This window comes from Daphnia pulex, chromosome 3 (genome assembly GCF_021134715.1).
Source record: "Daphnia pulex isolate KAP4 chromosome 3, ASM2113471v1".
Classification (NCBI taxonomy): Eukaryota; Metazoa; Arthropoda; class Branchiopoda; order Diplostraca; family Daphniidae; genus Daphnia; species Daphnia pulex.
The window spans coordinates 6,600,200-6,670,367 of NC_060019.1; the positions used below are offsets into that span (position 1 = coordinate 6,600,200).

Sequence of the window (70,168 nt, forward strand, 5' to 3'; positions counted from 1 at the left end):
AGAAAAAAAGAAATGGAATCGAACTTTGATTGGATCCACGCTGTGAGCTGTTCGACAATCGGTTGTAACACAAGCGAAATCGGGACCAGATATCTTTTAACCCAATAACCGACCTGCATCTCATGCAGTTCCAATTTTTTCAATGACGAATGATTCGTGGAAATTCGTCCCCCCCTCCAAAGATAAAAAAAAAAGAGTCTAACAAGATCACAGTCGGTCTTATACAGCAACAACAGCAACAACAAAAAAAAATCCCAAAATCAAATCGATTTCGATAAATCCAAAAAGAGTCAGAGAAATCGGTGCTGACCTCTCCGCTGGAAGGATATCTCGCAGCGGGGGCTTTACATCATATCATACCTACCGTCTATAGCGCATATCTATACGTACTGCATATACAAGCAATTTACGATCTATTCATACCTTCCATTTTTATTTTTTTTTATTTTGTAAAAAAAAAATTCAACATCAAATAAAATGATATATCTCATCATTTTCTTTTTTCTTTTTTTTTGCTGGTTGAAGCTATCGTCTATCCCTTTTGGGTGTGTTTTGTCGATGTGTGATTGGCTTTTTTTCGCCCCGTCGTATATAAATAAATATCCAGTGGAATGCGCTCCGCTTCCAGTAATTGAATTCCTTTCGGAAGTTGGATATCTGGCAAGTCTGACTGGCGCTTATTCCGTATGCAAAGTGGGCACGAGAAAAACAATACGGCGTGTGTGCAGTGTGTGTGTGCATACGCTGCCCACGCGGGACCGCATCTCTTGAGGGATAGGGGAGGGAGGCAGTTCGAACCAGTCAACAGGTGTGAAAAGATTTACTATAAGAGCCGTTTTCTCGGTCATTTCTTTTCCGATGGAAAGAAAACAAAAAAGAAATGTAGAAGAAGAAGAAAAGAAAAGGCAAACGCTATATCGACTCTGACTGGTATACTCCTACTGAAGCAGCCCATCGATTATCATTCCAACTCGGTCCGTATATATTCTATCCGACGGGAATATATGAAATACGATCCGTACAGATGGCCCCGGACTCTGGACAGAATTTATTCTTCATTCGATATCATTTTCCAATGGAAAATATACGAAAACAAAAATAATATTAAAGGAATGTCTTCAATTGTTTGACCGAAAGAGAGAAAAGCAAAAATTCGGATTAAAGAAAATCCGAAAGATTAACTAAACAAGTATGCGCAATCTAGTTAGCGTTATTGGTCCTGCTAATTAAAGACGGACTCTTGTTGTTGGCTCAGAGAAAATGTAAGCTAATGGCCAGCACGGCTGTGGAATTAAGAAGAAGAAGAGAGACTTGGCATGTAGCAATTTGAATATAAGACGACATCCAACGAATAAATAACCCCGACGACAAGTGGCCATCAGACACAGGTGCAAAAAGAAAAAAAAAAAGAAAAAATTCCACATCATATAATATTCGGCCGGGCCGAGGTTGAATCAACATATGTATAAGTGCTGGTGCATGTCTGGCCGTCATCCACAAGAAACTGCCGGACTCGAAACTTGATGCCATAATGTCGTTCAGATCTAGAACAGGCCTGATGAATTTTTTTTTTCTTTTTTTTTTCTCTAAAAGAATTTTCATTTTAAAAAACAAAACAAAAAAGATAAATGCCGGTCTATAAGAGAATGAAGGGATGTAGCCTTGCAGCGGTTAATATTTAGTTCGAGAAGAAAAAGAAAAAAAAAAGCAATTCCATCCGCGCGCTCGCGCCACGGCGAGGATCGTTAAGTCAGAATCGGGCCGGGAAACATTTAAACACTTTTTGTTTTTTCTTTCTCCTTTTGGTTTGTGGGGCTGCTGTGCTGTGTGTCTCTCTCTCTCTCTCTGGGCTGTTTTTATATAAATCCGACAGCTCCACATAAGAAAAAAATGAAAAGGGGCCTTTCAGATGCGAGAAGGGGTCGTTTTCTAATCAAATTAGAACCACGTGATTTGTTAAGATTGGCCCGTTTGCTCGTAAAAAAATATTTATAGAAAAAGAAAGAAAAAAGGAGCAGGAGGGAATTGGAACGACTAACCCTTTTTTCTTCTTCTTCTTCTTCTTCTTCTTCGTCTTCTTCTTTATTTTTATGATATCCACAGAGAGAAACTCCATTTCGATTTCTCGATCGAGAAAATTGCCAAAGCGATTCTTTAAAAAAACAAAAACAAAATACAAAAGAAAAGATCGGCTGCATTGGAATTCTACTAGACACAAAGTCGCTGATGGGCCCAATCAAGAATTTCTACACGTCCTCTGACCTCCAAGTGACCGACTTCAACACGGCCGGAAATTTACTAACCTAACGTGTGATGTCTGCGTTAGGAGAGTCCAGACTTAATTGACGCCACAAGACCGCGGACCGGATAAAAACCAAAAAATCCAATGGATGTTGTATGGGGGCCTATCTACACATATTCAATTACGTCGAATATTTTTTTTTTTTTCTTTTTCGGAGGTTATCCTTCATCTCTTTTGATGAGCTCGTTCATTATCCTCAGCCAAGAAAGAAAAAAGAAAAGGCAAACGTCTCTATATCTAGGCTCTGCCATATAAAGATCTATCCGTTTTTTGATCGTATGGTCATTAGTTTGAATTCGTTAGCCTGGGTGCTCTATGAATAAAAGCCTCGTATCATTGATCAAGCGATCCCGGCAGCTCTCGCAGCTTTCGCAGCAGCTGCAACAACGACCAGCAAAGAGAAAGAGAGAGAAAAAAAGGAGAAAACATTTGTAGACTCTGCAGCAGCAGCCAGCAGCAGTCTAATCCTTTCCGCGCGCTCATTCCAATTTAAAGCGTTCTTTATGAGCTTGTTCGGTCGTTTGAATTGACCGAGCTCGACATGGTAGTTTTTCTTCGGTTGTTGTTGCTTCTTCTTCTTCTTCTGGTATAAATACACCGTTGGGGGGCACACACGCGCGACATGTTATTACGTTTAAAAGGGAAAACTTTCTTCTGCTGGCGTCACTTTGAAGAAGAAAGAAAAAAGAAGGGAGAAACAAAATTCAAGAAGCCAACACAAGTGGAAAAGAATTTTTCTTCTGGGTTCCAGCCGGGATAGAAGAAGAAGACGAAGAAGAAGAAATTCAACGGCGTCGTATAGATTTCAACAAGCTTATCTCCATCGTGACATCTGGATAAGAGGAAAACTCTTAGACCTGTGGTATAAACTAGATGGAATCCCAAAGGCACACACACACACACTAGCTGCAGCATCTAGCTATAGCTCTATACGTGCACGCAGCGCCATTTATACGCAGACGCAAGCAAAAGAACAACAACAACAACAACAACATCACTTAACTCCCCTCAATTCACATTTATGGATGTCGACTATCTCAAATGTCTATTTTGAAGGGGGGAAAAAAGAAAGAAAGAACGAAAAAGAAAACGGGAAATTTTTCTTTCGTTTTTCCAGCGCGCGTGAGTCGCGAGGTATGAATATAAATATAAACGCACGAGAGAGAGAAGAACCTTGATAGTATTGTAGTAGTAGTAATGTAATAGTATTTTCTGGCTCTATCAAAGCGAGATTATCGCCAAACCGGAGAGAAGAATCCCTCACCACCAAAAATAGGAGAAATCGATTTTCTCACATGAGAGGAACAGCCAGTAATCACGGCAGTTAGCAGCCAGTCGATCTGGACGAGACCAACCGAACAAAAAATCGTCTGTCGCCTTTTGTAATCCAATCATCGGACATTCATCGTAGAAGAGATATAGGTTGACGTCATTTTTTGTCTCTTTCAAACCCCAAAACAGTTTGCTTGGCTGTGCAAACTATACTGAAAAAACAAAAAAGATTGAAAGAAGTTTGGCCAGCCAGTAAAAAAATTTAATAATATATTTCTAAATCGCTTTTTTTTTTCTTCTTCTTCTTCGACAACATTCGCCATCTAATCAGATCGTCTTTCTCCTTATTTTCACACAGAGCAGACAGAGAGACAGACACAAGTTCCCGCGAGAGCCGTAAAGATATGCGGCCATGGGAGAAAGTGACGTCACCTTCGCTCCTATAGCTTGCACCAGCTATTATAGCAATAATAATACAAGGCGGGGTTACTCGGCTGCTCGCCTCGGTCCCTCCGCCATGCAAATATCACTTCATCAGTGCACCAGAACATGCACACACGGCAGAGAAAAATATAGGAGGGAAAACTTTGAAAGCCATCAAACGTCGTCAATTTTTATAGTCAAACTGTTCCAAGGTCGTCGGTTGATCGATTATTATGATTTTGCGTTATTTCTTTCCTCCGAATTGCCAGGCTCCGCTATTTTTTTGTTTTTTCTTTCAAATTCAAAAAGAGAGTCGGTGAAAAATGGCGCAAACGTCCGAACGAGATCGCCCCTGCAATCGACCAAACGAGTTGAATCTTTTTCTTATTTTTTTTTTGGTATAAAAGAAAAAATTGTTCCAACAACATCGAAAAAGTCGAATCCAAGTTCGTCGATGAACTCATAGTCAAACTTGACGAAAGCGGATGAAGAAGCCGGTAGCTCCATTAATATTCAAATGTGGAGAAAGATAAGCAAGTTTTTTGGGTTGAACTGGTCTGAGGAGAGACAATGAGACATGGCTGGACAAAAATCTATATGGAGAAAATTTTTAGAAATAAAATTTGGTTTTGGGTATGAAAAAAGAATTAGGGATAACCCGAATGAATTGAGCGTCTTCCACAGTTCCACTTAGTCGCAGTCAATTTTCATTTCGTGCTGCTGGTTCATCCAGTCCGGGGCACCATCTCGCAAGTGCACTTTGTTAGCGGGAAAATATAATACTCTAGGCCACTCTCTCACACTGGGACTATATACAGACAGGAAACTAAATAACATCCTTTGAATATTCAAACAAAGAAATTTTTCTGGGTTTTTCGTTTTTAATCTTTCCGAGTCTGGATGGTACGAAAAAATAAGAAAAAGTTTTTTTCATTTTGGGGGTACACCAATCGGAGTCGGCAGCCCCTGGGTGAAATCCAATTCGGTTCGACGCTGTTTGGCAAGTTGGGTTTAATTCAGGCATTCAGGAAAATTACGAAACTAAATGAGCTCGCGCACCGCTTCTTTTTTAAAAACCTACAGTCCGCGTTATATTCAAATTGGACGAACACATTTGGTTGGTCAAATCGTTCCTCGTTTTAAGAGTTATTGTGTTCCAAACGAAAATTTGGGATCACCAAAAAAAGTAGAACAAAAAGTTCCGTTATTGCTTGGAACTAAATCGATTTTTCTTTCATTACGAACCATCGAAATTCGTGCCATCTTTGAGATTCTCGATAATAAAAAAGCAAATAAAAAGATTTGATTTTTTTTCTTTCGATTTTGACGCCAGTCGCACACCTGGCGTCACCTGTTGAAAAAATTCTGAAGCTAATTGACAAACTCGCGCCAACTTTTCAAAAAATAAATCATAAAAACACGACAGAAAAGGCAGAAAAACAATAACTGAACCTACTTGGAACTGAATTGGTGAGTAGGAACTAGGAAGCAATGCCTGGACGATTGACGAATCTAAATGATGAAATGCTGGGTTGATTGTAAACCGTTGGTTACCACTTTTGCTGTTCCAGGTGAAGCAAAAGCGCAATGACGAAGTGAATGAATCAAGAGCTATAATACGAGAAAACAACAAATAAAGCTGCATCAGTGATCGCTGCAACTAAATGAATGTCTCGTATGGGTATATGTCCAAACCAGCAAAAAGCTCCTCGCTAATAGCTGAAGTTGAAAGACTTTAGACATTTAGTTACCTTACTTTCGTCCAATATACTGGCGAAATAAAAAATAATTCCTGTTTCAAGCTGTGGCTATCAGATGAAACGCAACCCCACTTTAACTAACTGAATGTCGCGATGTCCTCAGAAACCAGGGAAATGAGGTCAGCAATTATAGTCTTAATCGAGCTGCATACCAAGGGCACTGATGATGCAATCTGCTTTCATTCAGTTCCAAAATAGTGCATGGAAAGAATGTTTCGCAACCACTAAGGGAATTCAAAGTTGCACAGAACTCATTATATGAGTAGAGTATACAGTTTATCACTGTGGAGTCCATTCTGAAACACTCTGAAACACTTCTGAACTGTGAACGAAATCCGCAAAACATTCGAGGAAAAACTAAGACGAAATATTTTTGGGAATAGTCTTCAATAAATCAACATTCATAAGGTGTCTCGTGGGCGAGGTTTTTTAAAAGTGAAATCATCCTCAAAGTCAAAACAGTTGTTGAAAAAACCACAAATGTTCTTGGTATTTTGGGCTAAATAAACTTAATTATAAAAATGCCAGGCTGTTTTGATGAAATCGATAAACTGTTTCCTGCTCCCTGCTCAGTTCACGTATACTTGTCCTTTGGAAATTCTAAATTTCTAAATTATTTTTTTATTACCCAAAGAGACTGGCTGATGGACTGATTCTGTTCTGAATTTTTAGTTGTTGCTTGATTTCGCACTAGATGGCTTAGAGTAGCAGACGAAGTATTATTTAGTTGCCTTAAGCCTTAAACCACTTTTCTAGATGTGATAAAAAAAATTGTTCATAGTGGACTTGTTTTTTAACAAGCGATCCACGAATCAAGTAGACCAAAATCCCGGAGCGGCTTTCCTGATCTAAATCCGGAAAAGGCATTAAAAATCTAAAAAAAATATAGCCATGTTCGTCTTCGCACGCCGGATTTACCTGCGTTTGCAGAATGACGATTTTCCCCCCCGTTTAGGAGTTATTTAGCTCTAAAGTTTGGTTTTTTTGAATTTTGTCAGAAAGTGGGGGGGCTTTGACATCCATTTTCGAAAAAGTGGGGGAGCTAGGGAAAAAACTAATTTTTTGAAAAGGTTTATTGCAATCTCAACCACCAAAATCCAAAAGGAATTTCCTTTCCGGATTTTATTGGTTGAGATATTACCAATTTAGTGAAAGGATTATTTAGCTAGTTTCCCTCCCTGGCTTGCAGCCATTTTTTCGTACGGTCCGCTGCGCTCTTGGCGGAAGCCAGCAGAAGGTCTTATACATCGGCCAATAAGAAATCTGGGTTCACTATATATGAAGGCCTGTATAAATGCAATGGGTCTAATGTGAAGGCCGATATATAAGACCTTCTGCTGGCTTCCGCCAGGAGCGCAGCGGACCGTACGAAAAAATGGCTGCAAGCCAGGGAGGGAAACTAGCTAAATAATCCTTTCACTAAATTGGTAATATCTCAACCAATAAAATCCGGAAAGGAAATTCCTTTTGGATTTTGGTGGTTGAGATTGCAATAAACCTTTTCAAAAAATTAGTTTTTTCCCTAGCTCCCCCACTTTTTCGAAAATGGATGTCAAAGCCCCCCCACTTTCTGACAAAATTCAAAAAAACCAAACTTTAGAGCTAAATAACTCCTAAACGGGGGGGGGGGAAAATCGTCATTCTGCAAACGCAGGTAAATCCGGCGTGCGAAGACGAACATGGCTATATTTTTTTTAGATTTTTAATGCCTTTTCCGGATTTAGATCAGGAAAGCCGCTCCGGGATTTTGGTCTACTTGATTCGTGGATCTGTTTTCAAAAAAACAAAAAAAATCGAAATTTGAATAGAAATCTTCATCAAGTAAGTGGTATTCTCGTTTATCACATTTTTAAAACTGATGTATGGCGTTGTTTAAACTTAACAGTAGCCTGTTGATTTTATTGTCTCTATTTAGCTAGCTACATTTTTTGCCATTGAAATTTTGTTGATTTTTTAATTTGACAGCAGTTTGCGCGCGCCCAATCCGCTGTTGCCTTTGAGAGCGGCCCATAACTATTGTAATTCACTAATTCCAGCTTGACTACATTTTTCTTTTGGGGTTGGCAAGGAAAATTTATTGTACAGTCAGATATCTCATGCGATAAATTAAACTTGTTTCTAGAAATTTGTAATTCCCGATTCGATTTTTGATTAATTTAGTATTACCGTATTTACAACTAAATCATTAACAGTGTAGCCTGTGTCTCATAGAGACCTACTATTTTAAATTTTTAAGTCCGTACAAGACATGGAAAAGCCATTTTTGCACCCAAAAATTGTGTTTGAACTAGGTTCCTTCAAAAGGTTTGATATATTGTAACAACGATATTTTTATACATGAAAATCGTTTCATAAAAATTTGAGTGGTGTAATTGAATGCCTTGTCGGCCCAGTTAACCGCAACAGGTGACTCTTCTTGTTAGTGGCAGTTGTATACAAGAAAGTAGCCAATATGATTGCAAAAGTGCCGACAATGCATGCTGGCGTTAAATTAGTGTCTTCCAGTACAAAATAGGAAAAAACACACGACAGTACAATCGAGTTAGATGTTGCAAATGTTTTCAGGATGTTGTCGACAAATTTCATAGTTCCCGCGATTATTCCTCCGAGGGCCTTTTGAAATTCAGAATTTAAAAAATTATAATCGAGTTCAGTTATTAGGTTTCTGAAGAAGTGAATGTAATTTAGAAATTTTAAATTTTAATGCAATTGATTACCTGCATCGTTGCTAATCATCACACATATGGACTGTGTCCATAAAAATATCTTTGTGTGCAGACGGGATCACCGTCTTTTAACAGGACGCCCCAAAAAGCGAAGAAAACAGAAACAAACCTAGAAAATAATAATAATAAAAATAATGCCAAACTGCGTTTTAGTAAACGGGAAAACGTAATACGAAAAAACGTATTACTTACTAAGTTGAATACTTCTTATTAAAAGGGAAGATTGCTTTCCATTTTTAATTAATTTCTCATTGTAGACTCCGGCGAAACCACTGGTTATAGTGTGGCACAGCAAATCGCCAAGAGGTCCAAAAAATAAACGGAACCTTCCTTTTCAGAACGGAAACTGATTTCGCCGCTCTCTTCATTGAAATTAAGCTGTTCGGATAATTATTTTCCACAAAAGTAAAATTAAGTTCACGTTTGACTCTTATGTTACTTAACCTTTTGTACTTGCCTGAGTTAAAATGATCCCAAGCATCAACAGTATGAGTGAAAGCCATTTCTTAATCGGCAGTACTTGATTAAGTAGCATCCTTGCAAATAATTCGGTCGTCAAAATTCTCGTCTGATAAGTTACCTTAAAGGAAAAAAAATTAATTTGATAAGGAATCGTATTTTATCCCCAAAAGAAATGAATTTTATTGTTTAAACTTGGTGTAAGACAGTATTTAATCACTAATGACTTCTACTTGCATGTAGGTGGCTGCCACGATAGCGCATAAATGATCAAATTATCCTGTAGCACGTAAAGAAAACTTGCCACTGCCAAAAGAAACGTGTCAATTGGTACTTATACGTTAGTTTTTTAAAATGGACAGTTACACAGTTTCACGTATTAATTTTTTTTTTAACTTTCGCGTTAAATTTACCTGCCCTGTAATTACCATAGTAGGAGAATGCGGTAATTGATCTCATTCAGATACCCCTCTTTCATTAATCGTCACACATTGTTGAATAAGAGACTAAGGAGACCCACACCAAATCGGATAGGAAGTCATTTTGCCAATTAATAATGTTTTAATTGTATACTAGGAAGGGTTGATTAAGAAATCCTAGTTGGCCTGCATTCTTTTACCGTATCTATAGTTGCACTGCTCGTTGGCAATCATCAGTCCGTGGTTTGCGATAACGTCCGCCACCGATAAGAGATTTATGTTGACACAGATGGCAGATGTGACTGTCTTGTTACATTCTTGGCGAGTTCATTGGTAAGTTGAGAAATATAACGATTTGAAGGGATATTATTAAATGTTAAATGTACGTTTGATCTTGCTGCTGTTGGGATCAGGTGACTTTTAGTGATTATTTGCCAGTTTAATTGCATATGGTTAGGTTAACCATAACTTTTTTCTAGTGTGGGTCTCAACAGAAAGATTTGAATCCCGAATAATTGGTGGTTCTAATGCAAAACCTGGGGATTATCCATTTGTGGCACAAATACAAATCAATGGCCAACATTGGTGTGGTGGATTCATATACAACAGTGAATGGATCGTAACGACAGCCGCCTGTGTCATTGGGTAAGTATAAATCATACTTTTTCACCAAACAAATTCAGATTTTGTTTTCTCAATTTTGTGGGCAATCATAGATACCGCCACCAACCGGCCGCCCTACTTGTTGTTGTTGGACAAATTGATCCCGATGCTACAGATCCGTTGGAACAAAGCATTTCGGTTTCTGCCGTACATATTCACAATGATTATGACCAATATACTCGTTATAATGACATTGCCATGTTACAGGTATGTACCCAGACGTCGGCTAAATTTTAAAGCAATTAAAAATAATAGTGTTTATCAATGTAAATGTTCAAAATTTTTCAAGCTGTCAAAAGACGCAATATTAGGTAATTATGTGAATGCTGTTACCTATGGAAATCTTGACTCAAGTATAAATGAGGCGATTGGCATTGGCTGGGTTGATGGATCGGTAAGTACTGAATCACACAATCTTGTGCAACACGAAATTCCATTTAATTAGACGTAATCGCGTAATCGTAATTTTCAAATGTAACACTTGACATCAGACAGGCGAACTAGGAAATCTTAAACAGACAACTATTCCAATTCGATCAAACGATTCATGCTCCGTGGTTTACGATCTGCAGTGGGATCCCGACCGTATGATCTGTGCAGGGAATGGTGTGAATTTAACTTAACTCTTTTTCTGTTGAAGACGAAACAAATTATTTTTGAACGTTTTTGAATGATATTTACAGTGACCAACGATGCTTGCAATCAAGGGGACGCTGGGACACCGTTGGTACAAGGGACGAGTTTAGAAGGCTATCGTGTCGTTGGACTAGTGTCACATACTATTCGGTGTGGTGACCCACTTTATCCAACTGCTTACACTCGACTGTCGACATATTCCCCATGGATGGAAGACAAAGGAGGATCTCAACTCATCACAACATCAGATCCGATACCAGAGGGTACTACAACCGAATATGTTCCTATTACTACATCCCAATCTGTTCCACCGGATGTCCACCAGTGTACTCCAGCCAGCAATGTCGCCCAATTTCCATTCATCGTTTCTATTTTGAGCAGCACCACGTTAGATCACCTTTGCGCTGGTTTCATCTACAATGACAAATTTGTCGTCACAACAGCTTCGTGTGTCATTCGGTAGGATTTAATTGTCACGTGATTTTATAATAATTTTTTTGGCAGCAGTGACCAAGCGTAAACTTATTTTTGAATGGGATTTCTTACAGGAAAACTGGAGCGATGCTTAACATCACTGTCGGACAATTCCGATTCGATAGACCAGAAACAGCCGAAAAAACTTATCCTGTCACTGCTGTCACCCTTCACCCGCAATACCGAGAATCAAATCAAACTAATAACATAGCCATTGTCGAGGTTCTAATTTACTTCCTATCACTTATCAGTTATTAGGTGGTAGATTTGAATAACTACACGGGCTGTTTTTTTTTGGTAATTTAGATATCAGGAAGTTTGACATTCGGAGAAGCTGTTCAGCACATTTACTATGATTCAGTTAGTTATGGTAATCCGTGCTCCGTGACTGGATGGGCTTCAAATGTGGTAAATCAATAGTGCTTCATATTCAAATTAAATGCGAGTTATTCGTGAGTGATTTCAAACAGAAATATGTCTAGGAAAATTGTGTACGATCCTTAAGTCTTTTATGGGATGATAGCGAAATCATCCAGGCCAACGCGGACTGTTCTCAATCGCAGATATCAACCTTCGATGCACCCACCATGCTTTGCACCGCAAGTAAGAAAATTATTTAAATTCTAATTAATAATATTCATTGGGACTTCAGAAATGCTCGTTAATAATATTTATTATATTTTATAATTTTATTCAGAGGTTAGTGGTGGTTGTGAATTCGAGAGTGGAGCTCCGTTAATTCAGGGAAATCCTCCTGTTGTCGTGGGAATCAAATCTATTTTTCAGGGATGTTCCGCATCGTCGCACGTTGTCTACACTCGCATTTCCTATTATTTCAACTGGATTTTCAGTGTAGCAGGATATCAGCCCTACTAGTCTCTTGCGTAATAGCGGAATTTCTGAGATTTAAATCCGCGGTTCATTTTTGCACGCGTATATTTTAGTGTGTTTGCACCACGAATTTATATGTATCGTGCGATGCCGAAATTTTTATGTAACTGCATTACACCATTTTATATTCACTGTATTATAGTTAGTATTGTATTTTGATTTTAATAAACACTAAATTTATTTGGGAACGTCAAGCTGTTTCTATAAATGACGTCGCAGTCTTGTGCGTCTAAGTGCGTGTCGCAAGAAGAATTGACATATGGGAAAACCTCGCTACAAAATAATACGTTTACGTAAAGCGTGATATGTTGCAAACACAAAATAACAAAGATAATTTGAAAAATCTTTGGCCAACATTTTTTTATTTATTGACTTAGTTCAAAAGGAGATACATGAAAAAGCTTTCAGTCTTCACGATTGATAATGATGTTTATTGTTTAGCCACCTTATCTATAAAACCAATATGTAACTTATGCAAGAGTGAAATATCTATTGCTTGATTCAAAGGACCGGATCTGCTGTCCTAAATTGTTTCTAAGTCCAAGAGAATACATTTAAAACTATTGCCATTATTATTGACGGTATTAGCCAATAAGACCGAATCATGTCAAAGATAGCGGACGTATGATAAGTAGACGCATATTTAATTATGCGGAGAGTTATAACAGCAAAGTGTGTCTCATTTGCTAGATATAGAGATAACAACCTGATTCTTTCGTACTGGGTTTCTTGGTGTTAGTATTTAAACTGCATGCCGGCATACTTTAGACATACAAGAAAGTTGGCTTAATAATTCCGGAAATGTTGCTTGCCTTACTCCTCACTTTTTCTTCTGTAATTATTGCGATTGCTGGTAAGTCTGATATATAAATATATATAGTAGCTACCTGTAATTAAATTTTCATTTCTGACGAAGCTGCATTTATAATTCAAGCGAACGCTGGGAAAACTAAAAAACTGATTTTATTTTCTTAAGGAAATTATGATATGGCGTTGAACTCTCGTATCGTAGGCGGGACAAACGCGGCTTCCAAACAATTTCCTTTCGTGGTACAAATTCAAGCCAACGGCGCTCATCGATGCGCGGGCTACATTTACAATGCCAAATGGATTGTAACCACGGCTGCTTGTGTCTACGGGTAACTTACGTAACCGTTTTCTATTCGAGTTTAGATTTATGCACCGAGTGATGAGTGTACTGATTATTTTTTTTATTTTACAAAATCCACAAAATCTTCTCAGCTATACAACATCACAACTAAAGGTAGTTGTGGGACAGGTTTCTTTAACTGCTGTCGACCCTGGAGAGGAAACTATTGGTGTAATAACCAATCATTATCACGAATTATATGATGCGATTGGGATGAGAAATAATATCGCTATGCTTCAAGTATTGTGCTCGAAAATTGTTTCGTTGTAACTAACAGCACGTTTCTTACATGTTTAAATAACAATTTCAAAGGTCTCCAAGGCAATTAATTTAGGAGTGTATTCAGATGCGGTGATCCATGGAGACCTCCCAACGACAGAGAATAGTGGTCTTTTATTAGGCTGGGGAAACTCAGGTGTAAGTACAATACTTCAATTGCTGCATCTACTAAATTTGTAATAACTAGACAAATTATTTTATGCTGTAACTTATCCCAATATGACACCTCAGTCGGGAGGTATTTCTTCTAATCTTCAGTTCACTTCTGTGCCAATTATAAATGATGGAACCTGCCCTTCGATTGACCCTAATTTGTGGGATCCAACTTTCATGATTTGTGCGGGAGATGGTAAAAAGCTTTTTCATTCCGTAGAAATTTTTTCAGGGAATACGACTGGGCTATTATTGAATTAAGGACGTTTATTTTGGTTATTCAGCTACACATAACGCGTGCTACGGTGATGCAAGTAGTCCATTGGTATTGGGGACATCTGTCGCCAACTACATGGTAGTAGGGCTAGTGTCGCACAGTACCTCTTGTTATAGTCCAACCGCATTTATCCGTTTGTCGGCCTATTCAAACTGGATGCAAGGAATCGGCGGCCAACCTACAGAAACTACTACTCCGACAGCTCCGGAAACTTCGACAACTTCGACAACTTCGATAACTTCGATAACTTCGGCAACTCCGACAGCGTCTTTTCAGACTTGCAATCAAGCCAGTGCTGGGCAGTTTCCATTTGTTGTGGCCGTTGGAGATGCTATATCCGGGATACATTCATGTGCCGGATTCATCTATAATGCTGATTATGTTGTCACTACAGCGTCTTGTGCTGATAAGTGAGTTATCAACTAGTAACTTCACTATTTAATAATATTTGGCCTTTATCGATCTTCTATTCGTTGAATGAATTTAATGACTTAATTTGATTCAAGGCTTGAACTCGGTTCCACTGTTATAATCGCTGGATCCTTGCGACTAAATAACCTTGGAACAGACTATCTATACCACGCTAAACGCATCGTAGTCAACAACGTAGGGGACATCGCCCTAATTCAAGTACTATATGCACACTATGAATAATTATTATAGTTTGCCCTTCACGTTAAAAGTCTTGATATCTGTGCTTATTCTGCTATAGATGCAAGAAAGATTTTTATTCACCGAAGATGTCAAATTCATTCGTTTTGATCAAGCCAACTATGCTGAACCATCAAGCACGGCTGTCGGATGGGCATCCGGTGAAGTAGGCTATACAACACGAGTGTATTTCGTAACATTGTATATAAATAATAAAAAAAACAAACTGTTAAATGTTTTCCAGGTTGGTGGATGCACAACGTCTCTTGATCTCTTGTGGGGTTTAACTTATCTGTCAGCGAGAACTAGTGATTGTGCTGGCTCAGTTCCAAATTTCGACGCTTCAACGATGATTTGCGTTGGCCCAGCTAACAACTACGCTTCCGCTTCGATAGTAGGATCGTGTCGCTTTGAAAATGGAGCTCCGTTAGTTCAAGGAACGCCTCCTGTGGTGATTGGAATCAAATCTACCGTTGAGCCATCATGTGCAGGCAATGTATTCACCGCTTACACTCGAATTTCTACTTTCTTTCAATGGCTTCAGTTAAACGCCGGCCCTCAACCTTGATATGGTAGCAACTTAAAAACAAAATTTTTTATTAATAATACAGTTCCAGTTTTAAATTTCACGGTTTAATTATGTCTACGTGTATGTAAACCGCATCCAAATCACACGAAAGGATATATAAGCAACAACGGGAAAAATAGAAAAATCGTGTGTCAAAAATAAAAAAATCATAGAATAGAGTAGTAATTTTTTGTAAACATTTCGGAACGCAGTTTTGTTTAGACACGATACAATAAAATATCATGTGAAATGTGATTTTGCGTTCGCAATATTAGCTTCATTCAATAGATTCGCAGACAAATCTTGTAGAGTAAATGCAAACGTTGTCAGCCCAGTATCCACTGTAATCAAGAAAATAAAGTAAAGCGCAACTCCCTGGCTCGTTGTCGTCAGGTTGATTGTATATCGGATGCCAATTAGTATAATTAAATGGCTGGAAAGGTTGGGTCGAAGCCCACTCCCATCTGTTGTTCCCTTCTTGAGAGTATCTGCCTGAAGTCCAATACTCGGAAAAATTCAATTCTACAGATTAAAATGTCAAAGTTACACTTTGATTGATAGATTGCTTTGCAATTTAGAATAGAATGTAATTTAGAATGTTATTACACATACCTGGGTTCGCTTGAACGTGACTGTTGATCAACATGTCTTCCGCTTCCGTTTCAAGACTGAGAAGAGTCATGTTTCCTCCTTTACAATATTCGTCACAACGCATCCAAGTAGGCAGCTGTGTAATTCAAAATTTCAAATTGATATATGACGGAGAAGAACCGTTTCTTTTTAATCGGATAGCTATTATACAACCTACCCTAAAACTTGAAAAACAATAACATTTGTTTCCCAGATACCAACAAGGTACGCTAGTGTTGCCCTGGAAGTATGGTGGACAATCTGCCAACAAAAAATTTGTGAAGTATATTAGTTTTCAATTACAGAATCACACTAATAATCATACGTAAGGAAAAAGAGAAAAAATCGGCTTTTGGTGTAGGACTGTGTACACAATAATTTAAATTTTCGCTTAAGTAGAGCCTACATAGAAAAATTATTAAATAAATAATGCACTATACTCTACCACTTTCTAACTGAGTCAGAGAAGCGCCGTGTGCTGAATTCCCAGAAGCTGATGATATCAGCAACAAACTTATGCCTATGAAGGTAGCCGTAGCAACATCTTTGTAAGTCAACATTTTCTTAACAAGTGAAATAAGAAAAAATGGTTACCTAAATAGGTTTAGTTACACAGGTTATGTAATTTCGCTCTATCTTGGCCTATCTTACAGTATTTGTCTCGCTGATATTCAAGATAAAATTATCTTTAATAAACATCATACTATCACAATGAGTGATGGAACGGCTCATGGCCTCATGCGTCGTTTCGTCACACCCAATTTAGCTCACCTCCGCTTGCGTAACGTTTTTCAGCCCTTTTATCCCCGAAAAGGTAAATATATAAACGTACAGAATTTTTTTTTACGTGCACTTATCTAGGCTATGTTGAATTTTTTTTTAGGTTTAAATTGGATTTTCTCTCTATGTTTCACTAGTCCCCCTCCCCCAGTCGATATATTAAATACTCATCAGATTAACCTTGATCCTAGTTAATGTCGCAAGCACCCTAGTCCCGTAATTTTTATACGATTGCTCTTTAGCATAGTTGGTTCTCATAGTCGTACACACTCCTTAAAAAAACACGTCTGACAAAATGAACGACTGCGAATTGTAAATAATTATGATTATTGAAAGAACATGCAATCCTGATATTCGTTTCTTGTACCACAGGAAATGTTTATAGAATAACACTCTTTTGAGAAAATTGTTACGTAAAAAAATTATTTTAGCTTTTAATTTTGTTATTGGTGTTGGGTTAAAATTTAAACGCTTTGAGCACTTACATTAAGGCCAGCATTATGTTTTTGCTTTTATGATACCCTCAGGATCCGTCCTGAAGGATTATAATCCTAGTTTTTGTTTACTCATCAGATTTCTTAAATGAGCTTAACTAAATTGATCAAGCCGGTTATGGAAGAAGTGTAAAACCGAGGTCAGATCGGCTAGGCTCTCTTGGCAAATTCTCAAAGCTAAATAAGAGAGGCCCTTTTACTTGTTTCTGCACCTGTACACACTTGTAGGCCTACTAAGTTGGTTTACTCGGCCATTGAGCTATGGCTAATACATCCCATTTTGCTTAGTATCGACCCGAATAACAATAATCCTCGCAAATTGTATTCTATACTACTTCTACCTATACTACTTCCTAACTGTCTCTCATTCGAATTTATTCCTTATTCTTCTTTTAGGAAGAGGGAGAGAGACGCATATGCTTCGTACATAGATCTCTTTGAGTATCGGGCCTTCCTTCCATGAAGGAAAAGAACAGTCAACACGCTCCACCAGGTGGCGTCCGCGTGGTCCATTCCAGTTTGTTCTATTTCGTTTTCCTTCAACTTCGCTTCTTGAAGAGAATCACAGTAAGAAGGCCCCGCTTTTCATTTGACTTTTAACTTAATCTTATCAGATCTTATCTTTCTAATCCCCCTTTTTATAATTGGTTCCTAAAAGTGGTTCCTAAATAAAAATTCCCAAACATCTCATCGGCGCACAAGTGGCAATCATGCGCAATCATGCGCTTTTATCATCGATTGAACCTGCAAACGCATGTGAATCATATGTTGGCGTGTGCATACTAATATCACGATTTTATCAATTATAATAATGTATTTGTATTCACAATAGTAGGAGAAACATTATGATGCGTCATAACGGCAGCATTACCGGAGAGGCGGAGACCCGGAGAGATGTCTTCTTATATCCTTGCGTCAATTTGTAAAACCCTTTTTATTATTATTATTTATCTATCTATCTATCTACTTTTTGCCAGCTTTTTGCTGTGTGTATTTTTCTTGTGGCAGTAGTGTCTACTGCTCTACTCTTACAAAGATGTTTAGGTGATGAATAGGGTCGACGGTCGAGGCATGTTGAAGTGTTGAAGTTGAAGGGTTGAATATATCGTAAATTATTAATTTTCGTCACCAGGTGGCGGTGACTTCTGGGGAATCAGAATTCAGAAAGATGCAGACGACGCTGACGTTAATTGAAAATTGAAATTAGAATTCACAGATCACAATATCAATATCAATGTTTCTGATCCACGTGTTTACCTTACAGTTGAAGCAAGTTAATGCAAGAAATCATAACGAAAAGAAGTAAAAATATTCTTCTCAAATAATATTTAAAATTCAAATAAGTTATTAGGTGATGAAGAAGACGCCACAAATTTCGGTGCTTTATTGAGTTTGTTGGTCGATTCATTTATGTACACTTTTTTTAGGATTCTGGCACTAGATCACACATTATTATGGGAAAAGAAGTAAAAGATTTCGAAGAGTCACATACAGCTGTTCAAGTGATCTGTGAAGATCTACCTATATCTAATTTTGAATTACATTGGGAATCTCAGTTTCTCGGTAAGCAAAAATTTTTACCTTACATCAAACAATCTTTAACTTTAATCATGTTAGTTAAATGTTCTCAAATATTTGTTAGATATTTCATTGAAGGATTGGTTAAAATATTTATGTTATCAGAATGACAAGGCAATTTCATGGCATGACACCCTGACGATTGATCTGAGGACCTCCCATCCTATGGGAGAAAGTAACCTCTCCCCACCATCTGTCTTTGGTATTGTTTACAAGTGGTGCCAAAAACTGAAGCAACCTGTCGGCGTTTCTTATCGCACCGTTGAACTCTATGAAAGGTTTTCCCGATCCTATTGCTCTCAAACATTTTATCCGAAAACTGCAGTCAACAAATCAGAATTCGTAACGGCAAAGAAAATTTCCTTTCAAGAAATTCATACAACATTTAGGCATCAGTCGTTACTGCACCTCGTTTCTTGCCTTCAAATCGCCTCTAAACTGGAAAACGGTTACAAGGTTTAATCGCCTAATAATACTTAAAACTACTATATCTAATCAAAGATTTACCTTCCGCAGGTAGTAACAGTGAAGGATGCGGTTGACCTTCTCCAGCAGTCCAAAAGACCCAGCGATCGTTCCACCATTGTGAATTCAGAGGTCCTAGTTCTCGTCACACTTAATCACGAAGTATTGATATTTTAAGGATTATTGTACTGTTATTCAACGCTAGTTATCTACTAGGTTGACCTTCCACCAATCAACGACTTCCTCGACACCTTTATCTGTCAGTTGATAAGGGTTTTAAAAAAGAAACCAGCACTGGCAAAGATCAAGCAGTTACTTTTGAAGGTTGACGAGATTCATCAAGTATCTATGGATTTCATCCGCGCCATATACTTTGATCAGCAGGTGATTATTGGGCGAATAGTTGCTGGTCTTCGTCTTGATGAATCCGCCAAAGGATTAATTAGGTAGCAGTCTGAATTGAAACTGAATTTGTTGTTTCTTCATTAGCCTGTTACTTTACTTTATAGTGAGAAAGGAATTTATGATTTCCACCGAGTTCAGTCTGACAAAGTTTTGCTGGCTGCTGGAGCGATCACTGCCGCTGTATTTATTATTCAACCAAACGCTGTTTCTGATGTTCTGCGAGAACTTCACATACGGACAGCTGCGTTAAAGGATTCCCAGAATTGGGTCCATTCCAGTACGTCTCCTTTGAAGTGCTTAATTTGTCGCTGCGGCAATCGTATCGACTGTACGGCTGAAGCTGGGGCTGGTGCTGCCGTCACGTTGATTACTGGCGCGGGAGGTGCCGGAATGGCCGCCATGATTTGGGCAATAATTTGCGCCATCTGTGCTTGACTTGTTGCTGGATTTGCTGCTTGATTTGCTGCTTGATTTGCCGCTTGATTTGCTGCTTGGCTTGTTGCCTGTTGTTGGAAGAGCGCTAACAATCGTTTGTCTCTGTCCTCTTCTTTCTTTGCCTCTTGCTTTTCTTTCACGTCGTCCAACCATTCTTGCTTCTTCTGCTTGATGATTGATCTTGCTCCAGACACTTCATCTTGAACTTGGAGAAAGGTGTCCAGATCCCCATCAATCTCCTCCTGCGCGGCCTTGGTCGCTATTAATTTCTCCTTGATTTCTTTTGTTGCGCTTTGGTAGCTTTCGAAGAGACTTTTCAATCTTGTTTCTAAGGTTTCTAGTTCTTTAACATCTTCTTGGGCCATTACTTGATTTGCAAATCCGTTGATCCGGGTTATTGCTCTTGTTATGTGGCCTTTGGTGGCTGACCTTGTGTTTTTCATTGACTGAACCATTCTTCCTGGTTGTGTAGCTCTTCAAGAGCTGTTGACTGGGGAAAAGGAGATGAAATAGAGAATTAATTTAATTTTTTTTTTTTTTTTCGATCACTTATCGACTGATTTGCCCGTTTCCTTTTCCTGTTTTCCTTGGGGTTTCGTGGAACGGATGAGTTTCCGTTTTTTGTTTCCACTTTGTTTGAAATCCCTTGGATGTATCTGAAAAAGAATCGATTTAAATTTGGAGCTAGGGTAATACCCAGGCTCCTGCAAAAATCCGGGCTGGATGACTCAATTAAGTGAATCTGGTTTTTTTCTGTTGTTGGTGGCGCCACTTGCGGCGTGCCACTACACTTTGCGAGAGAGGAAATAAAGTTTTTTTTTTTTTGGTGGCGCCCCTTGCGGCGTGCCACTACACTGAGCGTGAGCGAGAAATAATTTTTTTTTTTTTTTTTGTTGGTGGCGCCCCTTGCGGCGTGCCACTACAGTGAGCGTGAGAGAGAAATAGTTTTTTTTTTTTTCGTTTGGATGCACCGATGTTTCGGGATCCTATGTAAGAGGGTTTTTTTTCTTTTTTTTTTTAAGGAAGGACAGATGGACAGAGAATATTCATTCAATAATTGTATTTAGCGGTTGTTTTGGAGACCTTTCGGCTCCTCTGTGAATGTTGAGAGAAAGAGAAAGATTATTTCTGACTCGATACCATCAGCAAGCGAAGAATGGATACGGGAGGACACACGTGCAATGAAAAGAGGAGACGAAATCCCAGTAGTTTAGCCCAGGCCGATCTATGGGCCAGAGGTTGGGACGGCGTGTTCAATGGCCGCCCCCTCAGGCTAGCCCGACAACGAAAGGCACAAAAAAGTCGAAAGAAAAAAAATGGAATTTTTGGGCATAGGTTCCCCCCTTTTCTACGTCTTTTTTGTTTTTACAATTTAGTAGTTTTAGTTTGGGCAGATTTTAACCACCCAACAACAAAAGAAAGAAACAAAGATAAACGTTTGGGGGGTCTAGAATTGTGTAGCCCCAACCGGCTTCACAATTTTGAGTTTTGAGTGAGTTGATTTGAGTGATTTGAGAGGGAGGACACGGTTATGCACTGGGTTAAAAACCGTTCGAAGGACCATGTAGAAAATGTAATAGGGATGTTCGGCGTGTCGGGCCGTTTACTTACAGTTTCCAAGTTGAATAAATTAGACACGAACAAAACCGTGTCTTTTACCTCTCGTCTATTTTAACACACTGAATATTGTACAGTAAATTGGGGGGGAATAAACAATAGGGGGGTAGGGAAACAACGACTGAATTTGGGGACCAACGACTGAATTTGGGGCCACCTATCGGGGGCCCCCAAGGCAATAGTCGCGTAGGTGCGCCGGTGTTGTTGTGCGGCGCCCTGATCTCGTCGTCGTCTGTTGGAATGGAATATTCCTAACACACTCCCCACCAGAGCCCGTAGCATCCGGCTCGACATCTTCGACGACGTCTTCCGGTTCTTCGGGAGCTGGCATAGCGTCTCCGATAGCGAGATCGATTTCTGGTTCTGGCAGAGTTGGATTTGGATCCTCTTCCGGCTCCTGGATCGGTTCCGGATTTCCAATTTCGACGTCTTCGGCGAGATCTTCTCGCAGCTCTATAGGGTGAAGACATTGAATGGCTCTATTAATTAAATTACCATTTGGAATCTTGAGCATGACAGAACGGATGAGTCCGTCGCGGCTTGGAATCAGTTCCTTCACTACTCCGGTAGACCACATGAGTCGTTTGGAGTGTTCGTCGTGGATAACAACGACTTCTCCTAGGCGGATCTTCCTTCCGGATTTTCCTTTGGAGTGGAAGTTGTCTAGTTGGAGTAGATAATCGTCGACGAATCTAGCACAGATGTCAGCGACATATTCCCTCCTGTTCTTGTCCATCTCTTGTAGTACGATGCTGGTCGATGTAGGATCCAGCAAGTTAACGGCTGGCTCCGGATCGGCACGAGTAGAACGTCTGTTGTTTAGAAATTGGTTAGGAGTTATCGGAAGTGGATCGTCAGCTCCTTCCCCAATATAGCTGAGTGGGCGGGCGTTGATTACGCTCTCGATTTCTGCTAAACTCGCTTCCAGTTCCATGTAGTCAAGGCAGGCTCGACCGTTGGAGCGTCGCAGCAGATCCTTGACGCTCCTCACCATCCGTTCCCAGAATCCTCCCCACCATGGCGCTAGGCTGGCGGAAAATATCCAAAGGGTTTTTCTGGACGCGAGAAAGTCTTGAATGATGGGATCGGCGTGAATAGTTCTCAGGAATCGGTCGACACATCGGAACGTTTGCGCGTTGTCCGAATACATCACTGAGACGGGTCCTCGTCTAGCTGCGAATTTTCGAAAGGCTAGTAAGAAGGAACGCGCCGTCATATCGGGTAGTAGTTCCAAGTGAACCGCTCGAGTGACTGCACACGTAAAAAGACAAACATAACTTTTAAGATGGTTCGTTTTCTTAGCTTTAGTTGTTGTTATTAAGATGTCTTGGATTTCGACATCTTCTTCGACTGAATCCTCTTCGCCTACGATTAGAGCTTCGATTGGAGCGTCTCCTTCAGCGGGTGGCTCCTCGATTCGCTCTTCAGTTGGATCGTCTGCTGGCGTCGGATCCTGGACGCTTGGTGGAGCTTTCCTTTTCTTCCTTCGCTGTGCTGGTTTGTACAGCAGTGGTCCAGCGAAATCGACTCCTGTAACGTGAAAAGATTGCGCATGTTTGAGTCGGTTTAAAGGAAGAGGGGCTGCTAGTTCTTGCTGTCGTCCTTTAACTATCCAGAATTTTTCTTTTAACTCGGATAGTGTTACTTTTGCTCCTGCATGTAGTAGTGACTCGTGTTTGTCTGTAATTAAGAAAGTGATTACTATATGTGATGCAGGAAGCAAAATTGGGGGATCGATGTTTCTATCTCTTAGGGCAAGTGATACTCTCCCATGGATTCGAACGAGACGGTCTCTGGCGTCCCAGATTGGAAAAAGTGCAGCGATTTTCTCCTTGGGCTGGATTGTGTTGTCTAACTGTAGCGATTCAAACGCCTTAGGATACCGCTCTCGTTGGAGCTGTCTGTAGATCGTTAGTTCCGCTTCATCCAGCTCCTCTCTGGATAATCTTGTAATCCGGATAACTTTTCCACTTCCTTTTCCATCTGGTCCAATTGCCTTTATCGACTCCATTCGTTCTGGACCGGGAGGTCTGAGCTTCTTTTGACTCCTGCTGAGGAATCGTGAGACCCAGGCTGTACGTCTTAACAGTCGATTCCAGGTGGAAATTTTGTCGAGATTCCAGTCGACGGAGGCTGTTGGAATTGCGATGGCTGCTGTTGTGCTGACCGTCGTACTCCTAGCTTCCGATTCCATTTCGGACTGGATTGTTTGTGGAATTTGGTCGTTGGGAGAATCTGGCCATTCCGTTTCTTCTCCTTTGAGCCAAATCGGGCCGTTCCACCAAAGAGTTGAGGTTACCAGCGTTGGCGCTGGCGCTCCCCGCGAGGCAAGATCGGCCGGATTTTGGAGACCTGGACAGTGTCTCCACCACTCGGGTTGTGAAAATTTTCGTATCGTCTCCACTTGGTTTCGGACGAATGGTTTCCATTTGTTCGGCTCTCCTCTAATCCATCCTAGTGCAACCAAGGAGTCTGACCAGTAGATAGTTCTCCAATACTGGACTTGCATTGCATTTTTTACGACTTCACCTAAACGTACGGCTAAAAGTGAGCTCAGCAGTTCTAAACGCGGTAAAGTTACTTTTTTCTTAGGTAGGGGTGCAACTCTCGTTTTGCTGGCCAGTAGGATGATGAGTGGATCTTCTTGTCCTTTTTGGAGTCGGGCGTAGGCTACGGCTCCATACGCTGCTTCAGAAGCGTCTCCGAAGACGTGTATTTCGTGAGAAGTGACTTTTTCGGATAGTCCGATCCATCGTGGAATTTGTAGTTCGGTGAAATCGGCGAGACCAGTCATCACTATCTTCCAAGATTTTTGGATATCGGCTGGCGCTGCTTGGTCCCAACCTATCTCCGAGATACTGAGTATCTTTCTTTTGGTGATTTCCGATCCCACTTCTTCTACTGCTTGGATGATGGATGCTGGGTTGAATTTGAACGAATCGGATCCGGTGTCCCACCGGATTCCTAACACCTTCTGTTGGCCGTCCAAGGCTGGGGAGAGTAGGCCTACGACTTGATTCGACAGTCCTTTCTCCTTCAGGTGTTGTTTGAGGTCTTCGTTGTTGGTTGCCCAGCTTCTCATGTTGAGTTGGGCGTCACTAAAGATCTCGTCCGTCTCATCGACTCTTTTCTTGGCGATTGATAAATTGTTTGCTCCGCCGAGGTAATCGTCAACGTACAAACTTTCTTCCAGCTGTTGAATAGTTTCTGGAAAACGAGACTTTAGTGATTTGAAATGTTTGTTAATTGTAACACGTAGGAGAAAGGGGCTAGAACTAAGGCCAAAGGGCACTCTCTTCCACTTGTAGGCAATAAGAGGCGATCCAGCCACTGCTGGATCCCTGGGCCATAAAAACCTGATTGCTTCAGCATCTTCCGGCTGCAGGGCGATGTTTAGAAAGGCTTTTTCTATGTCGGCGATCCAGGCAATCTCGTACTTTCTGAAGCGTAATAGCACTGATAGGAGATCGGGATTGAGATTTGGTCCGGTCTCCAACACGTCGTTCAGACTTGGGCCGAATTTCGTTTTTGCTGCTCCATCAAAGACGGGTCTGATTTTCGTCGTTGATTTGTCGCCTCTGAAGATCGGATGATGTGGGAGATAGGTGTGAAGCTCTTCGTAGTCCATGTTCGCCTCCTCGACGAATTTGCTGTCGATGAGCTTTTGGATTTCTGCGTGGTAATTCACCAAATCTCCTGGATTTTTTCTCAATCTTGTTATTGTGCTCTCCACTCTTCCGGTGGCCAACGGGAGATTTTTCTGAAGTCTCCACTTGTCAGTTGTCCAAGGGATCGGTGTACAGTATCTTCCATCTGGCCATCTCGTTATTTTTTCGTCAAAGAAATCGAAGCGATCATCCGATTCCACTGCATCAGCGCCTTCAAGGTTCGCAAAATTTTCTATTTTCCAGAAAAGAGAAAGGTCGAAATTAGCAGCAACTTGTTCTTCCTTCTCAAACCATTTACTATCTTCTTCTCCGCTGGATCCGATTGGGGCATCTGAGAATGACGCTCCTATTGGCGTAGTTTGGGGACTGGCCGTTCCAGTCTCCTTTTCCATCGGAGTTTTGTTTGCTTGAGTTGAAAGGATTTTTCTTTTTTGGCTACTTGTCGCGAATGTTGACGTAATCTGTGGAATCGGGTAACTTGATGTTAAAATTAAATTTTGGATTACTTGAGTTCCTGTCTTCGATTTTGCTTCTTGAGATGGTCCAGCAATCATTCTTCCGAGTTTCGTTTGAAACGCGCGCAATCCGCATGGACTCTGTATGGCGGCTTCATTCGACATGATCTGGAACATCTGGTCCATTCCGACTAAAATTCCAATTGGCTGATCTTCGGTGTGTGCCATCTCGAATCTGTCGTCGGCCAATTTTTCGTTTTGGATCCAGAGGCTGTTTGCAAATTCGGATCCTACGTACGGGCCGGTATCTGAAATGTGATCCGATTCTAAAGCCATTAGTGTAACTTTTGGGGCGCCTTGCCAGGTGCCCCTTACTTGCATTTCGACGTTTTTTGTCATTTCGGGCTTGTTGGGTTCCTTTTTCTTAAACACTCTTGTGCTGATGTTTTCCACCGCTACTGTCTTCATGTTAAGTTGCGATGAGAGTGATTTCAGCACCCAAGAACGATGACTTCCGTCGTCTGCAAATAAAATCGCTCTTGTTTCGTTACCGTTTTGGCCGCTGATGATGACTGTTGCCGTTTTCAGCATCAATTGTCCAAAGCTGCTTGCACAGGCTGTGGTTGTCAAAGTTGGATCGCTGGCCACGATTATTGCTGCTGTTGTGGGATTGGTGACTCTGACGTCTCCTTTGTCGCAGAGAGCGGTGTGGTGCCTCCCTCCGCACTTGTTGCAGTTCCGGGCGGATGTGCAATCCTTCAGCGCGTGTTTGTCTCCAAAACAGTTGACGCACCTTTTCAAATCAAAGATTATCTTTTTCCTTTCCGTCAGCCCTTTCGGACATTTTGTCGGCCAGTGAATTTGGCTGCAGAAGATGCAGGGCCTTTCGCACACAATCCAACTTGGGTTAAATTTAACGTTTTTATTTTTTAAGGCGGATTTAACCTGAGGAGCTGGACTTGCTTTGGCTCCTACTGCCAATTGTGATGCTGTTGCCGGCTGTGGATTTGCCGGTTTGGGCTGTTTAGGAGCTGGAGACGATTTCTCCTTTTCCACACCTTTGATTCGGTTGAACCTTTCGGCCGCGTCGATTTGATCTCCAATGAATTTGATGACCATCTCGATGTCCGTTGATTTGTTTGTTGGCGATTTTGCCCATTCTTGTTGGAGCCTGGTAGGAATTAATTTGATTAATCTTGCTCCGAGGAGTCCGCCAAAGGAACTTGTGGGGACTCCTAACGTTTCCAACGCGCTAATGTGCGATTGGAGATTCAGCTGGAAGCTCCTCAGAGCTGGAACGTCGTTCCCGTCCTTTACGGGCTGCAAGGCATCCAGTTTCTCAATGTGCGCGTCGATTAGAACGTCCGTCTTCCCGTACATCCTTTTCAGTTCGTCGATTGCGACTTGGTAATTCGCATCTGTTAATTCAAGATTGTTAACCAACAGGTACGCCTCACCTTTAAGATATTCCTTGAGGTAATCGAATTTTTGGACGTTTGAAAGAGATGAAGAGTGGACAGCTGCGTTAAAGGATTCCCAGAATTGGGTCCATTCCAGTACGTCTCCTTTGAAGTGCTTAATTTGTCGCTGCGGCAATCGTATCGACTGTACGGCTGAAGCTGGGGCTGGTGCTGCCGTCACGTTGATTACTGGCGCGGGAGGTGCCGGAATGGCCGCCATGATTTGGGCAATAATTTGCGCCATCTGTGCTTGACTTGTTGCTGGATTTGCTGCTTGATTTGCTGCTTGATTTGCCGCTTGATTTGCTGCTTGGCTTGTTGCCTGTTGTTGGAAGAGCGCTAACAATCGTTTGTCTCTGTCCTCTTCTTTCTTTGCCTCTTGCTTTTCTTTCACGTCGTCCAACCATTCTTGCTTCTTCTGCTTGATGATTGATCTTGCTCCAGACACTTCATCTTGAACTTGGAGAAAGGTGTCCAGATCCCCATCAATCTCCTCCTGCGCGGCCTTGGTCGCTATTAATTTCTCCTTGATTTCTTTTGTTGCGCTTTGGTAGCTTTCGAAGAGACTTTTCAATCTTGTTTCTAAGGTTTCTAGTTCTTTAACATCTTCTTGGGCCATTACTTGATTTGCAAATCCGTTGATCCGGGTTATTGCTCTTGTTATGTGGCCTTTGGTGGCTGACCTTGTGTTTTTCATTGACTGAACCATTCTTCCTGGTTGTGTAGCTCTTCAAGAGCTGTTGACTGGGGAAAAGGAGATGAAATAGAGAATTAATTTAATTTTTTTTTTTTTTTTCGATCACTTATCGACTGATTTGCCCGTTTCCTTTTCCTGTTTTCCTTGGGGTTTCGTGGAACGGATGAGTTTCCGTTTTTTGTTTCCACTTTGTTTGAAATCCCTTGGATGTATCTGAAAAAGAATCGATTTAAATTTGGAGCTAGGGTAATACCCAGGCTCCTGCAAAAATCCGGGCTGGATGACTCAATTAAGTGAATCTGGTTTTTTTCTGTTGTTGGTGGCGCCACTTGCGGCGTGCCACTACACTTTGCGAGAGAGGAAATAAAGTTTTTTTTTTTTTGGTGGCGCCCCTTGCGGCGTGCCACTACACTGAGCGTGAGCGAGAAATAATTTTTTTTTTTTTTTTTGTTGGTGGCGCCCCTTGCGGCGTGCCACTACAGTGAGCGTGAGAGAGAAATAGTTTTTTTTTTTTTCGTTTGGATGCACCGATGTTTCGGGATCCTATGTAAGAGGGTTTTTTTTCTTTTTTTTTTTAAGGAAGGACAGATGGACAGAGAATATTCATTCAATAATTGTATTTAGCGGTTGTTTTGGAGACCTTTCGGCTCCTCTGTGAATGTTGAGAGAAAGAGAAAGATTATTTCTGACTCGATACCATCAGCAAGCGAAGAATGGATACGGGAGGACACACGTGCAATGAAAAGAGGAGACGAAATCCCAGTAGTTTAGCCCAGGCCGATCTATGGGCCAGAGGTTGGGACGGCGTGTTCAATGGCCGCCCCCTCAGGCTAGCCCGACAACGAAAGGCACAAAAAAGTCGAAAGAAAAAAAATGGAATTTTTGGGCATAGGTTCCCCCCTTTTCTACGTCTTTTTTGTTTTTACAATTTAGTAGTTTTAGTTTGGGCAGATTTTAACCACCCAACAACAAAAGAAAGAAACAAAGATAAACGTTTGGGGGGTCTAGAATTGTGTAGCCCCAACCGGCTTCACAATTTTGAGTTTTGAGTGAGTTGATTTGAGTGATTTGAGAGGGAGGACACGGTTATGCACTGGGTTAAAAACCGTTCGAAGGACCATGTAGAAAATGTAATAGGGATGTTCGGCGTGTCGGGCCGTTTACTTACAGTTTCCAAGTTGAATAAATTAGACACGAACAAAACCGTGTCTTTTACCTCTCGTCTATTTTAACACACTGAATATTGTACAGTAAATTGGGGGGGAATAAACAATAGGGGGGTAGGGAAACAACGACTGAATTTGGGGACCAACGACTGAATTTGGGGCCACCTATCGGGGGCCCCCAAGGCAATAGTCGCGTAGGTGCGCCGGTGTTGTTGTGCGGCGCCCTGATCTCGTCGTCGTCTGTTGGAATGGAATATTCCTAACACTCCCATCCTATGGGAGAAAGTAACCTCTCCCCACCATCTGTCTTTGGTATTGTTTACAAGTGGTGCCAAAAACTGAAGCAACCTGTCGGCGTTTCTTATCGCACCGTTGAACTCTATGAAAGGTTTTCCCGATCCTATTGCTCTCAAACATTTTATCCGAAAACTGCAGTCAACAAATCAGAATTCGTAACGGCAAAGAAAATTTCCTTTCAAGAAATTCATACAACATTTAGGCATCAGTCGTTACTGCACCTCGTTTCTTGCCTTCAAATCGCCTCTAAACTGGAAAACGGTTACAAGGTTTAATCGCCTAATAATACTTAAAACTACTATATCTAATCAAAGATTTACCTTCCGCAGGTAGTAACAGTGAAGGATGCGGTTGACCTTCTCCAGCAGTCCAAAAGACCCAGCGATCGTTCCACCATTGTGAATTCAGAGGTCCTAGTTCTCGTCACACTTAATCACGAAGTATTGATATTTTAAGGATTATTGTACTGTTATTCAACGCTAGTTATCTACTAGGTTGACCTTCCACCAATCAACGACTTCCTCGACACCTTTATCTGTCAGTTGATAAGGGTTTTAAAAAAGAAACCAGCACTGGCAAAGATCAAGCAGTTACTTTTGAAGGTTGACGAGATTCATCAAGTATCTATGGATTTCATCCGCGCCATATACTTTGATCAGCAGGTGATTATTGGGCGAATAGTTGCTGGTCTTCGTCTTGATGAATCCGCCAAAGGATTAATTAGGTAGCAGTCTGAATTGAAACTGAATTTGTTGTTTCTTCATTAGCCTGTTACTTTACTTTATAGTGAGAAAGGAATTTATGATTTCCACCGAGTTCAGTCTGACAAAGTTTTGCTGGCTGCTGGAGCGATCACTGCCGCTGTATTTATTATTCAACCAAACGCTGTTTCTGATGTTCTGCGAGAACTTCACATACGAACAGGAGCCTATCCATCAGAAGTGGCCGTGGTTTCTTCCTTGTTGGTCGGTCATCTAGAGCCGATTGTATAACAGTTACAACAGCCTCAGAAACCTTCAGTGACTTCGTTTTTCAATACTTTCTTATCATGTATGTGTGTACGTGTTATGTAAATAGCCTTTATTTTGCATTCTGAAAATTAGATATTTGTTAAGATGTTAAAGCCATCTAGGAGTCACTTTCACTTGTGAAACTTAAAAGGAAGTTAATATGAGATTTTTAATTCATAATTATTTCATGGTGATAGGATCCCATTAGATAATAGGATTGTAAGAAATTTTTTAAGCATTTTTAAGCGGCGCGAGCTTCATCAAATTACCAGCTTCGTTATGACGGTGCTATGTACACGCAAGATTCTTTTTCTTGTTTTTCCCAACTATCAATCTTAAGCTAAGTTGGCCGATATTGCCTACCAAAAAAATCAGTAAAGTGTGTTGGGAAAAGATCAGATATAGATATCGTATAATTTTCTTTTATCTCATGAAAAAAAAAAAAGATAAAAAAAAGATAGGCTATAAAATTTTCGTTATCTTATCTTATCTTATTTTATCTGGAGCAAAACACTGATAATTGCTGATAATTGGATTTCAGAACTTTCCGTACTCTTAAGAAGCACGTTTCAATCGTCATTTGAAAAAAAAGTTCCGGGGGGACCTCTAGATACGAAAATACAAGTAAATAGAGAAATCTTGTCAAATGGAGAAATTATTTTTTATTTCAAATTGCCTTAAACAATAGATCAAAATTCGCCTCTCCGGCGTTTCCATATGTACCCGCCTAAATATATTTCTCTGCGATAACTCTTGAGAATAAAATTGAAGCGCCAATTTTTCTTAATCCAAATCGCTGTATCGTTCCAATTGGCGATATCGTCACGTGTAATTCTGGAAACCGATTGCTCACTGCAACTCACAATGATTTCTCTTAAAGGATTCAATTCTTGCAGAAAAATTTCAATCCCGTTTTTAGTGACAGAGTTACAGTTAGAGATATACAAATGTTCGAGATTACGAAATGAATGAAGATTAGAAACTCTGTGGAAGACATTATCATTGAGTGCATCACAGCGTAACAAGCCTACGTATAAAAGTGAAGGAGATGCCAACAGTGCAACAAGGTCTTCAGACGAAATCGTCAAGTAGCCTATAATTAGTTTTTTAAGATTGTTTAGTCTAGGTCTCTCTACCAGGCTGGTCGCGCACTATCTCGTCTATGCTTAGCGAAGAATCGCACCGTCGCTTTTTCTACTGAGGAAAGTCGACTCTTATCGACTATCTATAAGAGTCGACTTCTCCATTAGAGTGTGCCTTTTTTAATGCTAGCTTGTATTTTTGTAGATTATTGTATTTAATCGTTTGAATGTAGGGTTTGAATGTATAACGTTTGCAGAATAAATTTATTTCAAATTCACTCGTGTGTATTTTTTATGAACGGTTGATTTTAAAGGTAAATTAAAAAAAGGTGATGCTCTCACTTGGTACTGGTTGCTGGACTAGTGATGCTTAGGATACATTACAAAAGTGGTACATGAATATACATAACTGAAGCTTTATTTAATTAAAACGTTAACAGCATTTGTTAATATATATTTAGATCTGATTTAATCTAGATTGCGACGAATCGCACAGTCACCTTTTCTACTGAGGAAAGTCGATTCTTATCGACTAGTCTATGAGAGTCGACTAGTCTATTTGAGTGTGCCTTTTTGATAGCTAGTTTGTAATTATTATAGTATTAAATCGTTTGAATCCAGGGTTTAAATATAAAAACGTTTGCAAAATACTTTTATTCTTAATTTTTGTGTGTATAGTTGTACAATGTGGTACAACTTGTTATTCTCAACGCTACATAAGTAATTGATCGCCCCGCCCCCCTCCCCGCAGTTAAATACACATGCGTGTGTTCATATTTCGCTTATTCTGATTTCAAATTTTGATTCAGCGAAAAAAGTTGAATAAAAGTTGTAATTTTAATTAATTTTCGTGGTTCAGCCGCATAGTAGCGTGCGTGAAAATAAAAATTCGTTCGCAGTTGAATACACATGCGTATGTTCATATTACGCGTATTTTGACTTCGAATTTCGATTCAGCGTAAAAAGTTGATTAAGATTTGTAATTTTCATTTATATTGGTGGTAGCCTGCGGGAGTTATTGGTTTACGACACTTTTTTTTTAGAAAAAAAAAGCGCAGTAACTCGCTTACTGTAACAGGGCGGACTTTTTTCAGGAAAAAATTTGATCGCCAAAAACTAAATCCCGCAGGCTACTACCAAAATGAATGAAAATTACACGTCTAACTCAACTTTTGACGCTGAATCGAAATATCGGGTCAGAATTAGCCTAAAATGAACACACGATGTGTAATTAACTGCAAACGAATTTTTACTTTCACGCACGCTACTATGCGGCTGAACCACGAAAATTAATTAAAATTACAACTTTTATTCAACTTTTTACGCTGAGTCGAAATTTGAAGTCAGAATAAGCGTAATATGAACATACGCATGTGTATTCAACTGCGAACGAATTTTTATTTTCACGCACGCTACTATGCGGCTGAACAACGAAAATTAATTAAAATTACATTTCTAAGTCAACTTTTTCGCTGAATCAAAATTTGAAATCAGAATAAGCGAAATATGAACACACGCATGTGTATTTAACTGCGGGGAGGGGGGCGGGGCGATCAATTACTTATGTAGCGTTGAGAATAACAAGTTGTACCACATTGTACAACTATACACACAAAAAATAAGAATAAAAGTATTTTGCAAACGTTTTTATATTTACACCCTGGATTCAAACGATTTAATACTATAATAATTACAAACTAGCTATAAAAAAGGCACACTCAAATGGACTAGTCGACTCTCATAGACTAGTTGATAAGAATCGACTTTCCTCAGTAGAAAAAGTGACTGTGCGATTCGTCGCAATCTAGATTAAATCAGATCTAAATATATAATAACAAATGCTGTTAACGTTTTAATTAAATAAAGCTTCAGTTATGTATATTCATGTACCACTTTTGTAATGTATCCTAAGCATCACTAGTCCAGCAACCAGCACCAAGTGAGAGCATCACCTTTTTTTAATTTACCTTTAAAATCAACCGTTCATAAAAAATACACACGAGTGAATTTGAAATAAATTTATTCTGCAAACGTTATACATTCAAACCCTACATTCAAACGATTAAATACAATAATCTACAAAAATACAAGCTAGCATTAAAAAAGGCACACTCTAATGGAGAAGTCGACTCTTATAGATAGTCGATAAGAGTCGACTTTCCTCAGTAGAAAAAGCGACGGTGCGATTCTTCGCTAAGCATAGACGAGATAGTGCGCGACCATGTTGCTCTCTACTTCGGTTTCGGGTGTTACTAAACTATGGAATTGGAACTTCCAAAATGGAAGTATAAACTCTGGAATTCAACCGAAAACTATGGAATCCACTAGGTGGCGTTAGGTGTCTCAAACACTGGAAGTAGGAGCCTAAAGTATGAAAGTAGACGAAAAATATGGAATTCCAAAATTGAACACAGAATTTAAAAAAAAAATGGAACACGAATTAAATTCTTCAATTTTTATAGTTTATTATTATTCAACACAACATAATGAATTTATATATGTTAAGAAAGACCAAGCAAATACAGAAAAATATGATTGCATATAAATAAAAGGTATGGAGGCGACCGTAGAACTCCAAAGACAGAAGAACTCCACCGACAATAGAACCCCAATATTTTAAATAATTTAAAAAAATTTCTTTGTATGCGTCAGTAGAACTCCGACGAAAGTAGAAATCCAAACACATATGAACTTCTTTTTTATATTATTTTAAATACCCGACAATAGAACTCCACTACGCGACAATAGAATTCCAATTAATTCTTTAATTATTTTCGAGTGATAATTATTAAAGTTCTATTATCGGACATGAACAAAACTTAAAAAATTATGGCCGCCCATTTGAAAATTGTGCGTACTGATTCCCCCTCTCTAAAGCATGATTTTTCTCCCTGGAGAATAAGTCACTAACCTTCTTAACTCACCCAATTTCAGAGGTGCGATTTAAAAAATAAATTTTTCAAAATAAAAATATATAAATTCCTTAGTTTATTCAGCTTTCCTTATATTTTACAAAAAAGTTGTAGGACAAGCAAAAAAAATCTAAAAAAATAGAACAATATGTGGGTTGGGCAGTATTGGTGGCACTTTTGTAAATAAATATGAATATGAAATGTGTATGCCATCTAGTGCCACAAAAAAAAATAAAATGTGAATTTTTAGAATTTTTAGTTGAATTCCATTAATTTTTGGAAGTTTTATTTCCATATTTTAGACGGCAGAAATTTTGCTAAAATCTGGAAAGTCGGCCCTTGAATTCCATAGTTTTCGATCAAATTCCAGATTTTATACTTCCATTTTGGAAGTTCCAATTCCATAGTTTAGTAACACCCTTCGGTTTCAATATACCGCTGATGAGTCGTCTTACAACAGTAAAGAGTCAAGGATTCCAGATTTGAGCAAAACTTGGTAATGACCGGGAAATGGACAACAACAAAAAATTCAAACCTGAGGTTCTTGAGAGTTGAGAGTGTATCCAAATTTTTTCAGAAGTGGAACACGCCATCAAACGTCAGTCCTCTTTCGATTCGAATTTCTGTTCTATGTAATGGTTCAGGTATAGCATGTTGAACTTGAATAGTGTAGAGTTTTTCCAGTGATAGCAAGCTCAAAAGTTCACTGTCTTTCAATCCTTCTCTCCAAATAGCTAGATTAACCTCCGTTACATTAGGACACAGCAACACAGATTGTTGCAGGCTACCACTTTTGTAGACCGTTTCTTTGACAACATATAGGGTCGACAAGGAATATTTAGGAAGATCAATTTTGTTGTCTGTTGCAGATTGAGCGATTTCAGCCAAGCCCTCTAGGAGATATTCATGGCAAAATGCCCTTAACTGGGGTAAATTGTCGAGAGCCAATTGAATTCCTTTGGTTGTTACTTTGTTGCATCTCTCCAGATTTAGTTTGCGGATGGACTTGCAATTTCCAATCACGCACAAGTTTCTAATTCCTTCATCCGTCACCTCGCCACGTTTGGCATAAAGCTCCCTTAAAGAGAATATTTAAAAACTAATTAAATCCATTCAATCTAAATTAATATACCGGTTGATTTCTTACCTTAAATCTGGACAATGTTTACCAATGAGATGCAAGCAATCGTCGTCTGCTTCAGTAAACGAAACATCCAGTATTCGAAGTTTTGTAAATTTAGGAATGAAGTTAAAATTTCCTTTATTACATATATACTGGTAATAATGGCATGTAGAAGAATCTAGTTGCAACGTTTCAAAGTTCTAAAATGTCAACAGAAAAGATAGATATTATAAATAGAATCTCGAGTCTGCCGCAATACTTTTGGTACCTTTGTTTCTTGTTTCACCGGATTTTTTATTGTAGCCAAATAAAGAACATCAGAAATATCAGTGCCTTTCTCCATCCTACTGAGATCCAAAGTGTGAAAATGAGGAATCATCGACAGCTCAAGGAGCGGTTATGTTCTGAATGTTGTCAGAAATTCGAAGCGCATTTCTATATCCCTAAGAATCCTCGTAAGTTCCTCCAGTAGTACAATGGCTGATTTTTAGAAGTTATTTTATTAATACCATAAAATCTTTTTATTGTTTTATTGAAAATATTTTTATCTTACGCAGTTTTATTAAAGAGTTGACTTCATCTGAATCCATGGCTTCCGTGCCATTCTCCAGCTCTTGTAGTGTAAATATATTTTTTTAAAAAAATCCTGGTTTTCCAAAATGAAATGAAAACATAATTCTTTCAGAGACTTGGTGCTTTTAACTTGTGGCATGATAGCACAGCAACTTCAATCTTTAAACTAAAATATGAAAAATTTAGCGCAGCTTTAGCACGCAAGTAACACTTTTCTGTTGACTTACTGAGTGAGAACTGCGCTGAAAATTTATAAATGGGCTGTATAAATATGGGTGGTGGCTATCGAAAAAGATTTTTTTTGTTAAGATATAATTGGCTTCAGATAGGGGGTGGAGCGATGTCATGCCTAACTTAAACCTACAGAAATCGGTACCCTCAACTGCCTTCTAAACGTTTCTAATCCTTGAACATGTCATTAAGAGCTTTTAAAAACTGTCAAGGGCATGCATTCAAGATAAATAAAGTAATGTAATGTGAATTGGTTGGGTAAGGTGAAGGTGGGGATAGAAAGTTAAGTAGGCATAGTATATTCAAAATAGCCAAATAAATTCTTTTTTGAACTTGGCACGCCACTTTCGGCCGAAAAAATTATAATTTCTGCCTAAAGATGGCTATTTTCAATATAACAATTCAAATACAAAAAAAAAATGTAAAAATTTACAAATTATACTATACCTAACCAAAGCTTGTCAAAGAAGCCTTCATCCTAAGAAGAGCTGATATCAAAATTCTTTATCCCGTCTTTATCATTACATTGAAATTAAATTTTAATCGGAAACAGGCTGCGCAACGGCGTAACCGCGTAACCCAGAATGTAAATCACTAAATTGCCCTAAGACAAAATTATATCACAAATATTTTCAGTTTTTTTATTTTTATCTCTAAACGAATTAATATTTTTGAATTCGGCTTAAAAATAATTAAAGACAAGCCTATCTGTATATAGACCACGAAAGGATGCTGAGTTGCCAGGTCTGGAAAAGGTCGAAAATCTCGATTAGGGACAACATGCCTGAAATTATCACAGCCCTCTTATGGAGCTTCATTTTCTATTAAATAATACAAAGTGAAAGAACAGGTTATTTATTGTTTAATATTTTTAAAGGATTTGTCATCATTCTGGTAAGTTACTTATTTTTTTCTGACTTCACTGGACATTGTAGTTTATTTATTACTTTTTTTTTTGTAAACGTCCCTACCGTGTTTACAAAAAAATATCGCCATTTCCTGCCCCGAGGGAAGAATGGAAAGAAGAGACGAAGGAAGAAACTAAGAGGGGACAAAGGGGTGGCGAGGGGTTCTATTTCCTCGGGGCAGGAAATTGTCTCTAAAAAAATGCCTTTTACTTTAAAATTAATAATAAATAATCTGGCTCTGGCTGTTTTATTTTTGAACGTAGGAACTTCTCACGTGTCAGTATTTTGAAAAAAAAGTTGGAAATATTGCGGCCAGGTACAAATAATTGGTGGTTAGTACATCAATTTTATTTTGTTATTCATTAAAATTAGTATTTCAATGTCGGTCATTTTCCTTACGAAACCCTTTTTATTTCTTTAGATATAACTGGAAAGTGGAATTAGATAGAATGCCGAAATTGAAAACGTATTTTCAGACACAGTGGTTAAATCTGTCCCTACATCCGTCGTTCAAACCTTGATTGGAAAAAGATCCCAAATCAAACGAGAGATTTGTATGTCGATTGTGTTGTGTGAACAAAGAACTAAGCAATATGGGAATTGGAGCTCTAAATAGTCATGCAAGTGGAAAAAAACACAAAGAGAAAATCGCAAGCCTCAGTTTACCATCTATTACGACTTTTGTCAATGCTCCTGAAACAACGGCCGTTGCTACTGTTCCTCAACCTGATCAAAACCACAACGACAATACATCGGCCAGTGATCCTGTTGTGAACGGCAATACCACAGTCAATGTGCCGCAAGCCCAACAACGACAAACACCTTCGTTACGTGCTATCTCAAAAGACGTGTCAAAGTCAGAACTCCTTTGGGCCCTAAAGTTGGTGGACAGCCATCGTTCGATGAATTCGGCAGCTAATGAAGGTGCTCTTTTTAAATTGATGTTTCCTGACAGCGACATTACCCAGACGTTCTCTTTGGGGTCTGATAAGATGGCTTATCTCATCCATTATGGGTTAGCGCCATATTTTCAAGAAAATCTTGAAAAGAAATTTTACAGAAATGTTTGGCTTTCGTTGTAGCCTTCGACGAGGCTCACAATAAAATCGCACAAAAAGGGCAAATGGATATCATAATTCGTTTCATTGATGAAGATAAGAATAAGACTACAGTTGTTAATAGGTAAATTTATATCATTAAATATTCTAATTTATCCCCTTCGGTTCTTACTTACTAAGTTTTTAAAATATTACAGAAACTTCAATTCCTCTTTTCTGGGACGATCAAGAGCATCAGATCTGTTAGAAAAGTTTAAAGAAGCATTGAAAGGTCTCCCTTTACAAAAAAGGTTCATATTTCAATGGATGGGCCGAATGTAAATTGGGCTTTCATGAAACTATTAAAAACTGAACTGTGGCAGATCCCTGGTTTCCCCCAGTTTCTCGAAACTGGTTATTGTGGTTTACATGTTGTGCACGGTGCATTTCTCACCGGCCATCCAAAGGCTAACTGGAAAGTGTCGGCCATCCTATCAGCGGGATACTATTTGCTTCACGACAACCCAGCGAGAAGAGCTGAATTTTCACGTATCTCAGGACTATCTTTTTTCCCCGCTAAATTTTGTAGAACGAGGTGGGTTGAAAATTCAGGTGTGGCATCAAGATTTCTAAAACTTTTTGATGGATTGAAGAAAAAAAACACCCTGAGCTCTCAAGCTGGGCAACACTGGAAGAAGGCTTCAAAGATATTTTTATTCAACCCAAAATATCATTCTTCATTACAATTGCTGATGAGCTGGAGCCTTATCTAACGAAATTCCAGTCTCCCAAGCCCTTGGCACCATACCTTTTTGAAGAAACTTATTCAGTTCTGTACGACCTAATGGATCGATTCGTCAAAGGGGAAGTTCTTGCTTAAAGGCTTGAAACCAAGTGCAATCGCACAACTGGATTTACAGGACCCAAGCAATTTAATGGCTGCCAAGCATGTAAAAATTGGTTTTGGTGTGCGAACTTACCTTAAAAAACTGAAGCAAAATAACACTGCAAGTGAGCGACAAATTTTGCAATTTCGCCAAGAATGTGCAGTATTTCTTCTCAACACATGCTTGACAAGAACGTTCTCCTTTGCAGTATCCAGTTGTGCAATATATATCTTGCATTTGCCCTGAAAAAATTTTCTCCGAACCGAAAATTGCACAAACTAGGATGAGTAATCTCTTAATGACACTGCTCGAGAAAAAACAGATCAGCGAAAGTGGCGCAGAAAAGTCTAGAAAACAATTTGGTGAACTCTGCAGACTGTCCGATAGCACCCTGAAGTCAACTTTTGAGGAATGGGATCCTCAAAACTCATCATTGGATATCTTTTACGCCTCTGTTATGATAGAAAAAAATTTCTGAAACGGATGCAGCGATTTATATCAAGTGATCAAATTGATTCTAATCTTAAGAAATGGAAACGCAACTGTCGAATCAAGATTCTCTATCAACGAAAGTATGTTAGTAGAAAACATGAAGGAATCGTCTCTTATTAATCTGAGGATTGTTTATCATGCAATAAAATCGCATGGAGAGGTTCAAAATGTACCTATTACTGACAAGATGATTGCTGAATCAAAGTTTACCCGTCAACGCTACAGAACTGCCCTCGAGGAGAACAAAAAAAAGAGAGGAGAGCGCGACGGTTGGAGCGCAGATGAAGAGAAATGTTGCGAACGAATTAAGGGAACTGAAGAAGAAGAAAGCGAGGCTAGTTGGTGATCAACAAGAAGAAATAGCACTTTTGAACGCCGAACAGCGAGTATTGGAAACCCGTCATTTGTCGCACTCGTGAACAAGTCCACTCATCCTTTTAAAACTAAGTCAGACCTTATTTTAACAACTTAAGCCGTCTCATTTTATAATCATTATAACTGTGTCTTCTTTAACTAAGTCAATTGATAATGTTTCAGTCATCAAGAAATAATGTGTTGTTACTAACCAAGCTATTCTTTCTTCAATAAAGAGGAGTTAACTACAGAAAACTTGCAAAAGATGGTCATGGAGATTTTTTTTTCATGGAAAATCAGGGAAAAGTCAGGGAAAAAAAATATGTTACAGCGCGGGAACCCTCCTGAAACAGGAATCCGAACCATCAAGTAAGTAAGAATCTCGTCTGAGCAGACGGAATCCATACTCCATACAACTAAGATACCTTGCTAGGACCACGGGATATGCTTCAGCAGCTGAAGAACGAACCCTAACAGAAATAATGGCTACTCTGACGCAGACTATGCTGGTGACCCAGACAGCAGGCGATCCACATCTGGATTATTTTTCACGCTAAATGGAGGACCGATAATCTGGTCAAGTCGACGCCAACCAATTGTTGCTCTGTCTAGGATGGAGGCATAATACATTGGTGCATGCAGGGAAGTGACTTGGCTAAGACTGCTCTTGAGCAAACTAGGTGTTCACCAAGACAACCCTACAACGTCTTGTTAGGAAGAAACCTGCTGTACAAAACCTGAAAAATTCACGATTTTCGGCTACGGTTAGTTTTTTTATTAATATCTTAAAAACTACAACAACTGCGAAATCGCCGATTGCACCATTCGATTTTATGCTAAATTTCGCTTCCAATGATCTACATCGCGACTAGCTCAGATTCCTAGTCACGATTACCCCAAAATGAAAACCCAAAAATTTTGCCTGGTTGAGTCGTGGACTGGTTGTTAAAAAGTCTTGACATGACGGAAAACAATTACTAAAAAACAAATCAAGGTTTTAAGGCCGAACGCTTCCCTATTTGTCTACATTGCATTTTGTGTCCCTACTGTACCATCATCTTTTGTGATTGCATTATGTGTCACTATACCAACATCTAGCGGCGCGTCAATTAATGGTTTTCCAATTTTTATTCAGGATACTGTAAGTGTTTTTTTTGTTTCGTTTTTTGTTTACTTTCTATTTCCCATTCTTTTATGGATCCTTCGATGACTTGCCTTTGTCGGACATCAGGCATTCGTCCCAGCAATAACATAACACAGCAATAACACAGTCTCCACTTTCCCTTTAATAATGAAAATGCCCTTTCAATGGCGGATCTGTTTCTTGATAAGATTCAGCTATAGTTTCTTTCATCATATGTAAATATATAAAAAAATGTATGACACACAAAAAATCAAAGTTAATCTCATCTCAATATGTTTTCATGAACCCCATCAAGCCTGCCATTATCTTGATATGGCTTTATTAATGTGATTGTAAGGCTGTAAGTGGAATAAGCTATTAAGGGCTCTGCTAGTGCTTCGAAACTATTTCAGAAGATGCATTTTTTGTTGAAACCGTCTTCAACGGTTACACTTATGGTTCTGCGTACTGTAAGAAAACCGCTTCTGACAACAACGTGTCTTGTATCAGAGTCTTTTAACGTCATATTTTCCTTCAGAAAAATAGTAGACTAGAGAATATTTTGGAGGGAATTCATATTTATTGCTGTATTACCTTGAGAAAACTTGAATTTAATCGTCCCTGTTGACTGGCCTTCTCAAGTTTCTTTCAAACTTCTGATTTTTTTTCAAATCGTTTATGTTGATTTTGTGGCACAAGTTTGGGCTCATGCAATTCTTTCACCCATTTTTTGTAACACTGCTGAGTACCAGTGTTTCCGTTTGATCAATTAAATTTAGTTCAATTGAAGTTAAACTCATCTACATTGAATCCATTCGATTGAACTCCCCAAACTCATCAAGCTGGTGATTCTCCAGCTGTAGATGTTTCTGAGTGTGTGACGAACAATGAATGAAGTTGGAAGTAGGTTGGAAGTGGAAGATTTTTAGAGAAATCATGACTCTCAATCCCGCGCAGGTTCTTTCATTTTTTTATTCAGCTGCACTTCCCAGTCATATTTTTGCCATGTTTCTTGACATTTATTGGTGTAATATTGAAGGTTTTCAACACGTCGTTTGGAAAACGATCGGCTAATTTGACCTAATTCCCGTCGTTTTTCTCGGCCAGTCGTAGATAGCTGTAAGGCGGAAATTAAGCATCAGTTCATTAAGCAATGGTTTCCATTTTGCAGATTTTTTCATAAGACGATGAGAATATCTATAGCGGTATTAAGCCGCAAGATTTAGAGAACATGGTCAGATTACCCCATTAATTGGATTTGGCCATAACACTTTTTCTTTGGTTTGCGGGTTTTCTCAGTTTTATCTTCATTGATTGTCAATCCAGTCTGTGAATTTTGACCTGTTTCTGTTCCGACCTCTTCGGTTTAACGGTAGGAGTTCAGCGATACGTGCGACAATAAAAATTGCTGATCGTTTCAACATTTTCCGATGATAGAATTTCCTTGGCTTACAAATTTTTCTTATGACAAAGCTCCTTTTGTTTGCTTTGCGATTGCAAAGGGTATGGGACTTGAGGTCCAGCAAGGCTCCGTGTTTTTAACTGATCAAACAACTGGGATAATTTCACAATTGTCGCGGGATTCAGTGTCTTAGGTACTTCCCCTCTCATAAGAGAGACTATGTAAGCGTAAATGGTTCCGTAATTGACCGTCTGACTTTCAATTCATCTTCTTTCAATTGTTTATTATATGACTTACGTCCTTTGAGGAATACGCCACCATCAATTAAAAAGTTTTTGTAAACGAAAAAAAGGAAAAATTTTTCTCTGGGCCAAAAACCTGCTGAATTTTCACAGAATAAGAGACGAAGATACACACTTGCCTACGTTTTAGTAAAAGATTTATTAGCTTCAAGATGATAAACTTGGAAAACTTCTAAATTAGTATGTTCATTAAGAGGTAGATCTCCAACCGAGTATTCAAAAGAGACTGAACCAAAATAATCTTCACTGCAAGGCAGAGCGGAAATCAATTAACGATAGGCACTCGATTTACTTTACTCGGAATGTTGACGTTCAGTAAACGTTCGATTCTGTGTTTATTCAACAGAAACTTTAAATTTAGGTCCTCGGCGAATCAGATTTTGCTCTTTCGAAGAAATACCTGCTGGCTGTGATTGTTCCTCTGGCCAAATACTAAGATGTGGTGCAGTCTGAAACAATTACCTCGGCTGTGTTATTCCTCGTCTCCAAAAAATAAAGTTTGCAATGACTGAATGCAAGAATCTGGCCCTTAATGGATATGGAGTTGTAATTTTCCGTTGGCTTATTGGCAATATTGAAAGAAGGTTAGACAGTTCTTTAAACAACCTTTCCGCAATTAATCGCACATTAAAACTTTTTTCAAAAAAGTTTTTTTTAATTTGAATCCCTTTTTATTGTTAGATTCGAGCCTCACTTGGAAAGAGATTCGGTTATGATTGAACCAAAGTTCACCAGAGGTTCAAGTTTAATTGGATTACCAAAGAAAACGAAGTGCTTGCGAGCAAAGTAAAGAAATTAATTGAAGATGAAATATAAAAACTGGATCTTCAAGGAGAAACGACTCACCATGAACAACTGGAAGACCGTAGAGATCCCTTCTGGAGCGAAATCGATAATGGCTCGACCTTTTCCTAGTTGAAAATGACAAAGACATCAATTCTCTACACAAATACCCCCACATTTTCCTCCGGTTTAACACTAGCCTTCCGTTGAGCAGACCAGTCAAACGTTTTTTCAGCGCTGGACCTATGGTGTTGACTATCAGAACAAATCGGTTATCAGATGAGCTATTGAAACTTCAGATTTTGAAAGTTTACAAAAGTCTTTATCTGGTGTCGTCTTAATGATGTCAGCCTTATCACGACATAATTGGATTATTTCATTCCTAATTTACATTCTTAAGTATATTATATGCTGATGGAATTTATCCTTACGTAACCAAGTCAAAAAGAGGCACAACACATTGTTTTTTTTTGTTCTTTAAAACTGTCGAAAAAAAATTTCGAAAGTCATTCAATCAAACCTAGTATCCTGTCATTCGTTGTGGTTGACTAAATGTGATTTAAGTTTAAATTTTTGAAATCTTTAAATTCTCTCTTCAACTTAGATCTAAAGCAATTTGTTTCAAAAATGTTTTCCTGTTGTTACTGTTTAACCAAGTAAGCAAATGTTTCATAATGATTGTGTATTTTGACATTACGTCGTCATGCTATATTTAAAAATAAAAATCCAAATTTGCCATGAAGTTTACTGGTTTCCTTAAACTTAAAGGTAGACTTAAAGGTAAACCTAAATTTCATTTATTTTATTCGTTATTCGAAAAGTATTCCTTATTCGCTAGTAAAACCCCACTTTATTCTTTATTCATTATTGGTATTGTATTACAAAACGAATAGAATTTTTCCTTATTCGACAGTACACCACAAACTAGAATAGATTTTTGTCAAATAAACGAATAATTATTATCAGCAATCGAAGGTTGACGTCTTCTTACAAAGAGGCTGTGCAGCATATGGTTTAAGTGCTTGCTAGATAGCAATATAGAAAAGAAAACTGGTCGAGCAACATTCATTGTAATCAAAGCTAGGTGGTTGATTAGCATTAATAATTCAATGATGAAGTGAAATTTGGCTGCTGAGCGATATTTAATTAAAATTAGGTCAGGGGACATGCACTGAACTTGTATAGTGGGCAGAATTCACACTGCACGAGATGAACAAAAGAATCAGCACTTTATTGAAGGTTGGTTCGGACGGAAAAGCCGTCAAAAAGAAAGTTCCTCACATCTGATAAAAGTACACAGTAAACCCCTCTATCCCCTCTTTACTCTTCCTCTAGTATCCATTGCTATTTTACTGCAATGCTCAAAATGTTTATACAACCCTTTTTAAGTTAAATGATAATTAGTTCACCATAGGACTCAATTGTATTTTCATAAATAATAACGTATCAGACCCATTTGCTTAATTGACGCTGAGAAAGGAATACTTATAGGACATCATGTAGACGGTTCGTGAATTTTCTCAAATTGTTCATCGGACGAAAGCAACCGTTTATAGCATTTGGGTTATCAGATTTTAGAAATGAGGGATAGGCTGGATTAAAAGTGAGGATGCAACTCTGCATGTATTTAACGGCTATCCTATCATAGCCTACTTTATTATAGGAAGCCCAAAGGAAGGATATCTCTCGCGTGTTGGAAAAGTGAAGCCTACTTTGCTCACCTTTCCTCCGATTTCCCATCCGCCAAATGGACCCAGGGGGGCCATCTGGTGATCGAAATAATGACACCTCCGAAATTTCGAATGTTATGGTTTGGGGAGATTACCCTGTAATTTATGAACGCTCCATTAATATGTTGCCGTGAGGGATTTCATGACAATGTTACATGGAACGGTGTACATTATTGTTTAGTTTTCTATCATATCGATAGAAACGTAAACAAATCCGTGTTTTCAAATATCGCCACTAGACGATAAATTGGCTCCCGTGGGTCCACTTAGGGCGGAGCCAAATAAGAGGAAGGGAACCCAAATTGGCTTCCAAAAAAAGCCCAAACCGTTGGGCTTCCTATAATAAAGTAGGCTATGATCCTATCCTTCCAGGTCTTTTTGGCACTTTCTAACTGTGAGATTCTTTATTTGACTCATAGATGGCGCCACATCTCGGGATGGCCCGCGGACCCGGCTGTTCGATCCATCGCCCGCCCCGTTAAAAAAATGCCTCGATGGGTTGATTTGGGTTTTTTTTCTTTATCCCGAACAGTGGCCCGAGTTTTTATCTATATCTATCTATATACATAAAGGACAAATTATATATCAAAAATTAAATTAAATCGGACCGGACCGTCCTACTTTATCATATAATGGCAGACGACAAACCTGAAATAGGAATCCAAACCATCAAGTAAGTAAGAATCTCGTCTGAGCAGACGGAATCCAAGTTGAGGGCTTAGATACTTGATACGCCCCAGGAAAAAGGGCCAGTTGGAATCTAAAGTTTTTTGTTTTGGCAAAGCAAAACAACACGCAAAACACACGCAAAGCAGTGTTTGAAAACTGGCACCCCTGGTCATCGAGTACAATTCCCTCAATCTGGAATTTTTCAGTAGGGTGGTTGCGGGTTTGTCCAATAACCAATTCCTTCTACAGGAGCTTATGGAGCGTTGCCTTTCCTTCTTCTCATCCTCCGTGGCCTGGAAAATCTTTTCATGAATTTAAATTAGTCGAATTTCCAATTCATCAATCTCACCTTCAATGGTTCCGAACAACGTAGGAACCCACTTAGACGGGTTTTTGTTAACAGGGTCCCTATGATATCGAATTACATCATAAAAACGCTTAAATTACAATACAAATCATATTAGAATAACTCACTTGAGATTTTCATTTCTCAGCTCTATCACACTTGCAGCTGATTGAAAACTAAATATCGCTTCCTTAAATTGGGTAAAATCAGTGCTTGCTTTACCAATTTGAAAGTGTAACTCAGCCAATGATCCAAAGGAACAATGACATTTCCAGTTTGACGAAGTAACATTTTAAAAAAGTAATAACCTACTGTCTGCTCGACGCATAGTTGTTAGAACTTCAGACAGGTTCTTAAATCGTCTATCCCTGCATCAATGTTTTTTTATTTCATTCTGATATCCTACAACTGAATAAGAGCTTCACTTAAATTTTCCTTAGCAGCAGGATCTGTTTAAGATTTCCTGAACAAAATGAAATAATAATTTGTAATATTCTTAGTAAAAGTAAAAAAAAGTTACCCTTGATAAATATTTATTGCTCGGTCAGTCACATCTTCAGCCGACTCAATCCAACTTGAATCAGCATAACTATCATCTTCTACATCTACATCCATTGTAACTATACTTAAATAGCTTAAATAACCCTTTCACCCCTCTTGTAGTGACGGTCGTGTCATCTCTCTCCGTTCTGAATACAGATTGGATTCAGCTCAGTGTCAGCGGTACATCGTACTTCACTTCATCACAGAACCCACGTCCTTTGATGCAATTCCGGCTTCAATAAATTTTCTTGTGTCCTTGGGGACGTTATTTGGATCCGTATTTCCCAACAACTGACCGATTGCGCTCAGTACGAGTCCGTTCCTACGATCGTCTTCTGGCGACGATGTCGTTGCGCGGCTCTCATGAAAGCTTGGTATGTAAAAACTGGTGACTTCCCCCCAACATCCGCCGCAGTCTGGAGACAAAAGTTATACAAGAAATAAGCTTCAATTTATCGTTCCACTGTCGTAAAGTCCAAGTGGACAATGGATCGGTTTCCCCACCATTCCAGGACCCTTCTGGATTTTCGTTGGGATTGTTAGGCGTAGTTTTAACTTCTACAGTGGTTTCCGAGGGAGTACCACTTTACCTATCAATGTCTTCCTCGCTCTCAGATGTTGAACCTTGCTCGCTCCCGGACTCTTGGGCATTCTTGCTGGGAGTGTTGATTGTGGGATGAGCATTTCCAGTGGTTTCATGTGGGATGGTCACTTCAGTATCTGCATCAGACAAGATTCTGGAACGCTTTAACTTTGACTTTAAACCTTTTTCAAAGCGTTTCAGAACAATGTATGAGAAGTCTCGAGCATTGTTACCTCTATTATTGTCATCATCGAATTCGAATTGATTTCCAGCGGACATCAAGAATTCCCTGGTGGTAATGCTGTCTTCGTCGAAGTTGTTAAGCAACCGCCTTAGGTTCCTATTACGAATTACTTGCTGTCGGTGCATAGTATCCCTAATAGGATTTCCAGCGCTTACAGCAATAAAATCGTAAACAGCTAAAATTCCGATTTCTTGCAGTTTTTATGAAAGGATTATTTGTTTAAATTGTTATCATTTGTTGAACGTACTAATATTAGTTCATAACTTTTATTTGTTCACATAGGAACAGACATGGAGAAGGATAAGCTTCACCGACGATGACGTTGAAAATCCGATGTTGCACTTCCAATAGGTTGTTGGTCCGATTGACATTTCTGTGCACGCAAAACCGTTCGGGTCCGATCCTCTCTTACCAATAGCTTCTGACGTAGGCAACAAATGGTTTCAGTTGGCTCCTCGTCTCAGGTCCGACATAATCTGATAACTCTACCAAATATCGTCGGATCACATTTTTAATTATACAGCACAATACTTAACAGAAAAAAATAAAAATACCTTTCATATTATTTAAATAGCATGGATTTTAAAGGGGAACATATCGTTTCTTTTTTGTTCGCGGCAGGGAATGAACAAGCTTTGATTGTCAATGTTGGAGCGTTGCTCGTTAGTAGCAGCTCGGGCTGCCCATATGGATGCAACTTTTCGCATCCCACCAAGGGGGTATTATCAGTTGGCAAGTGTCCATGCCATTTCCCACGAAATGTCAATTCAAGTTTCCACGTTTTTAATGACTGTGAAGACCCAAGCTCTTTACGAAGTATGCCTTAAAGAAACAGTTAGAATATCTAAATGAACCAATGATTTCGTTATGCAATGCTGAAAATGTTCTTAAATTAATATGACTACTCACAGGAAGAGCGCCAGCTCCGGAGGTGGTAGTCAGTGATTATGAACTGGCCCTATTACAAGCAATGTCGAGAGCATTTCCTGGTGCCAGATCCCGCGGCTGCCACTAACACAGCGGAAACTAATATTTTTCTCACTATAATCGTTAAATTGGATTAACTATGCAAATTCTTCTGGATTTACAGGGATCCTGGGGTTCGTCTGTGTCCGCGCCCGATAAATCATCGCTCTAATTTCCTGGATTTGGAGTGGAGGAGTGCCAGGAAACCTTAGATAAGTCTCTTATCATTAGTATATTTGCAATTCACACATCTGTAATCCTCACATACCCCATCATCACACAGTTACTCATTTTTAGTTATCTTCTTTTTCTAGTCATCACATTTCCGACGACGGGAAATCGAATGGCCACCATCGACAAAATCGTGAATATTCTGAAATAAAATTTCAAAATGACACACGGCCCAGCAGAACACTTTGTAGGACTCGTTATTCAACGCGACCAAGCCAACAAACAAATTCTTCTTTAGCACCACAGTACGCAGAGAAGATATTCACCAAGTTCCAAATGAATACATGTAATCCGATTTCAACTCCGACCAAAAACGGGGCACCACGACTGTCCGCACTACCATCTAGCCATGAAGATCCCAGTAACAGTGTCATTCCCCTAACGAGAAGCAGTTTAGGAGCATAATGTATGCGGTGATTACCATCCGTCCCGACGTATCATTCATTGCTGGACAACTCGCCCAACATCGTGAAAAACCGGGCCCCGGCCATTGGAAGGGAGCGAAGCGTGTACTAAGATACCTTGCTAGGACCACGGGATATGCTTCGGCAGCTGAAGAACGAACCCTAACAGAAATAATGGCTACTCTGACGCAGACTATGCTGGTGACCCAGACAGCAGGCGATCCACATCTGGATTATTTTTCACGCTAAATGGAGGACCGATAATCTGGTCAAGTCGACGCCAACCAATTGTTGCTCTGTCTAGGAGTCATAATACATTGGTGCATGCAGGGAAGTGACTTGGCTAAGACTGCTCTTGAGCAAACTAGGTGTTCACCAAGACAACCCTACAACGTCTTGTTAGGAAGAAACCTGCTGTACAAAACCCGAAAAATTCACGAATTTCGGCTACGGTTAGTTTTTTATTAATATCTTAAAAACTATAACAACTGCGAAATCGCCGATTTCACCATTCGATTTTACGCTAAATTTCGCTTCCAATGATCTACATCGCGACTAGCTCAGATTCCTAGTCACGATTACCCCAAAATGAAAACCCCAAAATTTTGCCTGGTTGAGTCGTGGACTGGTTGTTAAAAAGTCTAGACATCAGAAACAAATTATTAAAAAACAAATCAAGGTTTTAAGGCTGAACGCTTCCCTATTTGTCTACATTGCATTTTGTGTCCCTACTGTACCACCATCTTTTGTGATTGCATTATGTGTCACTATACCAACATCTAGCGGCGCGTCAATGGTTTTCCAATTTTTATTCAGGATACTGTACGTGTTTTGTTTTGTTTTGTTTTTTGTTTACTTTCTATTTTCAATTCTCTTTGCAATGACTGAATGCAAGAATCTGGCCCCTAATGGAAAAAGTTTTTTTACTTTGAATCCCTAATTATTGTTAGATTCAAGCCACACTTGAAAGAGATTCGGTTATGATTGAACCAAAGTTCACCAGAGGTTCAAGTTTAATTGGATTGCCGAAGAAAACGAAGTGCTTGCGAGCAAAGTAAAGAAATTAATTGAAGATGAAATAGAAAAACTGGATCTTCAAGGAGAAACGACTCACCATGAACAACTGCCCAGATAGGAATTCTTGTCCCAAGGCGGGGCCAAAGCCGTGCGGGTGGTGCGGTGGGCACAGGGTAATCTCTAAGATGTCCCATTGCCAGCCCTTATTTGAACACGTTACTCATTTTCATCTTGTTGGATACTTCATTTTTTACTCCCTCTCGTAGAAGTCTCTGATGCGTCCCTTTTTTATATTTTGATTCCTTCTCGACACTTAGAAAATTTCGGAGAAACTGTCTTTGTCTTTTCGCGGCAAAGTTTTATTCTAAAATTTTATTATTATCTTTATCTTCAGAGGTACAAATAAGAAATCGTGGCTCATCTGTATAGTATTGGCTTCTAACCACGACGATCCGGGTTCGATCCCCGTTTCAGATGACACATTTATTCAACTTTGTTGTTCGTATCCAGTTAATTTATAATGTGACCGGAAGCATACCGCATTGCATACTCAAAAAAAATTAACCTTGTTTGGGTATCCTGATAAGCGTTCGTGAAAAAATGTCCAGCAAACACTCATAAAAAAAAGAGTAAAGAATATAGGAACGAAATTCAGAGTCCAGAAAAAGATTTATTATTAGTAACTTATTGATTTCCTTTTTCCGTCCCAAGTACGTCTAAAGTCCATCCCATGAGACGGGATAGGGACCGCCATCGGATCTCGGCGAAGCGGACATTGGCTAGACGTAAAAGACGTCCAAGGAATGTAAACTTGGGAATCTGCTATGTTCCAAGTACATCTCAGACGTCTCAAAGTGACGTGTTTGGGACGTCTTTGGAACGGCAGTGTGCTATCTGGGTGGAAGACCGTAGATATCCCTTCTGGAGCGAAATCGATAATGGCTCGACCTTTTCCTAGTTGAAAATGACAAAGACATCAATTCTCTACACAAATACCCCCACATCGATTCCCTTTTCCTCCGGTTTAACACTAGTTTTTTGTTGAGCAGACCAGTCAAACGTTTTTTCAGCGCTGGACCTATGGTGTTGACTATCAGAACAAATCGGTTATCAGATGAGCTATTTGAAACTTCAGATTTTGAAAGTTTACAAAAGTCTTTATCTGGTGTCGTCTTGTCGATGTCAGCTTTATCACGACATAATTGGATTATTTCATCCCTAATTTACATTCTTAAGTATATTATATGCTGATGGACTTTATCCTTACGTAACCAAGTCAAAAAGAGGCACATCACATTGTTTTGTTTGTTCTTTAAAACTGTCGAAAAAAGTTATCGAAAGTTATTTAATCAAATTTAGTATCCTGTCATTCGTTGTGGTTGACTAAATGTGATTTAAGTTTAAATTTTTGAAATCTTTAAATTCTCTCGTCAACTTAGATCTAAAGCAATTTGTTTCAAAAATGTTTTCATGTTGTTACTGTTTAACCAAGTAAGCAAATGTTTGATAATGATTGTGTATTTTGACATTACGTCGTCATGCTATATTTAAAAATAAAAATCCAAATTTGCCATGAAGTTTACTGGTTTCCTTAAACTTAAAGGTAGACTTAAAGGTAAACCTAAATTTCATTTATTTTATTCGTTATTCGAAAAGTATTCCTTATTCGCTAGTAAAACACCACTTTATTCTTTATTCATTATTCGTATTGTATTACAAAACGAATAGAATTTTTCCTTATTCGACAGTACACCACAAACTAGAATAGATTTTTGTCAAATAAACGAATAATTATTATCAGCAATCGAAGGTTGAAGTCTTCTTACAAAAAGGCTGTGCAGCATATGGTTTAAGTGCTTGCTAGATAGCAATCTAGAAAAGAAAACTGGTCGAGCAACATTCATTTTAATCAAAGCTAGGTGGTTGATCAGCATTAATAATTCAATGATGAAGTGAAATTTGGCTGCTGAGCGATATTTAATTAAAATTAGGTCAGGGGACATGCACTGAACTTGTATATAGTGGGCAGAATTCACAGTGCACGAGATGAACAAAAGAAACAGCACTTATTGAAGGTTTGTTCACATGTTGGCATTGGTGTTACAATGTTTTTCGCCATTAAAATTTTGTCTGCTGTTAAAATTTTAAACAATAAAAATGCAATTTTTTGCGCAAAAAAAATCTTAAGATATACTAAAAGTATATGTAAACTGGGTTACTTACGAGAAAAAAACGCAAATAACGGAAGCTGCTACTGCCGCTATTGCCAGGGTTTGCTTAAAGGCTGAGAAATATCAGGTAGAAGCTGCAAACCCGCCTAAAAATATAAAATTAAAGAAGGAATAAAAATGATTTTTTATCATTGAAAATATTTTACTTGAAATCTAACTATACTTAAAAAAGAAAATGTTCAAGTAGCACATTTGCTTCATCACTATTGCTGTATGAAGGTGGTGGTGGATCATTATAAGTTTAAAGATCAAATCAATTTTGAGCCTTCCTCAGCTTTTTTCCGCATATGATTGTCAGCTTCATCCGTTTTGTAAAAATTTTAACGTACATTATATTATATGCTCAAAATTGAATACAATAACAATTTGGTTTGGTAACATGTAGACGTAGACGTAATAAAAAGCTGCCAGAAAGTTGATTGATATGTTGGCCATTCACCTATACTTCCATGATGTGTTTGGTGCTTTTTTAAGCACACATGTAAGCCGGCATAAAAAACTGATTGCCAACAATCACGAGCACAAAATCTGGTACTATAACAGTGTACACTTGCTCTATTCCAGTTTTGTCTGACATATATAGAAGGATCGGGCTGGCAATTGGATCATTGTGAGGATAAGGCAAATTTATCATTTCGTGTTACGACTGTAACTTTCCGTAGATTGGATTTCGTGAAAATATTTTACGTGCTAAAAGGTACCACGCCAACCATACTTGAAGGAAAAGCCGTCAAAAAGAAAGTTTCTAACATCTGATAAAAGTACACAGGAAACCCCTTTATCCCCTCTTTACTTATTTCTTCCTCTATTATCTATTGCTATTTTACTGCAATGCTTAAAATTTTTATACAACCATTTTTAAGTTAAATGATAATCAGTTCGCCATAGGACTCAATAGTATTTCTATAAATAATAACGTATCAGACCCCTTTGTTTAATTGTCGCTGAGAAAGGAATACTAATAGGACATCATGTAGACGGTTCATCGGACGAAAAGCAACCGTTTATAGCATATGGGTATCAGATTTTAGAAATGAGGGATAGGCTGGATTAAAAGTGAGGAATCGTACTAAGAAACCGGGTGAAACTCACAAAGCCTGTGTCAGAGGATTATTATTGCGGCTGGTGAATGAACCACATTTTATTCTCGTTTTGAATTTTCTTTCGTTCATTTGATGCGGTGGAAAAGATAAGAGAAACGGCGAAAGCAGTCAGTATTGCCTTTCGTACTGTGAGAAGCTGCTTATTATTCCTTCAGGCGAGAACTCAAAGTGTAGACAATTTTTGAAGGAAATGAATCGACCAAATCGCATCAAATCTGCAACAACACATTTATTATAATTTTGATTTCTGGCGGAAAGTGATTTTGTTTAAACATTTTTTGTTTCTTCTATAGGTGCCCTCCACAATACGTTAGATGAAGGGAAGGAATTTTAAATTATTCCGCTAATCTTGTACGCAACCTCTGATCAACCAGAAAACCAGCTATAACTATGGGGCTGTGTAAATTTGACAGCCCAGCAGTGCTAAACCAGATTGATGGTAAACTGGACAGTAGAAAATATCTTTACGAGATCTAGAAAAATGCAACCTTTTCCCGTCCAAAACTTTCCAGTTTCAGCCGTAGCCGACGGTGTTCACCAAGAATTCCAATCATCTACCATGATGAGTAATAAAGGAGGAACTGATAATGATAACACTAATACTGAAAGTATTTTTTTGTCACAATGAAGATATTGTTAAAACTGGTTAAGAAGAGAGGCTATATAGAGGAGCATCGGATCAAGACTCTTTGGTGAACAGCGTACAGCCCGGATTAAATCCGATCGAGAACTTCTGGAGCTTCGTGTTCCGCAATATGGGCCAGATGGAAGTAGAGAATGTTGAAGACTTTAATGATTAGTTTTTTTCAATTTTGGGAAATTATGGAAAATAATCAAGCTTATTGGTAAAGTTTGATCACATCAATGCCAAACAGTTTGGCTGAAGTTCTTGAGTTGAATAATGATATGACTAAATATTGAAATAATTAATTGGAGAAACGCACGAATAAGTTAAATATATTTACTAAAACCAAATCCTTCATTTTTACAAGAACTCTATTTATTATTGATAATTGCAACTGTCAACAAATCCTTTCCAGTCTGAATTCCAGACCAGACAATTCCAAACAAGTTTCTTGATTTTCACGTGGGCGGCATTCATAGGTAGGCCAACCACTCTCTCTTCTTCTTCTTCTTCATTTTCCATATTTATTTTATTTTTACTTCACCCCATTCCATTTTGCTGGGGACGGGCTGTGGGGTGAAACAGACAACGATGAATATTGGGAAACATATTGGAGAGAGAGAGAGTGAACATTTAATTAACCCCCGCAAGTACGGCCAATTTGTGGCTCGCTACGTAACGACAAGCGAGTTATTCCGGCTGCTCTAGGCGAGCGGCTGGCCGACCTCTCTTCTTCTTCTTCTTCATTTTCCAATTTTTTTTTACTTCACCCCATTCCATTCTACTGGGGACGGACTGCGGGGTGAAACAGACAACGATGAAAAATGGGAAACACATTGGAGAGAGAGAGAGAGAGTGGACATTTATTAACTCCCAAAAGCACGGCCAAATTGTGCCATTACTTTGTGTGCCACCGACTGTATAGTTCTCTGCCCTACTGTTGAATTTGTTGAAGATGGGTTTTATAGCGTGTTGTGCCGTCAACATCCATTGAAGTCGGCCATGATCTGGATGTCAGAGATAGTAAAAATGCGAAATTGTTCGTCATCATGCCCTTTTCATTTTTCTAATGTTATTGAAATGTTTCGTTTCTATCCCATATGTGTTCCAGGTTACATGTTTTATTGTTTTTTATTTGTTATGTTTTCAATTTTTCAGTTTCTGTGGCAGAGGCTTTAGTCACTAAGTTTTGTCTTTAAGTTGTGAGTCTTTGCGGCAGAGGCTCTCTAGTTTCTACTTTTCCTTTCATAACATTGTTTTCGTTTTACGACACTGCGGTGTCTATCCCGGAAAAAAGTAATGGTGGGACTCGACCAATGATATAAGCGAGCGTGAGCAGCTAAAAACATCTGTGAGTATTGTTATTTTTTTCCCATGGCCTCGATGAATCAGCGGACATCAAGGCTGAGGTAGTTGTTGACTTATTTTTACCTATGAGTGGTGGCCAAAGGACTGGACCAACACTGTACCATCAACATTTTCTTAAAAAAACAAAACAAACAAAATTGACTGGACCACCACTGTACCCTTAACATTATCTAAAAAAAAAAACAAAAAAAATTGGCAATTATGACATTAAAATGTTATCTGATGAAAATAAACGAAGGAAGCGTGTTAACACCCACATACAATACACATCTTAATGGCATAAACTTTGAACGTAATTTTAAGCAGTAGGCCTATCGAAGGAAGGGGCCTCTCTTTTAAACGATTAAGTAATGCGCCACAAAGATAACGTTGTGGATGAGAATATTTATCATCTTGTATGTTCCCCCATTCAGTAATGAGACGACCGACGTGTTCATGAATAAAATAGAGGCGGAGAGAGGGATTCGACTTTGTTGTTAGTTAAGCGACAGAATATAAACTGATGCATTTATGACAAGAATGGTAGTGCTGTTTGTTTGTTAGAAAAATTAGCGATGGGAGTGGTAGAAAGGTTTTTTTTCAATGAATTAAAACAAATTTGGCAACTTGACCCTGGTGAAATCCGGCAATACTGGAAATTTCGTCTGCTCTAGTATCTGTTGCACTTTACAAGTGGAGATAGCACTTCTTATGTTTTAGATGATATTCTATTTGATTAATAAATTATAATAATTTAGTTCATTGACAAATATGTAACAGGGAGAAACTACATAGACACAGTTACAAACACGACTAATTAGACAAAACGACTATTCAGACTCAACTCGGGATCTATCTTATGATTTTACTGGCCTACTTAATTTGGCTGGGTATAATTTTTTAGAACCTGGTAATACATTGAATTAAGTCCCGGTAACTTTTATAGATGCAGTTGCACAATTACATGACTACGCTTAAGACCAAAGAACATTAATTACGAAACACAATGATGATATAGACAACTTCTTACAATATGGACAGTACGGGGGAAAGCGACAACTGGAGATGATTGGAATGAGACTACTATTATGAAAAATATAATGTTATCCCAAAACTTATTGGATTATTGATGATAAATACAGATCATTTCACGGAAAAAAATTATGGAATCGTATGCTTACTCCTTGGATCGTAATAAAATCGTTCCTGGTTACAAAACTGAAGCAAGTGATTAGGAGATTCATTAGCAGTTAATAGATCTATATCAGTTGCACCAGCGGTTACTTTTTCCCTGAGGTCATTAATTAATTTTTTTTGCTTCTTTGCATTCTCTATTGAGATTATTTTTTTTTTCTATTTCCAGGATAGTTTCCCGTAGCACTAGTAGGTTTCTACCGTTCCTTCTGATATTCCGTCTACTGACCACATGAGTCTCTCGGGTGACTTTGACTTTCCGTTTAAGGTTGGCCACCGCGTCCTCCAATGAGGTTTCCGGCTCTTCGGACTCTTCATCACTCTCTTCTTCTGACGCCGAATCTAATGATTCTGGTTGTTCACTAGTGTCCACCACCTCTCCTTCTAAATCTGGGACTGTGTTGGATATTGTTTCCTCCCCCGTATTGAGTTCTACGTCTTCCTCTACCGGTGTATTGGTACGATTTTTCCTCTGTCTTTGAGACCTTGTACTGACTGGGGACTCTGTATCTTCGACTGAAGCCCTTTTTTGTTTTTTACTACCTTTAGCCATTTTTTTTATATACATAATTTTAGCACATTAACAAGTTGCAATGAAACTTTGTATTATTTTCGTTTAAACAATTTCAATGTCCATAGACGTGACTTCTTTTAATAATCTTTCCTCGTCGTCTTTCTCCTTTTGTTGATTTTCCAGCTCTTTTTCTTTCTCAGGTTCCCTTTGTCGGAATAAACGTCGGAAATGATCCGCGCGTCCCTTGGCTGGGGTGACCGGCGGAGTGACCATGCAGCACCGTATTGACGGCCACACTGCTGGAAGTAGCGTGGGCTACCAATGAATCCTTGAATTTGTTGGCTAGCTCAATTTTTTCCTTATCGATTTCAGCCTGTTTCCGTTAAAGATTGGATAACTGATAAAATACCTTGAAACCAAGGTATTTTATCAGTTATCCAATTAAAGTTCTCCAGCTAAAGCGGCTTTGGCTGCTGCTTCTTTGGCCAGGTAGTCGTGGAATTTCTGTTCCTCTTCTAGCTCACAGAGCTTCTCTTTTGCCTCTGGTGTTAAGTGATCAGAGTTAAATGCTAATGGCTTTTGCGAGTGTTGTTTGTTTTGAAGCCGTTTAGCGATATAGCGGGGCTTGCCCTTGCCTCCAGAATAGGGAGCTGTGATGTTGAGACGGTAGAAAAATTGCCTAGGAAACAGTTCGTCTAGGAGTGCCCAGCACCGTTTGATGTCTTGCCTTTCCAACAAGGCTATTGATTGTTGGCGAATAGCTGAAATCGCTAGTTTCACTGTTGGCACCGTGTCTGTGGTGGCCACTGAATAATAGTAATAGTAATTGTTTTTGGTTCGTTAGTAGGTTCGAAGGACCATTATAATATTATAATTTATTGGTTGGTAACTATAATACTATAACCTCTCTTTATATGTTCTTCTCCATATCCTTGACAAGATTTCTTGTGCAGATTAACTTCGCTACGGCTGCCAGTTCCTTTTTTCTTTGTGAGCTTCCTTAGCGTTTTCCTCTCGTAAGATGGACTCCATCTCCAGTGATTTGATGAACTCGACGTTCATCATTTAAATGCCAGAATCCATCAGTCCTATTAACCGTTTGGATGTTAAATCTTCTTTCTCTAAGAAAACCGTGAAAATGGGTAGAACCCCAATCTTTATTGATGCCTGCTGTATTTCGTATAGGACAGAGTTGTGCATTGCTTTCAGTTTGTAAATGTTCTTGGTTTTGTACAGACGGCTCTACTGTGGTCCATTTGACCGCACAGCCCAACCAAAAATCCAAGGCAATTTAATTGTATGTTTGAACACGCAGTTATTTTTAAACAATTCCTTGACAATTAATTGGTTTTTAACGTACTTAATTGGGTTGTAACTTTCTAAATTTGAATTACTGAAAATTTGTTTTCAGGGAAAGACGATAAATTACGTAGTTGTGTCGAATTTATGGTGTACAGAGTTTATTTCGTTATTACGTGAGTGTTAATTTATGTTTATCGTATAATTTATTGTATACACTCCCAAGTACAATTAATTCTATACCACACGATTGATTATTTACTTAAATATGGACCGAGGTTATTGGAAATTACGCTAGATTGTTTTTACTTCAAAATAAAATGTCTTTATTATTGAATTATATCTGTTTTAAAAAATTTTCACGCATTAAAATTTTATTACGCATTGAATGCTATTTAGTTTATCGTGGAATTTATAACTGACTTATTACGTAATAAATATAGCAATTTTTCAGAAAAAAAAGAATAAATTTATAGGAATTTGATTAATCCATTGTATTTTGTTCAAAAATGTTTGTTGATATCTGAATTTTTCAGCAATTTTTCACATTTATTATGCTGGCGATTGAGATAATATCGTTGCTTTATTACTTTTTTGGTGGAGTTTCTTAAACTTCTGTTTCGTGTTGTTTAAAATAATCAAAATGCCCTTTCGGACATCTGCTGGTCTTTTAACCTTCTTGTGTTCTTGTGAGGCTTGAATTCGAAAAAATCAGCTGTCGCTTCTGGGAAAGTTTGCAAAAACATGACAAAATATTGCATTTATTCTATAATATATGTAAAATATATACTCACTAATGATGCTGAGCAATTCGTTGTCGTCCATATTCTTCTTTCATGTCAAATTGGCAGCCATCGTTTGCGTACTCAGGTAATTATCGGTGTACATGACGTGAACAGAGACGCCACAAAGCGAGTTTCAGATTTCTTTGCGCCAGCCGGAATCTGGTCGAGAATGTCTTGTGTAATGGGAAATGAATTTTTATACAAATCCGATGGATATTTTTTGTGGTTTGCTAGTCTCCTCGATTGGTGTCTCTGCTGGCCCATTCAAAACAGGTGGTAGTGGTGGTGGTGAGGAACTCCTACTTGCTTGAACATGTGGGGAAACTCTTCATACTGGGCACATTCCCCCTTCTTCTGCAACTGTTGGATGGACGAATTTTGTTTAAGGATCAATTGGTCAACCCAAGCTTTGACGCTGCTAAATTTTGTAATACATAATATATACATTTTACATATAACATACATTCTATATATATTCTACAGACATAATAGTGATATAAAAACCAACAATTCCGAAGCAATAAATTGGGAAAATGCGCAAAAAATCGTGTAATTTTGTAATTAATTTTGCGTTTAAATGCATTTAGCATACTATGGTGCACTAAACGGTATAATAAAAATATGAATGCAATTAACCTTTAAAAAACTTAACATCTTTCCTCAAGTGATCATTTTCTTCTTTTAAGGCGGGTATCTTGATTTTTAAGTGCTGGACGTCTTCAGTTGAAACAGGGGCCTGGCCCATCAGCATAATCGCCTTTAAAGATGCACCTCCACTTCTGATTGCATATCATCAGTACGGGTCAAAGTAGGAAGATCATCATAATCTTCCGCATCCAAAATGGATTCCGGCAATACGGGTGTTGTCTCTACTGGCGCTATTTGTTCAAGCGTGGAGCAGCCTGAACTGCTTTCAGAGGCGGAGTCTTCAGTTATGATATTATAATTCATAAATCTGCAGATGTTTACATCATCATTGTGGTCATCCTTGTCGGAATATACCGAATGGCTTATTTTTCTTGACTTTCCCGAAAATAAAATTTGCTCAGCATGAATCTCAGCAAAAGTAACAGTGGGTTGCGGGCTGCCAGAATTATCCCGTTGAGTGTTGTTCGTTAATAGGCTAGACCCTTGACAATAAATGCCACACTTCAAATTTAAAAAATGATAAATTAGGATGTCTGTTTGCTACCTTTTGTTGGGCAATTTTTTCCAACGTAGTTTTGTTACTGAAGGACTCAAAAGCCTTTTTTTGTTTTTTGGATGGTGGTTGGGTGGTCAATTCAGAATACTTTGAAGAGTTATCTTTGATAGGTCATCATGTTCTTTTTCGGTGTGTGCTTTCTTTCTTTCAAACGCCTTGACTGTCTTGCTCCACCATGGCAGCTGTGTTCTTCAATTGCTGTTGATTTCTTCCAAATCCTTCGTTCTGATTTTGGGAAATAACCGAACAGAAACAATATCATCTGACAATTGGTCACGATACTGTTTCACAATTGATAGATCATCTATGATAATCTGATAATTAAAAATAACATTTATATTACGAAATACAGGCTATAGGAATTAAGAAATATTTTCTTACTACTGAAACTTACCACAGTATTTTGGCACACTGTTTCAATTTGATCACATCCTGTTCAGTAGGCCCCCTACTGCTTTTAGTTGGACGATTTCACCAAAAAACAATATGAGATTCGTTATAATCAAAATCATTGTCTGATACTTCAGCTGATGCCATGTCGATTAAACAACTTAGACCTGTAGCCACAGTGCCATCGTCAAAATTGTAAAGTGCATACTTGGGCAATTTGTTCGTACAAGGCATCACGCTCCAAATCAAAATATCATCGTTAAAATCAAATAATTAATCAAGAAGAAAGCGAATTTAAACAGAGCGTCTCACTCTCAATTATGTCTTTTTTTCTGGTACAGTGATATTATTATTTTATTCGGTAATTAAATCAAATTAAAAGGTTGCAACACGATATATGACATATGAAAATTACAGGCTATATTTTTTAGTTTCATTTTAGCATATTTATTAATAGCGAATTTTATTACATATAAAATGGAACCCAAATTAAAACGAAGAATCATTTACTAAGGTGAGCGTCTATAACAAATCCCATCAAATACCTTATATTTTGGTTGGGTAAGGTAATGGATTATATGTTGGTTGCGCGATTGAATAAAAAGGGAAAGGTTACTTAACACAAAGGGAAAGAAACTTAGGATCAGTCAAGGTTTTACATGCTTACGTTACAGAAATCTCGAATTTTTGTCTGATATATTTTCAGCAGTATTTGATTGAGATTTGTTCTCATAATATTTTCACGTGCGCGTAAACATTGCGTCTACTCGTGCCACAAGATAATTTATAAAAGCCGTGAGATGAAGAAGCCTTACAGACCAGTCAATTGCATACAAATTGCTCGACCTTAACCATACAGTGTTGACACATTGTATTCAGCCGCTCTAACGCAAAACAAAACCAAAGAAAGACGATCGAGGCCCCTTCGGTGCTACCACCCCCCTCGATACTTCAGACTCTTTTCGGCTCTAACGCAACGCAGTCATGTCGAGCCCAAGCTCAAGCTCTAGCAGTTCAAGTTCTAGTTCTAGTAGTGCAGATTACAGGCGAAGTCGCGTTCGGGAGAATCGTCGTTCATCATCGTCATCCGGCTATCGTCGGCAGGTAGATCGCGATGATGTGCAGAGACAGGTTGCCGGCGATGCCCAGCCAGCTGTAGGCAATGGTCGGCGCAGTGAAACACGTGCCAGCCCGGCTCGTGAAGAAATGGCTCTGCAGCGTGAGGCTCAGCCCAGAGAACGTCATAGCAAGGCACGTGAAGAAGAAGCTCGGCAACGTGATGAGGAGGCTCGACAGCGTGAAGAAGAGGCTCGCCATCGTGATGAAGAGGCTAGGCAACGCGATGAAGAAGCTCGACAACGCGATAGAGACCAGCGTCCCATAGAACGTCGGAGCCGGGAACGAGACCAGAACCGCGATCGCAGCCGTACTCCGCATCCTCGAAGCCCATCTCCTGCGCCACTTACAAATTTCTCGGTGTGCCGCAAGAACATGAGGGAGTTCAGAAGCTGGATGACTTCGTCGCTGAAATCAACAGAAGCGAAGCAGCTTCGAGAAAGTTTCAATCCTAATTTCATTAATACTTCTTTTGAGTTGAAATGCCCCCAGCTCGATAGCTCAATGGCCCGTCGCTTCAAGGATCCTAACATCAAATGCCCAGAACTGTCTAAGGCGGAAGCGAACGAGAAATCTCCCAAAGCGGAGCAGTACAAAGTTCTGGATGTGGCCCGTCCACTCCTCTTTTTACGGGAGAAGATGTCCGAGAGAGAGGAATTCAGAGGGTCACCTATGTCCAATGCAGTTGATACTGCGTTGCGCTTATGGAGCCATACCTTCCACGGCATCACGGCTAGCCGGCGGGAGAATCTTTTGAAGATTTCAGACCCAAAATTTGTGTCACTTCTGTCTGAACCAAGCCGTTTCAAGACTCGCCAATGCGGGTCGCTATTTGGGAGGACCTTCATCAAAGGAATGGTGAAAGAAGCCAGGGACGACCAACAACTCAGGATCGTCAGCCGTGGCAGCGCCCCTTCATCGTCTCGAGGACACGAAAGCGGCAGCAGCGCTAGAGAAGCGCCAAACGGTTTCCAACGCAACGGTAGCAGCCGCGGCAGGCATTACGGTGGAAGTTTCAACAACGGTAGTTTCAACAGAGGTGGAGCAGCTAGAAACAACAGCTTCAGCAACAATCGGTATGTGTCAGACTCATCTATTCCTCTAGTTATTTTGGATTCTGTCATAGTGGGCGCCAGGCTATGTCATTTTTTCGAATTTTTGAAATCGCTATCTAAAGACCCCTGGATCTTATCGAGCGTAGAAGAGGGAGTAAAAATTGATTTTATTAGCCCGCCTTTTCAAGCAGTCGCAGGCCGTAATATGAAGATGGGAAAAATTCAGTCTGAGATTTGTGACAGGGAAGTAAAAAGTTTATTAGAAAGGGCGCTATTGAACAAATCGCCACGTCTACAGAGGGGTTCATAAGCGGTCTATTTGTTATACCTAAACGTTTGGGCGGATTTCACCCTATTGTAAACTTGAAATCCTTAAATAAATTTGTTTGACCGGAACATTTCAAAATGGAGGGCATTAGCTGTCTTCAAGAATTGATCCGCCGAAATGATTTTTTTGTTAAAATCGATTTGAAGGACGCTTATCTCACCGTTCCCGTCCACCCGGAGGATAGGAAATTCTTTAGGATACTTGGGGGGGGGGGGCGTTTTGTATCAATTTCGATGCCTAGCCTTCGGTCTTTCCTCTGCCCCTTGGATTTTCACCAAAATTTTGAAACCAATCGTAAATTTTTTAAGGAGACAAACCTTCGTTTAATAATTTACCTTGACGATATTCTCATATTAAATTCAAACGTGGAAGGGGCAGGGAGAGATTATTTATTTGCGGTGTCCATCTTGAAAAAGTGTGGTTTTCTCATAAATTTAGAAAAATTAGTGGGCACACCTGAACAAGTCATTGAGTACCTAGGTTTGATTATAGAATCGAAGTCTCTTTCTCTTTCTCTCCGTCCCGAAAAAATTGTAGAAATTATTGATCTTTGTGGGAAAGCCTTAGAACTGGTTTCAGTTTCCTTAAGAGATATTGCAAAAATTTTGGGTAATCTTGCCTGGGCGATAAAAGAATTCCATTCGCCCAATCACACTATAGAGACCTCCAGACGCAATACATTGAAAGTTGTAAACAATTGGGGGGATCGCTTAATTCGACTATCGTTTTGGACAAAAAATTGAAACAGAATCTGACTTGGTGGATTGGTGGAGGAGCCAACGTGAGAGAGTCTAACGGCAGACCGATGTCGGCAACAGACCCCGATCTCACAATATTTTTGGACGCGTCGCTTTCAGGTTGGGGGGCAGTAATGAATGAGGTTTCATCGAGAGGTCCGTGGACTCTTGGTGATAAAAACAGGCACATTAATGAGTTGGAACTTTTGGCGGCTCTTAATGGTTTAAAATGCTTTACCAGTCAGGTCTCTAACCTATCAGTACGTCTTATGTTAGACAATTTTATGGCGGTGCATTATATTACTAAGTCAGGCGGAACTAGATCTCCAGCTCTCAGCGCCATATCGGCGGACATTGTCGATTGGTGCGAAAAGCGCCAACTTTCGATCGAAGCAATACACCTACCCGGGGTTCTGAATGTTCTTGCAGATCAGCAATCGAGAATGCGGAACGAATCCAGCGATTGGAAACTACAGGAATCGACGTTCCAGCGGATTCTGGCCCTCTGGGAGCCAGAGATAGACCTATTCGCCTCGACATGGAATCGACAATTGAACCGGTTTGTCAGCTGGAGTTCTCAGCCGGAAGCAATGGCAGTCGACGCTTTTTCCCTGAGCTGGACCAATCGGAGAGGATACGCATTTCCCCCATTCAATATGATCGCCAGATGTCTAACAAAGATCATAAAAGAAGAGCCCGAATTAATTCTGGTGGCACCGGTTTGGCAAGCGCAACCGTGGTGGTCGACCATCATGGAGCTAGCCTTGCAGCCCCCCGAATAATTTGTCTGGAGATAGCATTGCTCTCGGACCCATTGGGTAACCCTCACCCTCTTCTGGAACGGGGATCCCTCCTGTTAGCCGTTTGGATATTGTCCGGAGACGCTTCAAAGACAGCGGCTTTTCGGAACGAGTGGTCCAGCTGCTCGTAGAAAGTAACCGTGAGGCCACATCAGCTTGCTACCAGAGCTCCTGGAACGGTTGGCTCGGTTGGTGCGCTCAACGGGATCAAAATCCCGTGTCTGCTTCTCTAACCGTCGTACTCGATTTTCTTTCCGAATTACACGAAGAGGGTAAGGTATATAGGTCGATTAATATTTCTCGATCTATGCTCTCGGCTACGCTTGGCAGGTTATGACGTGGGTAAACATCCTTTGGTTATTAAACTTATGCTAGGAATTTTTAATTCTAACCCTCCGAAACCCAGATATAACTCCTTCTGGGATATAGGCTCGGTGCTATCTTATCTGGAAGGTATCGGTCCAGAAACCTCCCTATCGTTCAAGAACCTATAATCTAAATTAGTAATGCTTCTCGCCTTGACTTCTCTTTTCAGAGTATCGGAGATCGCGGCCATCGATTTTAAATCGATCGTCTTTTCCGGGCCGGTTGTGAAAGTCGCTCTGAGTCGACTAAGGAAGTCACAGCGTAAAGGCTCCCTGCAGGTTTTTTCCTTAAATCGCCTTGGTTCGTCGCTTATATGACGATATTATATTCGCTGTGGCTGACATAAAAAAGCGTGAGGGAAACCCAAAACGAGGGAAAGACATCCCGGGTGGTCCGTGAACCCAGATCACATGCTCTAAATAGAGATCTCCCAATAGTTTGGACAGCGCCAGTAGATATTAACCTTTTCAAGCATCCTCACAAATGTTGATTAGCGTTCAGTTCTTTGGTGTAACGACAGTTTACCGTGAGATTAAGAGATTACCACCCAGGCAGAACATCGTCGGCACTCCGCTTCCGGAATATACACTGGCTCCGCCAGAATCTTGAGCTTCCTTCCACCGAACCATCTGCCAACAACAATTCGTCAACGAGCCAACAACAACAGCAGCGGCGGCCCTGGTCAAGGATCCCTCGGCTCCAGCCAGTTGGGTTTAAAACGGGGGATTTGTTCTTTATCAGGTGAGTTTTCTCCATTTTTGCATTTTGTAAAACGTGAAACCTTGTGGTGATGCTGCCATTTACTTGCCCTATTCTATACTTCTATAACTTCATTTTGGATCGTGGGTAACCTATGTTTTATATTATATAACAACAAGAAACCTTCTGATAAGGCTGTCATTGAATTGCGCAGCTCATGAAGTGGAACAAGTGAACCAGCATCATTTTTGTAAAAACCAGGATAAAAAAGTGTTTTTCTTTCAAGTGTTCTAATAGTGGGATTTGAACATTGCGTTTCACAATTCTTTTCTGAAGAAAACCCCATTATGTAACTGTGTAGTGTCGGTGTTATGTAATACAAAATTTTATAAAAACCCTGTTGTTTCCGGTTCTATTTAAATAAAAAATTTGTATTTTTCCTGACAGAGAAAATCGTTAAGACATCAAAAAATCGTAGTAAATCAATTCAAGTAAATATTGTTAAGCAATTTTACTTTTGTGATAGAACTAACAGTTTTTTACGACAGCGATGACGCGAATTCCTATACACAGTCGTTTGACCCATGGACGCAAGTCTTGATTGTCAAGGTCAACGCACAGCAAAACTACAATGGCAGTTATATAAGAAATGCTTACACCCAAAATGAAACCGTTCAAAATGGGTCAAGGTAGAACCAATACGTGTTTGTAATCTTTAATGATTGGTACTAAAGTTCTCATTATGTCACTAATTGTGCTACATTCACGGAATTTATGGAAAAATTAACTCGCTTTGGTTTGGTTTTCTTTCCCCCACTTCCCTGAAATTACCTTCCTCAAACGAATAATTTCAGCCTGAAGTGCCAAAACGTCAAATTCAGTTCCCAGCAAAAAAAAAAAATTATTTATGGCAAATGAATTTTAGGAATATGAAATTAATGATACCCCACCATCTTCTCCTCCTGAAATTTTGTTTCGAGGTACTTCTTCCTGATGCTCGGTGACTGTCATGTTTAACGACGTATTAACAAGCAGAGAGTTATTTACGGAGGTCTTGTATGCATATAGCCTATAAGATGTATCCGGTTTATCTATTTTGTATCTTGAGACAACAGACTTCTTTTTCTCGTCTTGCTGTGATAAAACCTTCGAGTTGTTCTAAGTATCTTAAGTATGTTAAGTTCTTCTTTGGGTTCACCGTAGAGAAAGGCCGTTTTGATATCGAGTAGAATGATTTCTAGATCCAAGGCCGCAACAAGAGACAATGGTGCGAAGGGAGCTTTGTTGTGTCCTGTTGGTCTATGCAATGGCTTTGAGTGTAGCCTTTTTCAACTAGACGGGCTTTATAGCGAGCTAGAATATTAAGTGACATGGTTTTACCTTGAAGAGCCATTTCACTTATTTGATGGCCGTTCGCCCAGGTGGAAGAGGAGTTAGATTGATTTTTCAAATTGATTTTACAAATAAAGGTCGAGATAATATGATAATTAAAATTCCATGGGTTAAAAATTAAGTTTACTTAAATACATGTTTTTAAGGAAAAAAATTCACCTGACTCGAACAGTGAACGTGCTTCGGAATTAATATCCATTGACTTTTATGAAACACCAATTAAACAGTAAGTGAGCTACAAAATCGAAATAAGTTATTAGAGGAAAATATTGAAGTGTCGGCGAAAATAATTGAAGAACAAAAAAACGAAAAACCTAAAAAGATCAACTTTCCTACAAACGCAGTTAACACAGCACAAATTATGTATACTTTACTTTCTCTACTACCTGTTGTATGAGATTTTGTATTCCCTTTGAAAGGGATCCAACTCGTGCTAAATGGGATTATTATAGCACTATAAAGAACGTACCTAACAGTGTCTGTTCAGTCTCTCCGGCTATATAATACACCACAAACTATAATGGCCATGAAAGCATTCGCAAAAGCATGTGAGGCCAATGTATATGTCCTTTTGGATTTCAGAAAGCACCTCAGAGGATGTGGATAGGCTATCGACATTTTCCATTTCTTGTTTTTGTTGGGCAAATTGGTTTTAAATTTAATGAATACCAAAAATAAAATCGACAAAGAAGTCCACCATAACAAGTTTTTATCCCTCTTCGTTGTCTTATACATGCATCAACTTGCTTTTAACTGGCCTTACTGCTCAAATGGTAATATATGGAGTCTATGACCTGAATGCGACCCAAGTGTGATTGCATGTTCTTGTGGGTTTGGGGTTGATCCGTTGTTGGTCTCTCTGCTTGTCTACTAAATAAACTGTTTACAATATAATTTTTGACAAATTGTTGCGTAAACCTTAAATTTATGTATATTTACTACATTAAATAATAAAGATTTGAAGTATGTGCACCTGTGAATAAGAATTATTGAATTAATGGCCAACATTAGCACCAAAAAATCAGTAACCCTCATCGTAGGTTCAAACTTAAAAAAAACATTTAAAATGCTAAGAAACATAAAAAACTAAACTAAAAACATACGATACACCATTGAGACAGAATTCAGCGAACAACTCCAAGACACAGATAGACAAGTAACAACTATCAATTTCGTCATACGGGGACCCACACTGTCGATAACGGCACTCACATATACTATATCGAACATCAAAGAGAGTAAAGATGATTTGCTGCGGATGATGGTGCTAAACGAAACCACGTCTAGGATACGAGCAGTAGAAAAAAGCTCAGTAGGGTTTTCGTTTGTCAGTAAGCACCTACGGTTATAAATTCTTAAATTCAGCGGCACAGTATAACACGAGTCAAGGCTCTCTGTGCTGACAATCCCGCTTAACGGCGGCGAAGATTGGGTCTAGGCCTAAAATCTTCACATGTCGTTGGAAATAGACAAGGATAAGAGTGAGATATGTGCTCAACTAGGCTTCTGTATTTCGAACAGGAATTGATTCCTTCGACATTCATGATTCCAAACAAGCCAGTATCACACCCGATACGCACCGCACTATCGGTATGATTCCCAAACGCGGTGTGAACGTGAACAAAAATGAAATTACCCGCTTCTACCGAATCACCGATTCCAACAAGTGCGATGTCATCTCGGCGATTGTACCGAGGACATCGAAAGGCTTCCTGGAAGATTTGTACCCCAACACTCTTGGACTCGTGCCCGCACTGTCGGCTGAAGCCTGGTTCACTGGCGAAGATGGGATGCCGATCCTTGTGTTAGATGAGACCTGATAGTCAATTGTCGACCAATAAACAGGATTTGAAGCCGCTCTTTTTCTCGATGCCGTGGTCGTCGCTTCAGCAGCCAGTCGACGTCAGGTTCCACGCAGCGTCCGGCTCTGTCCAGTTGGGCAATTCGTCCGGCAACAACGCCCCTTCCTCTCTAAACGTCCATCAGAGCCGCAATTCAAACAAACCGCCCTTTTTATCGTCGCCGTCGCTTCGGCAGCCAGTCGACGTCGAGTTCCACACAGCGTCCGGCTCTGGCCAGTTGGGCAATTTGTCCGGCAACAACGCCCCTTCCTCTCTAAACGTCCATCAGAGCCGCAATTCAAACAAACTTCCCTACTTCTTTCTTCATGAAAGAAATGGAACAAAAACTATGTTAAAAAAGTACAAATTTTTCAAACTGCGGTATCTGCAGCTGGAACGTTAGACGGAGTTGCAATGTTGTTAGTCAATTTGTAGCCAGTACGAAGTTGTTGTTGGAAAACGTGGAGAAACTGCGTCTGCTTCCAATCATGATCCGCTTCTACCATAGCATCTAGTTCTAAAATGCATTCTCGTCGTAAAGTGGACTGTTCAGAAACTATCCGCACCGGTGTACGATTACCCAAAATGAACTGGCGAGCGGGCGACTTATTAATAAAACAAAAACAAAAAAACCTTAAATTGTGTAAACAATAATAATTTTACTCTCAATGTGTTTCTAGTTGATTTACATGAATTGTATTTTTTGCTTGAGTAGGCTACCACATTATTGAACTGCATGCACACTTTCTGCCAGTATTGTATCTCGCAGTGGAAACACTTCGATGGACAACGAGAGACGGTGGACGGTGGACGGTGGACGTGAACAAAAATGAAATTACCCGCTTCTACCGAATCACCGATTCCAACAAGTGCGAAGTCATCTCGGCGATTGTACCGAGGACATCGAAAGGCTTCCTGGAAGATTTTTATCCCAACACTC

The 70,168-nt window shown here is 39.3% G+C and overlaps 5 protein-coding genes across 10 annotated transcripts; 3 read left to right on the forward strand and 2 right to left on the reverse strand.

Annotated features, from left to right (window-relative positions):
- The first annotated feature begins 9,425 nt into the window (after positions 1-9,425).
- On the forward strand, positions 9,426-12,213 carry LOC124190089 (trypsin-1-like). Of its 2 annotated transcripts, XM_046582638.1 has the most exons (10): positions 9,428-9,774; positions 9,841-10,006; positions 10,078-10,231; positions 10,314-10,418; positions 10,516-10,630; positions 10,708-11,119; positions 11,209-11,356; positions 11,441-11,542; positions 11,617-11,737; positions 11,832-12,213. In XM_046582638.1, exons 1-10 carry the CDS (start codon positions 9,735-9,737, stop codon positions 12,008-12,010), a joined length of 1,542 nt encoding a protein of 513 aa, XP_046438594.1. In that variant the 5' UTR covers positions 9,428-9,734; the 3' UTR covers positions 12,011-12,213. The 2 variants fall into 2 exon arrangements, with proteins under 2 accessions (XP_046438595.1, XP_046438594.1); XM_046582639.1 differs by lacking the exon at positions 11,832-12,213 and having other exon boundaries at positions 9,426-9,774; positions 11,605-11,737.
- A 504-nt stretch (positions 12,214-12,717) lies between these two features.
- LOC124190345 (transmembrane protease serine 9-like) lies at positions 12,718-15,234 on the forward strand. 2 transcript variants are annotated; one of them, XM_046582969.1, is made up of 10 exons: positions 12,718-12,878; positions 13,002-13,164; positions 13,268-13,415; positions 13,488-13,592; positions 13,686-13,803; positions 13,892-14,294; positions 14,391-14,514; positions 14,597-14,701; positions 14,780-15,107; positions 15,168-15,234. In XM_046582969.1, the coding sequence occupies exons 1-9, from the start codon at positions 12,827-12,829 to the stop codon at positions 15,101-15,103; spliced, it is 1,542 nt and encodes a 513-aa protein (XP_046438925.1). In that variant the 5' UTR covers positions 12,718-12,826; the 3' UTR covers positions 15,104-15,107; positions 15,168-15,234. The 2 variants fall into 2 exon arrangements, with proteins under 2 accessions (XP_046438925.1, XP_046438924.1); XM_046582968.1 differs by having other exon boundaries at positions 14,780-15,234.
- LOC124190348 (asialoglycoprotein receptor 2-like) lies at positions 15,168-16,338 on the reverse strand. Of its 2 annotated transcripts, XM_046582972.1 has the most exons (5): positions 16,190-16,308; positions 16,059-16,135; positions 15,912-15,994; positions 15,716-15,830; positions 15,168-15,625 (listed from the first exon to the last, which is right to left on the reverse strand). In XM_046582972.1, exons 1-5 carry the CDS (start codon positions 16,291-16,293, stop codon positions 15,381-15,383), a joined length of 624 nt encoding a protein of 207 aa, XP_046438928.1. In that variant the 5' UTR covers positions 16,294-16,308; the 3' UTR covers positions 15,168-15,380. The 2 variants fall into 2 exon arrangements, with proteins under 2 accessions (XP_046438928.1, XP_046438929.1); XM_046582973.1 differs by lacking the exon at positions 16,059-16,135 and having other exon boundaries at positions 16,179-16,338.
- A 98-nt stretch (positions 16,339-16,436) lies between these two features.
- Positions 16,437-30,373, forward strand: LOC124190346 (cyclin N-terminal domain-containing protein 1-like). Of its 3 annotated transcripts, XR_006872941.1 has the most exons (9): positions 16,437-16,547; positions 17,404-17,574; positions 17,666-18,309; positions 18,435-18,570; positions 18,650-18,787; positions 18,864-19,041; positions 19,102-19,212; positions 19,267-19,496; positions 19,560-19,691. XR_006872941.1 is itself a non-coding variant. In XM_046582970.1 (7 exons), the coding sequence occupies exons 2-7, from the start codon at positions 18,462-18,464 to the stop codon at positions 30,240-30,242; spliced, it is 1,047 nt and encodes a 348-aa protein (XP_046438926.1). In that variant the 5' UTR covers positions 18,149-18,309; positions 18,435-18,461; the 3' UTR covers positions 30,243-30,373. The 3 variants fall into 3 exon arrangements, 2 of the variants coding, with proteins under 2 accessions (XP_046438926.1, XP_046438927.1); XM_046582970.1 differs by lacking the exons at positions 16,437-16,547; positions 17,404-17,574 and adding an exon at positions 30,165-30,373 and having other exon boundaries at positions 18,149-18,309; positions 18,650-19,041; positions 19,560-19,686; XM_046582971.1 differs by lacking the exons at positions 16,437-16,547; positions 17,404-17,574; positions 18,864-19,041; ... (1 more) ...; positions 19,267-19,496; positions 19,560-19,691 and adding exons at positions 29,266-29,519; positions 29,580-29,690; positions 29,745-29,974; positions 30,038-30,373 and having other exon boundaries at positions 18,149-18,309.
- Positions 30,374-34,271: 3,898 nt separating this feature from the next.
- On the reverse strand, positions 34,272-35,720 carry LOC124190306. Its single transcript, XM_046582930.1, has 3 exons — positions 35,646-35,720; positions 35,402-35,577; positions 34,272-35,332 (listed from the first exon to the last, which is right to left on the reverse strand). Exons 1-3 carry the CDS (start codon positions 35,718-35,720, stop codon positions 34,828-34,830), a joined length of 756 nt encoding a protein of 251 aa, XP_046438886.1. The 3' UTR covers positions 34,272-34,827.
- Positions 35,721-70,168: the final 34,448 nt, after the last annotated feature.

Bases quoted from the DNA above. Each gene is read 5' to 3' on its own strand.
- LOC124190348 (XM_046582972.1), bottom strand. From the start codon at position 16,293: ATGTTGACTTACAAAGATGTTGCTACGGCTACCTTCATAGGCATAAGT. The intron at 15,831-15,911 runs GTAGGTTGTATA...TGAATTACACAG, and splicing joins ATTGTTTTTCAAGTTTTAGG to CTGCCTACTTGGATGCGTTG. The intron at 15,626-15,715 runs GTATGTGTAATA...TTTAATCTGTAG, and splicing joins TCACGTTCAAGCGAACCCAG to AATTGAATTTTTCCGAGTAT.
- LOC124190306 (XM_046582930.1), bottom strand. From the start codon at position 35,720: ATGGAGAAAGGCACTGATATTTCTGATGTTCTTTATTTGGCTACAATA. The intron at 35,578-35,645 runs GTACCAAAAGTA...TTGACATTTTAG, and splicing joins CGGTGAAACAAGAAACAAAG to AACTTTGAAACGTTGCAACT. The intron at 35,333-35,401 runs GTAAGAAATCAA...ATTCTCTTTAAG, and splicing joins AAACATTGTCCAGATTTAAG to GGAGCTTTATGCCAAACGTG.
- LOC124190089 (XM_046582638.1), top strand. From the start codon at position 9,735: ATGTTAAATGTACGTTTGATCTTGCTGCTGTTGGGATCAG. The intron at 10,419-10,515 runs GTAAGTACTGAA...ACTTGACATCAG, and splicing joins TTGGCTGGGTTGATGGATCG to ACAGGCGAACTAGGAAATCT. The intron at 11,357-11,440 runs GTTCTAATTTAC...TTGGTAATTTAG, and splicing joins ATAACATAGCCATTGTCGAG to ATATCAGGAAGTTTGACATT.
- LOC124190345 (XM_046582968.1), top strand. From the start codon at position 12,827: ATGTTGCTTGCCTTACTCCTCACTTTTTCTTCTGTAATTATTGCGATT. The intron at 14,295-14,390 runs GTGAGTTATCAA...ATTTGATTCAAG, and splicing joins ACAGCGTCTTGTGCTGATAA to GCTTGAACTCGGTTCCACTG. The intron at 14,702-14,779 runs GTAGGCTATACA...AATGTTTTCCAG, and splicing joins TCGGATGGGCATCCGGTGAA to GTTGGTGGATGCACAACGTC.
- LOC124190346 (XM_046582970.1), top strand. From the start codon at position 18,462: ATGGGAAAAGAAGTAAAAGATTTCGAAGAGTCACATACAGCTGTTCAA. The intron at 19,213-19,266 runs GTATTGATATTT...GTTATCTACTAG, and splicing joins TCGTCACACTTAATCACGAA to GTTGACCTTCCACCAATCAA. The intron at 19,687-30,164 runs ATACGGACAGCT...CGAGAACTTCAC, and splicing joins ATGTTCTGCGAGAACTTCAC to ATACGAACAGGAGCCTATCC.